The following is a 72,089-nucleotide window of genomic DNA, read 5'->3' on the forward strand; positions in this document are numbered from 1 at the left end:
CATCGAGACTGGTACGAGCGCTGTTTTTTCTCGCCAGGCGGGGGCTTGTTCGGATTGATGTGCAAGAACACTCGCTTCCGGCGCACTTCGGTGGTCTTCCTGGGAATGGTGGTCCATTTCGTAGCCTTCTATCTCATCTTCCTCAACATTCCCGATGATGCTCCCGTTGTCTTCCACACCGTCACCCAGAAGAGCCCCTTTCTGACTCCAAGGTATAAATAGATGTGGCATCTGTAAAGCTTCCACACTGTAGCATTTGATAGGGACTAAATATTACAAATCCCAAAACCAGTGAAGTTGGCACATTGTGTAATTCATAAATAATAACAGAATACAATTATTTGCAAATCTATTTGAACTAATATTCAATTGAATAGACTGCAAAGACAAGATATTTAATGTTGGAACTGAGAAACTACATTTTTTTTTGCAAATAATCATTAACTTGCAATTTAATGGCAACAACACATTGAAAAAAAGTTGTCATAGTGGCATTTTTACCACTGTGTTACATGGCCTTTCCTTTTAACAACACTCAGTAAATGTTTGGGAACTGAGAAAACCAATTTTTGAAGCTTTTCAGGTGGAATTCTTTCCCATTCTTGCTTGATGTACAGCTTGTTGTTTAACAGTCTGTTGTGGTGTTTTAGGCTTCATAATGCACTTCACATTTTCAATGGGAGACAGGTCTGGACTACAGGCAGGCCAGTCTAGTACCCGCACTCTTTTACTAGGAAGCCACGCTGTTGTAACACGTGGTTTGGCATTGTCTTGCTGAAATAAGCAGGGGCGTCCATTAAAACGTAACATATGTTGCTCCAAAACCTGTATGTACCTTTCAGCATTAATGGTACCTTCACAGATGTCTAAGTTACCCATGCCTTGGGCACTAATACACCCTCATACCATCACAGATGCTGGCTTTTCAAAATTTGCGCCTAGAACAATCCGGATGGTTCTTTCCCTCTTTGGTCCAGAGTACACAACTTCCACAGTTTCCTAAAACAATTTGAAATGTGGACTCATCGGACCACAGAACAATTTTACACTTTGCATCAGTCCATCATAGATCAACTCGGGCCCAGCGAAGCCGGCGGCCTTCCTGGGTGTTGTTGATAAATGGCTTTCGCTTTGTATAGTACAGTTTTAACTTGTACTTACAGATGTAGCGACCAACTGTAGTTACTGACAGTGGTTTTCTGAAGTGTTCCTGAGCCCATGTGGTGATATCCTTTACACAGTGATGTCGCTTTTTGATGCGGTACCGCCTGAGGGATTGAATATCCGTATTATCATCGCTTACATGCGGTGATTTCTCCAGATCCTCTGAGCCTTTTGATGATATTACGAACCGGAGATGGTGAAATCCCTAAATTCCTTGCAATAGCTCGTTGAGAAATGTTGTTCTTAAACTGTTCGACAATTTGCTCAAGCATTTGTTGACAAAGTGGTGACCCTCGCCCCATCCTTGTTTGTGAATGACTGAGCAGTTCAGTAAAGGTTCTTTTGTACCCAATCATGGCACCCACCTGTTCCCAATTCCCTGGGGATTTTCCAAATAAGTGTTTGATGAGCATTCCTCAACTTTCTCAGTCTTTTTTGCCACTTGTGCCAGCTTTTTTAAAACATGTTGCAGGCATCAAATTCGAAATGAGCTAATATTTGCAAAAACATAATTAAGTTTCTTAGTTCCAACTTTAAATATCTAGTCTTTGCAGTCTATTTAATTAAATATAGGTTGAGAAAGATTTGCAAGTCATTGTATTCTGTTTTTATTTAACATTTACACAAGGTGCCAACTTCACTGGTTTGGGGGTTTAGTTTTTAGAAATACGTTTGCACAAATAAGGTAAGTTGTAGCCATAACATATGTCTGGTACTCTCTGAAGTTGAGTAAAGAAGCTGGATATATTCTTCGGTATAGCTCGGTTGGCAGAGTGGCCGTGCCAGCAACTTGAGGGTTGCAGGTTCGATCCCCGCTTCCGCCATCCTACTTACTGCCGTTGTGTCCTTGGGCAAGACACTTTACCCACCTGCTCCCATTGCCACCCACACTGGTTTAAATGTAACTTAGATATTGGGTTTCACTATGCAAAGCGCTTTGAGTCACTAGAGAAAAAGCGCTATATAAATATAATTCACTTGACTTCACTTCACATTGGATTGAACAAAGACATGGAATAAGAGTGCATTTTCAGGTGGGTTTCTACACTTCCAAACAATATTTTTCACCTTTTGCCTGACATTTTTGGAGGCTAACATGGCCTGACGCAGTGTTGGTCAACCACTGTGCCGCGGCACACTATTATACCGTGAGATCTAGTCCGGTGTGCCGTGAGAGATTATGTAATTCCACCTATATTTTTTGCAAACCAGTAATTCTCCCGTCCAAAGGCAAAACCCAGTAACTCAATTTTGGTCAAAACTGAGCTGATAATAATTTTGGAGTTCCTAGGTGATATGCTTTACATTAGTGGATTCGATATTGTAATTTGTTCCGTAAGTAAGCTGTTACGCGCATGGCAGGACCTAGCAACTACCACATAACCGCGTAGATACAACAGAAAAACCTAGTATCTCAAGGGACCAATCTGAGCTTCTTTGTCAGTCACTTTATTGTTTTTAATGAGACATTTGCACGAATAGGGGCCGACGGTCAAGCTGATTATGTGATATTATGGCACGAGGGCAGACGCACTACTAAGATCGGGACTCGGGACACGGCGGCAACAGCCAAAGGCGGACCCGACCAACGCTGCTTGCAGCTTTAATTATTATTATTCTTTCTTTCTTTCTTTATTCCGCACCTACGCGCGGTACTTTGACCCCCTTAATATTCTTCAAAACTCACCAAATTTGACACACACGTCGGTCTGGCATGCCTTCCCTACTTATTAAGCAACCAAACCCCAAAAATGAAAATTGCGCGCTAGCGCCCCCTAGGAAAAAAAAAAAAACAGACTGCTTGTAACTTCCGTTAGGAATGTCGTAGAGACATGAAACAAAAACCTCTATATAGGGCTGACTTCACAATACGAAGTTCCTGCAGTCCTGGGTTCAAATCCAGGCTTGGGATCTTTCTGTGTGGAGTTTGCATGTTCTCCCCGTGACTGCGTGGGTTCCCTCCGGGTACTCTGGCTTCCTCCCACTTCCAAAGACATGCACCTGGGGATAGGTTGATTGGCAACAGTAAATTGTCCCTAGTGTGTGAATGTGAGTGTGAATGTTGTCTGTCTATCTGTGTTGGCCCTGCGATGAGGCGGCGACTTGTCCAGGGTGTACCCCGCCTTCCGCCCGATTGTAGCTGAGATAGGCGCCAGCGCCCCCCGCGACCCCGAAAGGGAATAAGCGGTAGAAATGGATGGCACGAGGGGATATTTGGAAGATTGGCCCAGGACGTTGCAAGCACCTTCATTAAATGTATTGTTCTTGATTCTTCCCCTCGCATACTCTTTTGGGCAGATAACTGTGGAGGTCAAAATAAAAACTGGACGCTGTACACGGCTCTTGCCCAATGTGCAAACGCAGAATGGGGCCCACCCGAGATTGTGATTAAATATCTGGAGAAAGGGCACACGTTTAGCTCGGTTGGTAGAGTGGCCGTGCCAGCAACTTGAGGGTTGCAGGTTCGATTCCCGCTTCCGCCATCCTAGTCACTGCCGTTGTGTCCTTGGGCAAGACACTTTACCCACCTGCTCCCAATGCCACCCACACTGGTTTGAATGTAACTTAGATATTGGGTTTCACTATGTAAAGCGCTTTGAGTCACTAGAGAAAAAGCGCTATATAAAAAAATATATAATTCACATGAGAGCAGATTCAATCCATGGCTCAATCGGCATGAAAATGAAAGCTCAAGAAAACATCTATACGTTTGATGACTTTGTATATCTTCGTAAGACAGCATCAAGATTGATTGGTTTTCCTTTGTTTTCTCAAAATCAGCTAGAAGTGAGTTACTATGTTTTTCCTTTGGACGGGAGAATTGTAGTCTGCAAACAATGTGTTGTTGTTGAGTGTCGGTGCTGTCCAGAGCTGGGCAGAGTAACCGTGTAATACTCTTCCATATCAGTAGGGGGCAGCCGGTAGCTAATTGCTTTGTAGATGTCGGAAACGGCCCTAAGAAAAGGCATTGAAGCTTAGGGAAGGCTATGCAGAACGAAACTAAAACGGGACTGGCAACAAAGTAAACAAGAACAGAATGCTGGACGACAGCAAAGACTTACTGCGCAGCAAAGACAATGTGCATCCGAGCATGACATGACAATCAACAATGGCTCCACAAAGAATGATTAAAAACAACTGCAATATTCTTGATTGCTAAAACACAGTAGAGCGGCATAGCTCGGTTGGTAGAGTGGCCGTGCCAGCAACTTGAGGCTTGCAGGTTCGATTCCCGCTTCCGCCATCCTAGTCACTGCCGTTGTGTCCTTGGGCAAGGCACTTTACCCACCTGCTCCCAGTGCCACCCACACTGGTTTAAATGTAACTTAGATATTGGGTTTCACTATGTAAAGCGCTTTGAGTCACTAGAGAAAAGCGCTATATAAATATAATTCACTTCACAATTATCGCTCAAAGGAAGACATGAAACTACTACAGGAAAATACCCTAAAAAAGAGAAAAAGCCACCGAAATAGGAGCGCAAGACAAGAACTAAAACACTACACACAGGAAAACAGCAAAAAAGTCCTAATAAGTCAGGGTATGATGTGACAGTACACCTACTTTGAGACAAGAGCTATTGTGATGGATGCTTGGTTATGCTTTAAAGCAGGGGTGTCAAACTCAAATACAGAGCGGGCCAGAATTTAAAACTGAACAAAGCCGCGGGCCGAGGTTGAACAAATTCACCTTTTAATAGGGACCCAAACAAGTTTTGCATTGAATATTGACCAAGCAAGGCTTATATAACTTTATGGTGACATGTAAAATCGAGTTTAAAATAATAATAATTAAAAAATATTAATGGCATATCAAATAAAATAAAAATAAAAATTGAATGCCTCTTTTCGGCGGCGGGTTTGAGTTGGGGCGGGGTTTGGTGGTAGTGGGGTGTATATTGTAGAGTTAGTGATGCAAGGGGTTCTGGGTATTTGTTCTGTTGTGTTTATGTTGTGTTACGGTGCGGATGTTCTCCCGAAATGTGTTTGTCATTCTTGTTTGCTGTGGGTTCACAGTGTGGCGTGCATTTGTAACAGTGTTAAAGTTGTTTATACGGCAACCCTCAGTGTGACCTGTATGCCTGTTGCCCAAGTATGCCTTGCATACACTTGTGTGTGTGTATGAGCCACATATATTACGTGCGTGGGCCGGCACGCTGTTTTTATGGAGGAAAAACGGATGTGGCGACATGTAGAGAACGCCAAAAGCAGTGCTTTTACAGCCCCCAATATTATTGTCCGGGTGGAAATTGGGAGAAATTCGGGAGGGGCACTGAACTTCGGGAGTCTCCCGGGAAAATTGGGAGGGTTGACGAGTACGAGTATTAGCGGTGAATGTGGTGTTACAGCGGCGGGCCAGCTCTAATGTTAATTTGATATTGCTTCAAGGGCCAAATGAAATTACACGGCGGGCCAAATTTGGCCCGCGGGCCAGAGTTTGACACCCATGCTTTAAAGTCATATGCAACAATTGCGACAACGACTTTTTACCTTCAACTGAGTTTTGTTTTTTCAATGATTTCTGCTGGTGTGCCTCCGTTTTTTAACGCAAAAAATGTGCCTCGGCTCCAAAAAGGTTGAAAAACACCGAGCTAACGAGCGTATGTCTTTGTGCCGCAGCGTGCCCATCGTCCTGCTGTGCAGCTTCCTGCTGGGCCTGGGAGACAGCTGCTTTAACACGCAGCTCTACAGCATTTTAGGATGCGTGTACATGGAGCGCAGCACGCCCGCCTTCGCCATCTTCAAATTCATCCAGGTAATTGTCGCAAAAGAAGGTAAAAAGGGGGGGCGGGGTCAAAATCGGGTTAAAACAACTGAAAAACACCCACTTAGCATACTTGCCAACCCTCCCGGATTTTCCGGGAGACTCCCGAAATTCGGCGCCTCTCCCGAAAACCTCCCAGGACAAATTTTCTCCCAAAAATGTCCCGAAATTCAGGCGGAGCTGGAGGCCACGCCCCCTCCAGCTCCATGCGAACCTGAGTGAGGACAGCCTGTTTTCACGTCCGCTTTCCCACAATATAAACAGCGTGTCTGCCCAATGACGTTATAACTGTAGAACGATCGAGGGCGAGTTCTTGGTTTCTTATGTGGGTTTATTGTTAGGCAGTTTCATTAACGTCCTCCCAGCGCGGTAACAACACACAACAACAGCAGTCACGTTTTCGTCTACCTTAAAGCAGTTCGTCTGCCGTAAACAGCAATGTTGTGACACTCTTAAGCAGGACAATACTGCCTTCTACTGTACACGCATATGTGACAATAACATCTACGGCTTTTAGAGAGTGCAGTGCGCAACTGCGCACACAACAAGGAGACGAAGATGGAAGATTCCAGACTAGTGCATTTGATGAAAGCAGGTTTGTGCGGGCCACACAGCAATGCATCATCAGAGAGGGTGTTCAGCATGGTTAGAAAAATAGTGACAGAGAATAGAACAAGGATGGACAATTCAACCCTTAACTCAACAATGAGTAGATGAGTGTTATGTGTGTGTATATGTGTAAATAAATGAACACTGAAATTCAAGTATTTATTTTATTTATAGGGAATAAGCAGTACAAAATGGATGGATGGGTATATATATAGAGAGATATTATACAAATACAGACGTTTTGTTAACGCTATATTATAAAAAGAATTAAAAAACAATTTACAAACACAAGCTATGGGATGACGCATTTACTTCCGGGGATCACGTTTCCTCTTATGTCATCCCATAGCTTGTGTTTATAAATTGTTTTTTAAATTTTTTCATAATATAGCGTTAACAAAACGTCTGTATTTTTATAATCTAGCGTTATATTTTTATAATATAGCGTTAACAAATCGTCTGTATTTATCATGACCCCGGAAGTAAATGGGGTGGGGGAGGTTTTTGTAGGGGGGAAGAAATTTGGCGTGACACCCCATTCATTCTTTCCTTAACACCGATCAATCGTCCTGTCCCCTTAGCAGAAAAACAGCCCCAAAGCATGATGTTTCCACCCCCATGCTTCACAGTAGGTATGGTGTTCTTGGGATGCAACTCAGTATTCTTCTTCCTCCAAACACGACGAGTTGAGTTTATACCAGAATGGATACATGGATGATACAGCAGAGGATTGGGAGGATGTCATGTGGTCAGATGAAACCAAAATATAACTTTTTGGTATAAATACAAATAAATTCTTTAAAATTCCTAGAAGGTGAATTCCTGTTTTTTTTTTTCACATTCTGCCTCTCACAGTTGAAGTGTACCTATGATTAAAATTACAGACCTCTGTCATCATTTTAAGTGGGAGAACTTGCACAATCGGTGGCTGACTATATTCTTTTTTTGCCCCACTGTATAGCTAGAATTCACTGAAAGTCAAGAATTCTAGCTGTAAAAATACTCCTCCCCTCTTAATCATGCCCCCCTTCCCGAAATCGGAGGTCTCAAGGTTGGCAAGTATGCCACTTAGTGAATCAAAAAGTTGCAATATGATGGTTTTAAAAGTGAAAACTGTCCCCTAACCCCTTTTCGTTAGTCTGTTTTCGCAGCATTGGCGTTCTTCTACAGCGGCGACGTGATGCTAACGTGGCAGCTCCTCCTCATGGTCATCCTGGGCTTCGGCGGCACCCTCTGCTTCTTTATGGTGGAGCGTATGTACAACTTCACCACAGAACCGCTGGAATAACAAGTTAGAAAAAGAACAAACTTCGATTTGCTCGCCAATGCAGTTAAACCACGCGTTATTTCTCTCGTCATCCTCGCCGCCGCAGGAGCCTTTGCATATTTGCTGATGGCGTGACATCGCCCGCGCTGTGATCACAGTTCATTAACACCACACACACTTTCTAACATTTATGGCCACTTTGCATTCGCCCTCAGCTCAGGTCTGGCCACTTTTTTTGGAAATATTTTATATGCATCTCAAACTGTCACTTTATTGCTTTTATAGCTCGTCTTTTTTTGTGTTTTTCACTATCAAATATTTCTCAGAATAGGAGCGCTCGACAATCTCTGGTCTCCGTTTTTGTACATTACTGAGTCTTAACATTTGAAAACTCACACACTGTTTATTTAAAAGCACTACTAACAAGCCAAAATCACATTTTTATGGAGAATAAAGCTAATTGTTTCATATAATAATGCATTCCTTCTATTTATTTTGACACAACAATGCTGTTACCTTGCAACTGTGCCCTCTAGTGGCCGTGAGAAGAACAGGGGACCAAGGCGCAATGTGATTAAAGGTTTGGTAAGTCATTTATTTTTATTCAGAAAAATTTAAAATTCACTGCTTTTACATTTCTCAAACGATTCCCACCGTTACAAAGTCAAAATTCCGCTAGCATGCTAACATTAGCATGTTAACTTGTTAACCTTATTTTGTGTCAATCTGAAGATAATGTGACCCTAGAAATGATGATTTAATTGAACCTTTTAAGGCCAAAACTGTTTTTACCTTCTTTTTTTACAAAATAATCTTTGCTATTTGGGCTTATTGGACCCTAATTAGAATAAAAACTAAGAATAATCTTTTGATATGATGTACTTAGTCCATAAGTACACAAACGTGTACTTCATGTTTAGTGACATGCAAATTCTTATTTTTACACTTTTTTTTTTCCAAATTCCATTGTATGTTATAGTCTTCTGACACCACCAGATGGCAGTGTAAGTGTCCACATAAGTGGCCATAAGACCCCAATTCAGTAGTGTACACAATTTTGATATGGTGTACTTAGTCCATAAGTACACAAATGTGTAATTCATGTTTAGTGACATGCAAATTCTTATTTTTACACTTTTTCCCCTCCAAATTCGATTGTATGTTATACTCTTCTGACACCACCAGATGGCAGTGTAAGTGTCCACATAAGTGACCGTAAGACCCCAATTCAGTAGTGTACACAATTTTGATATGGTGTACTTAGTCCATAAGTACACAAACGTGTACTTCATGTTTAGTGACATGCAAATTCTTATTTTTACACTTTTTTTCCTCCAAATTCGATTGTATGTTATACTCTTCTGACACCACCAGATGGCAGTGTAAGTGTCCACATAAGTGGCCATAAGACCCCAATTCAGCAGTGTACACAATTTTGATATGGTGTACTTAGTCCATAAGTACACAAACGTGTACTTCATGTTTAGTGACATGCTAATTCTTATTTTTACACTTTTTCCCCCCAAATTCCATTTTATGTTATACTCTTCTGAAAAATTGTGTGAATGCTGAAACGCTTATTTTTAAGATTCACTGCTTTTCTCATTTCTCAAACGATTTCCACTGTTACAAAGTCAAAATTTTGCTAGCATGCTAACATTAGCATGTTAACTTGTTAAGCTTATTTTGTAGGTTGCCTTTGTCAAACTGAAGATAATGTGGCCCTAGAAATGATGATTTAATTGAACCTCTTAAGGCCAAAACTGTTCATATACATGCTTTTTAAAAAATTTCTCTTTGCTATTTGGGCTTATTGGACCCTAATTAGACTAAAAACTAAGAATCATCTTTTGATATGATGTACTAAGTCCATAAGTACACAAACGTGTACTTCATGTTTAGTGACATGCTAATTCTTATTTTTACACTTTTTTTTTTCCAAATTCCATTGTATGTTATACTCTTCCGACACCACCAGATGGCAGTGTAAGTGTCCACATAAGTGGCCATAAGACCCCAATTCAATAGTGTACACAATTTTGATATGCTGTACTTAGTCCATAAGTACACAAACGTGTACTTCATGTTTAGTGACATGCTAATTCTTTTTTTTACACTTTCCCCCCCCAAATTACAGTGTATGTTATACTCTTCTGACACCACCAATTGGCAGTATAAGTGTCCACATAAGTGGCCATAAGACCCCAATTCAGTAGTGTACACAATTTTTCGAAATAAGAGCTGAAAGGTGCTGTCCACGCATGTGGCCACTAAGGCTTTAATAAAGAATTTTAACATTTCTTACTAAATGAATATTTAATAATGCAACAAAATAATATTTTATCTTACATTTTAAAACATTTTCTTTTTTTGAAATGAATATACATGATTAAATAAAGCAAGTTAGACCGTAAAATTCTGGTCACTGAGCTGACTTTTGAAAAATTGTTTTACATAGAAAACGACTTTAGTATGTCTTTTCTATATACAGTAAAAACGTATCAAATTAACCGTAGATTTTTACCGTAAAAAACACGAAGTTCTGTTTTTCATTTCATTTAGTGAAGTGAATTATATTTATATAGCGTTTTTTCTCTAGTGACTCAAAGCGCTTTACATAGTGAAACCTAATATCTAAGTTACATTTAAACCAGTGTGGGTGGCACTGGGAGCAGGTGGGTAAAGTGTCTTGCCCAAGGACACAACGGCAGTGACTCGGACGATGGAAGCGGGGATCAAACCTGGAACCCTCAAGTTGCAAGCATGGCCACTCTACCAACTGAGCTGTACCGCCTCATTTACAGTAATATGTTGCAAAAAACCACTGCTAATTTTACAGTAAAATTCTGACGCCTGTGCTCACATTTTTTGGTTATCTAGTCAACCTGGAAAAATTCCCGATTTTCCCTAAATTTCAGGAATTCCGTTGAACAATTCAACATGTTAATACTTCAACATTTCTCAACCGATTTGCAAAAAATTCCAACACCAACCATTTCAACTCATTCACACCATACAAGTTTTTTTTACCATTTACTAAAAATTCATGTTACTACTTCAACATTTATCGACTGATTTGAAAAATTCCAACACCAACCATTTCAACTCATTCACACCATTCAAGTTTTTTTCAACATTTTCAAAAAAATTCCCGCTTTTCCCGAAATTCCTAATTTTTCTCAAATTCCCATTGAAATCAATGAGACATTCTTCAAAGTTCCACAACCCCCACATTTGTCATCTAATTCAAACCGTTCCCACTTCAAAATATTCAGCCTGTTCAGGAATTCTATGCTCTACTTCAACAATTCTAAAGAAAATTCCCGGATTTCCCATAATTCCTTTATTTTTTTCCTCCATTTTCCCCATTCCAAATTAATTGGCTATTTTTCAAACTTCCACAATTCCCACATTCTTCAACCTGTCAGGCTTGCCCCTGACAGTTTGTTAGTGTTTTAGTTGTTCCTCTATGTGTGTGTAGTATTTCCTGTCTTTAGTTCCTGTCAGCGCTCTTATTTTGTCGGTTTCTTGTTTTTTTTCCTTTGCGCTGTTTCCTCTCAGCTGCAGCTGATTGGCACCTGGCCACACCTGGTGTCAATCAGCCTGCTCCTATTTGAACCTGTTTAGTCCTCCAGTTGAGTGCTGGTTTATTGTCATGTCATGTCCCTCTTGTCGTTGCTACCTGTCTTGTCGATGTCGCTCCTGTCATGTCGTTTCATGTCATTGCAGCGTAGCGGTAAGCTATCCTTCGGTATCTGTTTTTAGCTTACTGTCTTCTGTTCCCTGCTTCCGTTTTATTTTTATTCTACAAGTAACGACTTCTGTTTGCCTCTTTGTTACCCGCTAGCTTCCACGCTAGGGCCCTTTTTGTCTCTTGCTAGCTTCCATGCTAAAGCTCCTTTTGTTTGTTATCCCCCTTGTGCGCGCCCTTTGTTTGTACCCTTCGTTCGGTTTTGTCTTAGTGTTTTAATTAAATCATGTTTTCCTGCAAAATGCCTCCCTCCTCTGCATCTTGGGGTTTGTGACAAACTAACTCTGACACAACCCATTCAACCTTCAACTCATCCTGGACATTTTTCCACATTCAACACATTTCCAGGAATTCACTTTTTTTGGTGACCTATTTCAACCTGGAAAAATTCCAGGAATTCCTTAATACCATTTCTCAATTCAACTGGTTACTCCTTCAACATTTATCGACTGATTTGAAAAATCCGAACACCAACCATTTCAACTCATTCGCATTTTTAAGCATTTCCCTCCCCCAAAAAATCAGGATTTTTCCGAAATTTCTTAATACCATTAACAACTTACACATTTCAATCAATCAATCAATGTTTATTTATATAGCCCCAAATCACAAATGTCTCAAAGGACTGCACAAATCATTACGACTACAACATCCTCGGAAGAACCCACAAAAGGGTAAGGAAAACTCACACCCAGTGGGCAGGGAGAATTCACATCCAGTGGGACGCCAGTGACAATGCTGACTATGAGAAACCTTGGAGAGGATCTCAGGGGACCGAAAGCAATGGATGTCGAGCGGGTCTAACATGATACTGTGAAAGTTCAATCCATAGTGGCTCCAACACAGCCGCGAGAGTTCAGTTCAAAGCGGATCCAAGACAGCAGCGAGAGTCCCGTCCACAGGAAACCATCTCAAGCGGATCAGCAGCGTAGAGATGTCCCCAACCGATTTCTTGCCCGATTTAAACAATTCTAACACCAACAAATTGAGCTCATTCAGGACATTCATGCTTTTAGTCATTTTCAAAAAATCCTGCTTTTGCCAAAATTCCCACATTTCCATGAAATTCCCCTTTAAATGAATGGGACATTTTTCTAAGATCCAAACCAAAATTCTGGTTTTCCTGGAAATTCAAACTCCTCAACATTCAAACCATTCAAACTACTCTCACATTCTTATGTAATTATTTTACGAGTTTGTTTGCTATTTTGCGAAGTAAACGTTACAAAATAAGCCACAAGGTTCACTTTTTTGTGTCTAAATTTGTCGACAAATGACGAAGATTTAGCCTTTTTGCTGTATTTTTTTGTGGCAGAGTAGTTTTTTTCCCCCCATAAATGAAGAATATGTGTTTTTTATCCATGCAGGTGTATCTAATGTGGCTGTGGAGTGAAAGAAAACCCTCCCAAGGTGAGTCAAGTCTACTATTTGAGTTAAGTGACATTAGCGCGTCGATATGTCTCCCAAGTTAACTTTATAACATATTTGAAGAGGCGCACTTAATTATCCCAAAACAAGAAGAATTGTAATGAATTTGCCCCAGAAGCATCGAGGCCATTAATCAAAAAGGGAGCGGGAGGACAAGGAGTAAGAGGAGGCTGCACATTACTTGTTTGGTAATTGAGTATTGATCACTTCATAATGAGAGTAAGCTGATTTGTGCCATCTTAAGTCAATTGTGTGACTTACTGAAGAGACTTTGCTGCCTTTTCAGTCACTCACTATTCCTGCTAAAACGTGTCGAAAGCGCATCTATTTACACGCAATTTAAAATAAATGCAAGTAAAACATTTAGGTAGTCATAAATTAATGCAAAGGAATTCATGTTGCTTTATTGTTTCTCCTCTATTACCAAAACATTAATTAAAGTTCTCTTTTCGACTGATTTTAGCACTTACTGCTTTATATATATACATATATATATGTGCGTTAGGTCAGAACGCACTGACTTTCATCCTGGCAAGCCTGTTTCGCAGGTTTCCCTGCTCTTCGGGGGATTTCAATTAGTGTATTATAATCCCCTGAAGAGCAGGGAAACCTGCAAAACAGGCTTGTAGGGAGGAAATAGACTCTGTGTTTTTTCCTGAGCTAACGTATATTCCGCTCTACCCCGGTATAATGGATAAACTACAGTAACCTCGACTATATACATATACTGTATATATATATGTGTATGTATGTATATGTGTATATGTATATGTGTATATACGTATGTGTATATACATATATTTATACACATGTATGTATGTATGTATTTGTATGTATGTATATGCATGTGTATATATATATGAATATGTATATATGTATGTATTTATATATATGCATGTATGTATATATGTATGTATACATGTATATTATGTATATGCATGTTTATGTATATGTATGTACTATATATATATATATATATATATATATATGGCCCTGCGATGAGGTGGCGACTTGTCCAGGGTGTACCCCGCCTTCCGCCCGTTGTAGCTGAGATAGGCGCCAGCGCCCCCCGCGACCCCGAAAGGGAATAAGCGGTAGAAAATGGATGGATGGATGGATGGATATATATATATATTATAGTTGTCTCCTTATTTTTGAACAAACCAGTTTGTACACATCCCTAAGTTTAACACAGGAGTGTTTTTGTTTTTATTTAGGGTCACATTGTAACTATGACTGCCTTCAGAGGGCCACAATAATTAATGTGAAGGACCACATTTGATCATGTGACAGACCATGTTAAATTGTGTGGCAAACCCATTTGAATGACATGGCGAGCCACATTAAATGATGTGATGTACCATGATACATGGTGTTGCAGGTCATTTTAAATGACGTGGCAGGCCACTTTTAATATTGTAACAGACTGTGTTAAATGACGTGGCGAACCACGCTGAATGAGATAACTAGCCACATTAATGATGTGATGTACCATTTTAAATGACATGGCGGGCCACGTTAATGATGTGATGTACCACGTTGAATGACATGGCGGGCCACATTAATGATGTGATGTACCATGTTGAATGACATGGCGGGCCACGTTAATGATGTGATGTACCATGTTGAATGACATGGCGGGCCACGTTAATGATGTGATGTACCATGTTGAATGACATGGCGGGCCACGTTAATGATGTGATGTACCACGTTGAATGACATGGCGGGCCACGTTAATGATGTGATGTACCATGTTGAATGACATGGCGGGCCACAATAATGATGTGATGTACCATGTTGAATGACATGGCGGGCCACAATAATGATGTGATGTACCATGTTGAATGACATGGCGGGCCACATTAATGATGTGATGTACCACGTTGAATGACATGGCGGGCCACATTAATGATGTGATGTACCATGTTGAATGACATGGCGGGCCACATTAATGATGTGATGTACCATGTTGAATGACATGGCGGGCCACATTAATGATGTGATGTACCATGTTGAATGACATGGCGGGCCACATTAATGATGTGATGTACCATGTTGAATGACATGGCGGGCCACATTAATGATGTGATGTACCATGTTGAATGACATGGCGGGCCACATTAATGATGTGATGTACCATGTTGAATGACATGGCGGGCCACATTAATGATGTGATGTACCATGTTGAATGACATGGCGGGCCACATTAATGATGTGATGTACCATGTTGAATGACATGGCGGGCCACATTAATGATGTGATGTACCATGTTGAATGACATGGCGGGCCACATTAATGATGTGATGTACCATGTTGAATGACATGGCGGGCCACATTAATGATGTGATGTACCATGTTGAATGACATGGCGGGCCACATTAATGATGTGATGTACCATGTTGAATGACATGGCGGGCCACGTTAATGATGTGATGTACCATGTTGAATGACATGGCGGGCCACATTAATGATGTGATGTACCATGTTGAATGACATGGCGGGCCACATTAATGATGTGATGTACCATGTTGAATGACATGGCGGGCCACATTAATGATGTGATGTACCATGTTGAATGACATGGCGGGCCACATTAATGATGTGATGTACCATGTTGAATGACATGGCGGGCCACATTAATGATGTGATGTACCATGTTGAATGACATGGCGGGCCACATTAATGATGTGATGTACCATGTTGAATGACATGGCGGGCCACATTAATGATGTGATGTACCATGTTGAATGACATGGCGGGCCACATTAATGATGTGATGTACCATGTTGAATGACATGGCGGGTCACGTTAATGATGTGATGTACCATGTTGAATGACATGGCGGGCCACATTAATGATGTGATGTACCACGTTGAATGACATGGCGGGCCACATTAATGATGTGATGTACCATGTTGAATGACATGGCGGGCCACATTAATGATGTGATGTACCACGTTGAATGACATGGCGGGCCACATTAATGATGTGATGTACCATGTTGAATGACATGGCGGGCCACATTAATGATGTGATGTACCACGTTGAATGACATGGCGGGCCACATTAATGATGTGATGTACCATGTTGAATGACATGGCGGGCCACGTTAATGATGTGATGTACCACGTTGAATGACATGGCGGGCCACATTAATGATGTGATGTACCATGTTGAATGACATGGCGGGCCACATTAATGATGTGATGTACCATGTTGAATGACATGGCGGGCCACATTAATGATGTGATGTACCATGTTGAATGACATGGCGGGCCACATTAATGATGTGATGTACCATGTTGAATGACATGGCGGGCCACATTAATGATGTGATGTACCATGTTGAATGACATGGCGGGCCACAATAATGATGTGATGTACCATGTTGAATGACATGGCGGGCCACATTAATGATGTGATGTACCATGTTGAATGACATGGCGGGCCACATTAATGATGTGATGTACCATGTTGAATGACATGGCGGGCCACATTAATGATGTGATGTACCATGTTGAATGACATGGCGGGCCACATTAATGATGTGATGTACCATGTTGAATGACATGGCGGGCCATATTAATGATGTGATGTACCATGTTGAATGACATGGCGTGTCACGTTAATGATGTGATGTACCATGTTGAATGACATGGCGGGCCACATTAATGATGTGATGTACCACGTTGAATGACATGGCGGGCCACATTAATGATGTGATGTACCATGTTGAATGACATGGCGGGCCACATTAATGATGTGATGTACCATGTTGAATGACATGGCGGGCCACATTAATGATGTGATGTACCATGTTGAATGACATGGCGGGCCACATTAATGATGTGATGTACCATGTTGAATGACATGGCGGGCCACATTAATGATGTGATGTACCATGTTGAATGACATGGCGGGCCACATTAATGATGTGATGTACCATGTTGAATGACATGGCGGGCCACCTTAATGATGTGATGGACCATGTTAAATGACATGGCGGGCCACTTTAATGATGTGATGTACCATGTTGAATGACATGGCGGGCCACATTAATGATGTGATGCACCATGTTGAATGACATGGCGGGCCACAATAATGATGTGATGTACCATGTTGAATGACATGGCGGGCCACGTTAATGATGTGATGTACCATGTTGAATGACATGGCGGGCCACATTAATGATGTGATGTACCATGTTGAATGACATGGCGGGCCATATTAATGATGTGATGTACCATGTTGAATGACATGGCGGGCCACATTAATGATGTGATGTACCATGTTGAATGACATGGCGGGCCACATTAATGATGTGATGTACCATGTTGAATGACATGGCGGGCCACGTTAATGATGTGATGTACCATGTTGAATGACATGGCGGGCCACATTAATGATGTGATGTACCACGTTGAATGACATGGCGGGCCACATTAATGATGTGATGTACCATGTTGAATGACATGGCGGGCCACATTAATGATGTGATGTACCATGTTGAATGACATGGCGGGCCACATTAATGATGTGATGTACCATGTTGAATGACATGGCGGGCCACATTAATGATGTGATGTACCATGTTGAATGACATGGCGGGCCACATTAATGATGTGATGTACCATGTTGAATGACATGGCGGGCCACATTAATGATGTGATGTACCATGTTGAATGACATGGCGGGCCACATTAATGATGTGATGTACCATGTTGAATGACATGGCGGGCCACATTAATGATGTGATGTACCATGTTGAATGACATGGCGGGCCACCTTAATGATGTGATGGACCATGTTAAATGACATGGCGGGCCACTTTAATGATGTGATGTACCATGTTGAATGACATGGCGGGCCACCTTAATGATGTGATGGACCATGTTAAATGACATGGCGGGCCACTTTAATGATGTGATGTACCATGTTGAATGACATGGCGGGCCACGTTAATGATGTGATGTACCATGTTGAATGACATGGCGGGCCACATTAATGATGTGATGTACCACGTTGAATGACATGGCGGGCCACATTAATGATGTGATGTACCATGTTGAATGATATGGCGGGCCACATTAATGATGTGATGTACCACGTTGAATGAAATGGCGGGCCACATTAATGATGTGATGTACCATGTTGAATGACATGGCGGGCCACATTAATGATGTGATGTACCATGTTGAATGATATGGCGGGCCACATTAATGATGTGATGTACCACGTTGAATGACATGGCGGGCCACATTAATGATGTGATGTACCATGTTGAATGATATGGCGGGCCACATTAATGATGTGATGTACCACGTTGAATGACATGGCGGGCCACATTAATGATGTGATGTACCATGTTGAATGACATGGCGGGCCACATTAATGATGTGATGTACCATGTTAAATGGTGCTGCAGGTCACATTAAATGATGTGGCAGACCATATTAAATGATGTTTTCAGTTTTGTTTTACATTGTTCTATTTTATGTATTTCATTTAACATGGCGGGCCACAATAAATGATGTGATGTACCACATTAAACGGTGTGGCAGGCTACTTTAAATGATGTTTTCAGTTTTGTTTTACATGTTCTGTTTCACGTATTTCATTCAACATGACGGGCCACATTTATTGATGCGATGTACCACGTTAAACGGTGTTGCAGGCTACTTTAAATGATGTGGCAGGCCACATAAATTATGTGGCAAACCACGAATGATATGGTGGGCCACATAAATGATGTGATGTACCACTTTAAATGAAGTGGCAGACTATAATTAATGACATTGGGTGCCACATTAAATGCTGTGACGGCCTTCATTAAATGACATGACAAACTACATTACATGACGTGACTGACTATATTAGATGATGCTGCAGGCCACTTTAAAAGAAGCAGTGGGCCAGATCTGGTCCCAGACCTTGAGACTGACACATGTGGTTGAAAACAAAACAATTGACTTTTTAAACACATTTATGACAAATAAAGCTCCTTGAATCCTTGAATATATTTGTGTTTTTTTCAAAAAAGTGTTGTTTTTTTGGAACAGGCACACAAAATCAACACAACAGAAAACAAAACCCAAGGCACTCTCTTTTTTAGTACCTTTTGGAAAGCAACGGTAAATCAAAAAGGCATTTTAACGGCAGAGTGCAGCTCAGTTTTGTTTACATGTTACATTTTAATTGACCGTCTCCTGTTATTTTTCAAAAGGAGCATTAAAGTAAGTAGTATTTTAATATTTAATAAATAACATTTTATGTATATGTATACATTTGTATGTATGTGTGTGTATATATATATATATATATATATATATTTATATATATATATATATATATATATATATATATATATACTTACATATATGTAAGTATATATATATATATGTATATACATATATATATATATATATATATATATATACACATGTATATGTATGTACTGTATATGCATATGTATACAAGTGTGTGTGTGTATATATATATATGTATGTGTGTGTATGTATGTATATATGTTTATGTATGTATATGTATAAGTGTACATATGTATATATAAGTGTATAAGTATATACGTGCAAGTGTATACATGTATGTATAAATATATATGTATGTATGTATATATATGTATATGTGTATATATGTATATCTATTTATATATATATGTATATATACAGTATATATGTGTGTATATATATAGAGAGAGAGAAAGAGAGAGAGAGAGAGAAAAGGAAAAAATGCAATTTTTGAGGCATCCACACTGAAGAATAAAAAAATGTAATGCCATCTAAAAAAACGTACATACACACATTATATATATATATATATATATATCTATATATATTCATATATATATATATATATACATATACATATATATATATATATATATATATATACATAAAAAACATACATACATAAAAAATATACATACACATTATATATATATATATACATATATATATACACAGTATATATATACTGTAAATATATAAATATATGTATATATATATGCATATTCATATACATATATACACATATATATATATACATAAAAAATACATACATAAAAAATATTCATATACACATTATATATATACAGTATATATATATATATATATATATATATATATATATATATCCATCCATCCATCCATTTTCTACCGCTTATTCCCTTCCGGGGTCGCGGGGGGCGCTGGCGCCTAACTCAGCTACAATTGAGCGGAAGGCGGGGTACACTCTGGACAAGTCGCCACCTCATCGCAGGGCCAACACAGATAGACAGACAACATTCACACTCACATTCACACACTAGGGCCAATTTAGTGTTGCCAATCACCCTATCCCCAGGTGCATGTCTTTGGAGGTGAGAGGGGTTAGTGCGTCTGCCTCACAATACGAAGGTCCTGCAGTCCTGGGTTCAAATCCAGGCTCGGGATCTTTCTGTGTGGAGTTTGCATGTTCTCCCCGTGAATGCGTGGGTTCCCTCCAGGTACTCCGGCTTCCTCCCACCTCCAAAGACATATAATTATATATATATATATATATATACACACACACAGTGGGGCAAAAAAGTATTTAGTCAGCCACCGATTGTGCAAGTTCTCCCACTTAAAATGATGACAGAGGTCTGTCATTTTCACCATAGGTACACTTCAACTGTGAGAGACAGAATGTGAAAAAAAATCCAGGAATTCACATTGTAGGAATTTTAAAGAATTTATTTGTAAATTATGGTGGAAAATGAGTATTTGGTCAACCATTCAAAGCTCTCACTGATGGAAGGAGGTTTTGGCTCCAAATCTCACGATTCATTCTTTCCTTAACACGGATCAATCGTCCTGTCCCCTTAGCAGAAAAACAGCCCCAAAGCATGATGTTTCCACCCCCATGCTTCACAGTAGTTGTGGTGTTCTTGGGATGCAACTCAGTATTCTTCTTCCTCCAAACACGACGAGTTGAGTTTATACCAAAAAGTTCTACTTTGGTTTCATCTGACCACATGACATTCTCCCAATCCTCTGCTGTATCATCCATGTATCCATTTTGGTATAAACTCAACTCGTCGTGTTTGGAGGAAGAAGAATACTGAGTTGCATCCCAAGAAGGGTGGAGGGTGGGGCACAGGTCTGGTGGCCATGGATGAAGTGCTGGCTGTCCAGAGTCGGGACCCGGGGTGGACTGCTCGCCTGTGCATCTGTTGGGGACATCTCTGCGCTGCTGACCCGTCTCCGTTTGGGATGGTCTCCTGCTGGCCCCACTATGGACTGGACTCTCACACTATTATGTTAGATCCACTATGGACTGGACTTTTACAAAACTATGTCAGATCCACTATGGATTGGACTTTTACAAAACTATGTCAGATCCACTATGGACTGGACTCTCACACTATTATGTTAGATCCACTATGGACTGGACTCTCACTATTATGTTAGATCCACTATGGACTGGACTCTCACACTATTATGTTAGATCCACTATGGACTGGACTTTTACAAAACTATGTCAGATCCACTATGGACTGGACTTTCACAATATTATGTTAGATCTGCTATGGAATGGACTCTCACCAAACTATGTTAGATCCACTATGGACTGGACTTTCACAATATTATGTTAGATACACTATGGACTGGACTCTCACTATTATGTTTGAGCCATTATGGACTGGATATTCACAATATTATGTTAGATCCACTATGGACTTGACTCCCACTATTATGTTAGATCCACTTTGGACTGGACTTTCACAATATTATGTCAGATCCACTATGGCCTGGACTCCCACTATTAAGTTAGATCCATTTTGGACTGGACTCTCACTATTATGTTATCCACTATGGACTGGACTTTCACAATATTATGTTAGATCCACTATGGACTGGACTCTCACACCCATATGTTAGATCCACTATGGACTGCACTCTTACTATTATGTTAGATCCACAATGGACTGGAATCTCGCCATTACGTTAGAGCCATTATGGACTGGATATTCACACTATTATGTTAGATACACTATGGCCTGGACTTTCACAATATTATGTTAGATCCACTATGGCCTGGACTTTCACACTATTATGTTAGATCCACTATGGACTTGACTCTCACTATTATGTTAGATCCACTATGGACTGGACTCTCACTATTATGTTAGATCCACTATGGCCTGGACTTCCACAATATTATGTTAGATCCAGTATGACCTGGACTTTCACAATATCATGTTAGATCCACTATGGAGTCTATGGGAGTCACCCACATCTGCGGTAATCTCCAAGGATCCTCATAGTCATTCTCATTGACATCCTCTACTCCTACCTGTGGGGGCTTCCTGGCAGATGTGTTTTTCCTTGCCTTTATGCGGTCTTTGAACCGAGGCTGTCGTCGTGGCTTTGAAACATTTGCGATTTAGAGCTATATAAATACATTTTGATTGATTTATTGATTGAACTCAATGATCCGCACGTTTTGTCTCACTTTGACACGTAATTTGATTTATACCGGCGGTATTATGGCTGTTAAACATCCTGTCCTGTTCCATTCAATCCAAGCGCACTCCACGTTGATTTCCCTCGTTGCCGCCGCTCGCACATCACACGGGGATGGACTTCACTGGTTTCTTGCCGGTGGAAGTCCTAATTAGCCGCGGCTCGGTCCGTCGGCGGTCTCAATGTGGCCGTCAGAAATCCTCAATGAAAGGATTTTCCGTATGTGTGTGTGTGTGTGTGTTTGTGTGTGTGTGCACACGCCCTGGGGACGCTTCATTTGTTCCTTCTCAGCCGCGACCCTCTTTAACCTGAGCCGTGCACAGAACGACACTCCCGGTCCCTGCAGCTCGCTTGCCTCATTTGCATGAATCGCGGGTAAATGTCCCACCTGAGGATATTTTTAGGACTTAAAGGCCTACCGAAATGAGATTTTCTTAATTAAACGGGGATAGCAGGTCCATTCTATGTGTCATACTTGATCATTTCGCGATATTGCCATATTTTTGCTGAAAGGATTTAGTAGAGAACATCGAAGAAAAAGTTTGCAACTTTCGGTCGCTAATAAAAAAGCCCTGCCTGTACCGGAAGTAGCAGACGATGATGTCACCGGTGTGAGGGCTCCTCACATCCTCACGTTGTTTATAATGTGAGCTTCCAGCAGCAAGAGCTATTCGGACCGAGAAAGTAGAGATGCGCGGATAGGCAATTATATCATCCGGAACCGCATCACCAAAGTCGTCATCCGAACCAACATTTTATCAGAACCGCAACCGCCCGCCCGTTGAAATACATCAGAGGTCAGCCACCTTCGCCACTCAAAGAGCTATTTAAACCCGTTTCACAAAGTAAAGAAGACAATGGGAGCCGCTGACGTTCTCGCGAATATCGAATAGTGATCATCCTGATGACAAGAATAAGGGCGCACTGTGAAGCCATTGCCTTTGACACCTTCAGCAACATGTTTAAACCGATTGTTAAACATGTTGTATTCACCTTCCGCAATCACACGTACAAGATTGACAGGCATACTGGGTGACACAGAGTACACTGATGGTTGTGATATAAACAATTTTAACACTCTTACTAATATGCGCCACGCTGTGAAGCCACACCAAACAAGAAGGACAAACACATTTCGGGAGAACATCCTCCCAGTAACACAACATAAACGCAACATAACAAATACCCAGAATCCTTTGCATTCGTGATAATTCCTGAATATATTTTACACCCCCGCGCCCCCAATCTCGCCCACCTTACCGACGCACGGGGTGTATAACATAGTCAGGGGGTGTCATGGATGCAAAGGATTCTGAGTATTTGTTCTGTTGCGTTTATGTTGTGTTACTGGGACGATGTTCTCCCAAAATGTGTTTGTCATTCCGGCTTATTAGTGATTCCTAGAGCCCAAAAAAAGTCCGCGGGCTATAGAGCGTTTTCCGTTCGGGCTCCAGTACTCTGGAATGCCCTCCCGGTAACAGTTCGAGATGCTACCTCAGTAGAAGCATTTAAGTCTCACCTTAAAACTCATCTGTATACTCTAGCCTTTAAATAGACCTCCTTTTTAGACCAGTTGATCTGCCGCTTCTTTTCTTTCTCCTATGTCCCCCCCTCCCTTGTGGAGGGGGTCCGGTCCGATGACCATGGATGAAGTACTGGCTGTCTAGAGTCGAGACCCAGGATGGACCGCTCGTCGGGACCCAGGATGGACCGCTCGCCTGTATCGGTTGGGGACATCTCTACGCTGCTGATCCGCTTGAGATGGTTTCCTGTGGACGGGACTCTCGCTGCTGTCTTGGATCCGCTTGAACTGAACTCTCGCGGCTGTGTTGGAGCCACTATGGATTGAACTTTCACAGTATCATGTTAGACCCGCTCGACATCCATTGCTTTCGGTCCCCTAGAGGGGGGGGGGGTTGCCCACATCTGAGGTCCTCTCCAAGGTTTCTCATAGTCAGCATTGTCACTGGCGTCCCACTGGATGTGAATTCTCCCTGCCCACTGGGTGTGAGTTTTCCTTGCCCTTTTGTGGGTTCTTCCGAGGATGTTGTAGTCGTAATGATTTGTGCAGTCCTTTGAGACATTTGTGATTTGGGGCTATTTAAATAAACATTGATTGATTGATTGTTTGGTGTGGCTTCACAGCGTGGCGCATATTACTAAGAGTGTTAAAATTGTTTATATCACAACCATTAGTGTACTCTGTGTCACCCAGTATGCCTTGCAGTTGTGTGCGTGTCGCTAGGGAAGTCGCACACATGTTGCTGGACTGACAAGCTGTAGAAGGCGACAAAGCCAATGGCTTCATAGCACGTCCTAATACTTATTAACTGAGCGACTGCCGGCAGTCATTTTAGAGAATTTTTGCGTCTTTTATTGACTTCTTCGCTTAGCGACACGGGTCCTAAATGGCTCTTCGAATGGTAAAGGATACCGATCCCTGAACCATGTATATCAAATATTTCCGTATGGTTCAACCGCCACCAACCCGAATCTAATTAAAATCTATTTTTTTTGTCATGTCACCCGCCCGACCCGCGGTTTATCCGCGGATGAGACCGCAAACCGCGCTTCTCTACGAGAAAGCGACAATTTCCCCATTAATTTGAGCAAGGATGAAAGATTCGTAGATGAGGAAATTTCAGTGAAGGCATAGGAAAAAAAAAAGGGTGAGGGCAAGTGAGAGCGATTCAGATGTTTTTAGACACATTTACTAGGATAATTCTGGGAAATCCCTTATCTGCCTATTGTGTTACTAGTGTTTTAGTGAGTTTAATAGTACCTTAAAGTCGGAGGGGTGTGGCCACGGGTGTTTTGACGCCAGAGTCTCTGAGAGAAGTCACGGCAGCAGGAGGACGCTGGCTCCGCTGATCTCCGGTAAGAGGCGACTTATTTCCACAATTTTCTCACCGAAAACTGCCGGTTGACATGTAGTCGTGATCCATGTTCGCTTGACCGCTCTGATCCATAGTAAAGTTTCACTTCCGGGAATTTTAAACAAGGACACACCGTGTGTTTGTGTGGCTAAAGGCTAAAAGCTTCCCACCTGCATCTTTCTTCTTTGACGTCTCCATTATCAATTGAACAAATTGCAAAAGATTCAGCAACACAGATGTCCAAAATACTGTGTAATTGCAGTTTGTAAAGAGAAGACTTTTAGCTGTAAGTGGTGTGAGCTAATATGTCCCCTTCATACTTGCCAACTTTGAGACCTCTGATTTCGGGAGGTGGGGGGTGTGGTCGGGGGTGGAGCGGAGGCGTGGTTGGGGCGTGGTTAAGAGGGGAGGAGTATATTTACATCTAAAATTCACCAACTCGAGTATTTCATATATATATATATATATATATATATATATAGATATATATTTATATATAAATATATATATATATATGTATATGTATGAAATACTTGACTTTCAGTGAATTCTAGCTATATATATTGATTTTATTTCATATATAAATAAAATAAATAGTTGAATTTCAGACGGCACCTATCAAATACACAATAATAAAAACACAGTTGTGGGCGGTATAGCTCGGTTGGTAGAGTGGCCGTGTCAGCAACTTGAGGGTAGCAGGTTCGATTCCCGCTTCCACCATCCTAGTCACTGCCATTGTGTCCTTGGGCAAGACACTTTACCCACCTGCTCCCAGTGCCACCCACACTGGTTTAAATGTAACTTAGATATTGGGTTTCACTATGTAAAGCGCTTTGATTCACTAGAGAAAAGCGCTATATAAATATAATTCACTTTACTTCTACTAACTGTACTGTGCTTGCTGGTTACTAAAAAAAAAAACACCTTTCACTATTTGCGTAACCTTTGTTCTGCCATTTGCGTACTGGCGAGAGTGAAGTGAAGTGAATTATATTTATATAGCGCTTTTCTCTAGTGACTTAAAGCGCTTTACATAGTGAAACCCAATATCTAAGTTACATTTAAACCAGTGTGGGTGGCACTGGGAGCAGGTGGGTAAAGTGTCTTGCCCAAGGACACAACGGCAGTGACTAGGATGGAGGTGCGCAACACCACATACATCGTTGGCCAATTAAAAAGCAACCCCATAACGCTACAGCCAACATTCACCAGGAGATGGCGACAGATAACATTAGAATCACTCTATTACAGACGGCGTCGCCATGGCTGTAACTTCCTCGTTCTTCTGCTTCGTCTCCTTGCGTGTGCAGTTTTTTATTCAAATCCGTAGATGTTGTAACGTGATTGGGCTGGCAAGCTGTTTATATAGTGGGCAAGCGGACGTGAAAACAGGTTGTCCCCACTCAGGTCCGCATGGAGCTGGAAAGGGCGTGGCCTCCAGCTCTGATGAATTTCGGGAGATTTTCGGGAGAAAATTTCTTCCGGGAGGTTTTCGGGAGAGGCGCTGAATTTCGGGAGTCTCCCGGAAAATCCGGGAGGTTTTGGCAAGTATGGTCCCCTCCAACCAATAACGTCGCAAACACGCGTCATCATTCCGCGACGTTTTCAACAGGAAACTCCGTGGGAAATTTAAAATTGTAATTTAGTGAACTAAACCGGCCGTATTGGCATGTGTTGCAATGTTAATATTTCATCATTGATGTATAAACTATCAGACTGTGTGGTCGGTAGTAGTGGCTTTCAGTAGGCCTTTAAAGGGGAACATTATCAGCAGACCTATGTAAGCGTCAATATATACCTTGATGGTGCAGAAAAAAGACCATCTATTTTTTTAACCGATTTCCGAACTCTAAATGGGTGAATTTTGGCGAATTAAACGCCTTTCTGTTTTTCGGTCTTTTAGCGATGACGTCGCCGAGGTAACACACCCGCCATTTTCATTTTCACATTACAAACACCGGGTCTCAGCTCTGTTATTTTCCGTTTTTTTGACTATTTTTTGGAACCTTGGAGACATCATGTCTCGTCGGTGTGTTGTCGGAGGGTGTAACAACACTAACAGGGAGGGATTCAAGTTGCACCACTGGCCCGGAGATGCCAAAGTGTCTCCCGCCAGACCCCCATTGAATGTGCCGGAGTGTCTCCACATTTGACCGGCGATGCTAAGACAGACATGGCACAGAGATGTATGGATAACCTGCAAATGCATTTGCAACGATAGTCAACGAAATCACAAAGGTGAGTTTTGTTGATGTTGACTGCCAGCTAATCGATGCTAATATGCTACGCTAATCGATGCTAACATGCTATTTACCGGCGGTGCTAAAGCAGACATGGCACAGAGATGTATGGATAACCTGTAGATGCATTTGCAACTATATTACGTTTCCTTCTACCCACATTTAATGCGAAACAAACACTTACCAATCGACGGATTTAAGTTGCTCCAGTGTCAAAAGATGCGAAAGTCCTGATCGTTTGGTCCGCACATTTTACCGGCGATGCTAACGCAGCTATTCGGTCATGCTATGGCTATGAATAGCGTCAATAGCTATTCGCTCAATAGCTTCAGTTTCTTCTTCAATACTTTCATACTCCAACCATCTGTTTCAATACATGCGTAATCTGTTGAATCGCTTAAGTCACTGAAACCCGAGTTTGAATCCGAGCTAATGTCACTATATCTTGCTGTGGTATTCCCATTGTTTGTTTACATTGGCAGCACTGTGTGACGTCACAGGGAAATGGCCAGTGTCTTCGCAGAGAGCCGAAAATAAGGCACTTTAAAGCTTTATTTAGGGATATTCCGAGACCGGTCAAATTTTGAAAAAAACTTCAAAAAATACAACAAGCCACTGGGAACTGATTTTTATTGTTTTTAACCCTTTTGAAATAGGGATAATGTTCCCCTTTAAAAAGGTTGAGAGTACAACACAAAAAGAACAAAATGCGTCCTGTTCTGAATTAGAAGAACACTTTTAATTACTGATTTTGTTGCATTTCTCAACCCGCCTTCGTAGCTTGCCACACAATAGATGTCGCAATCATCAGCGGTGCAATTAAAGTCATCATCCGGCGGCGCGCGCTCATTGTTCTCGGATCAGAGGTCCGTCGCGGCCGCGCTCGTCCCAACGTTCGCCGCAATTATCCTCGCCTTTCCAATCAGCGCCGTGATTGATTCCAATCCCCAACTGGCAGGAGCGCAACTTAACCCCAAATGTTTTTTTTGTTCCGCCCACTCGTTGTTTTTCAGGACCACCAGAAGCTGACGGAGAAGCTCTGCTCCAGGGAGCGCACGTAATGCCAATGCTGGACGGGGATGAAGAGAACGTCGCCGGGACGCAGGACGCACTCCTGGTACGGAGCCTCGGGGAACGCCGGGAAGCGCTCCGTGTCCGGGTTCTCCACGTCCACCTGTGCCATGATAGGGTCAGTGCTGACAGAGCGTTATTGTGCGTTAGTCTTACCTGGCTGGTGTTGTGAAGGAGCGGGGAGGGATGCGGGTACACCTTGTCCGAGTCCTCCGGGGAGTACAGGCGGATGTATTTGCTTCCAACCACCTGATGGACACACCGGGGGGAAAAAGTTATTAATTATTAAAACATATTCATAACTACCATATTTTTCGTACTATAAGTCGCAGTTTACTGCGGACATTATCCCCCCTCCATGCGTCGGTTGAGGTGGGCGGGGTTTGGTGCTAGCGGGGGTGTATATTGTAGCCCGGAAGAGTTAGGGATGCATGGGATTCTGGTAGGGGTGTAACAAAAGACAAAAATTTCGGTTCGGTACGGTCAATTTTCGGTACAGTAAGAAAGCAACAAAATATAAATGTTTTGGTTGTTTATTTACCAAATTTGTAAACAATGGCTTTATCCTTTTACCATTGGGAACACAATAATAATTTTACCTACGTTAATCCACATTAAACTGCCTCAAATTGTTGCTTAGATTAAATAAAATATGTAGGGGAAAGTAGAATTTGTGGCCGCACTAACCATTCTAATAAATGTTTTGATTGTTTGGTATGAATAAGGGATCCACGGTTGTTTTGGAGCAAGCAGTTGCAAAATAACGAGACCTTGACACATGAGGGAAACATAGGGGTGTAACGGTACACAAACATTTCGGTTCGATACGTACTTCGGTTTAGAGGTCACGGTTCGGTTCATTTTCGGTACAGTAAGAAAGCAACAAAATATAAATTTTTTGGTTATTTATTTACCAAATTTGTAAACAATGGCTATATTCTTTTAACAGTGGGAACACTATAATAATTCTGCCCACGTTAATCAACATTAAACTGCCTCAAGTTGTTGCTTAAATTAAATAAAATATGTAGGGGAAAGTAGAATTTGTGGTCGCTCTAACCATTCTAATAAATGTTTTGATTGTTTGTTATGACTAAGGGATCCACGGTTGTTTTGGAGCAAGCAGTTGCAAAATAACGAGACCTTGACACATGAGGGAAACATAGGGGTGTAACGGTACACAAAAATTTCGTTTCGGTACGTACCTCGGTTTAGAGGTCATAGTTCGGTTCATTTTCGGTACAGTAAGAAAGCAACAAAATATACATTTTTGGGTTATTTGTTTACCAAATTTGTAAACAATGGCTTTATCCTTTTACCATTGGGAACACAATAATAATTTTACCCACGTAATCAACATTAAACTGCCTCAAGTTGTTGCTTAGATTAAATAAAATATGTAGGGGAAAGTAGAATTTGTGGTCGCTCTAACCATTCTAACAAATGTTTTGATTGTTTGTTATGACTAAGGGATCCACGGTTGTTTTGGAGCAAGCAGTTGCAAAATAACGAGTTTTGACACATGAGGGAAACATAGGGGTGTAACGGTACACAAAAATTTCGGTTTGGTACGTACTTCGGTTTAGAGGTCACGTTTCGGTTCATTTTCGGTACAGTAAGAAAGCAACAAAATATACATTTTTTGGTTATTTATTTACCAAATTTGTAAACAATGGCTTTATCATTTTAACATTGGGAACACTATAATAATTCTGCCCGCGTTAATCCACATTAAACTGCCTCAAGTTGTTGCTTAGATTAAATCAAATATGTAGGGGAAAGTAGAATTTGTGGTCGCTCTAACCATTCTAATAAATGTTTTGATTGTTTGTTATGACTAAGGGATCCACAGTTGTTTTGGAGCAAGCAGTTGCAAAATAACGAGACCTTGACACATGAGGGAAACATAGGGGTGTAACGGTACACAAAAATTTCGGTTCGATACGTACCTCGGTTTAGAGGTCACAGTTCGGTTAATTTTCGGTACAGTAAGAAAGCAACAAAATATAAATGTTTTGGTTATTTATTTACCAAATTTGTAAACAATGGCTTTATCCTTTTACCATTAGGAACACTATAATAATTCTGCCCACGTAATCCACATTAAACTGCCTCAAGTTGTTGCTTAGATTAAATAAAATATGTAGGGGAAAGTAGAATTTGTGGTCGCTCTAACCATTCTAATAAATGTTTTGATTGTCTGTTATGACTAAGGGATCCACGGTTGTTTTGGAGCAAGCAGTTGCAAAATAACGAGACCTTGACACATGAGGGAAACATAGGGGTGTAGCGGTACACAAAAAATTCGGTTCGGTACGTACCTCGGTTTAGAGGTCACGGTTTGGTTCATTTTCGGTACAGTAAGAAAGCAACAAAATATAAATTTTTTGGTTATTTATTTACCAAATTTGTAAACAATGGCTTTATCCTTTTACCATTGGGAACACTATAATAATTCTGCCCACGTTAATCCACATTAAACTGCCTCAAGTTGTCGCTTAGATTAAATAAAATATGTAGGGGAAAGTAGAATTTGTGGTCGCTCTAACCATTCTAATAAATGTTTTGATTGTTATGACTAAGGGATCCACAGTTGTTTTGGAGCAAGCAGTTGCAAAATAACGAGACCTTGACACATGAGGGAAACATAGTGGTGTAGCGGTACACAAAAAATTCGGTTCGGTACGTACCTCGGTTTAGAGGTCACGGTTCGGTTCATTTTCGGTACAGTAAGAAAGCAACAAAATATACATTTTTTGGTTATTTATTTACCAAATTTGTAAACAATGGCTTTATCCTTTTACCATTGGGAACACTATAATAATTCTGCCCACGTTAATCCACATTAAACTGCCTCAAGTTGTCGCTTAGATTAAATAAAATATGTAGGGGAAAGTAGAATTTGTGGTCGCTCTAACCATTCTAATAAATGTTTTGATTGTTATGACTAAGGGATCCACAGTTGTTTTGGAGCAAGCAGTTGCAAAATAACGAGACCTTGACACATGAGGGAAACATAGTGGTGTAGCGGTACACAAAAAATTCGGTTCGGTACGTACCTCGGTTTAGAGGTCACGGTTCGGTTCATTTTCGGTACAGTAAGAAAGCAACAAAATATACATTTTTTGGTTCTTTATTTACCAAATTTGTAAACAATGGCTTTATCCTTTTACCATTGGGAACACTATAATAATTCTGCCCACGTTAATCCACATTAAACTGCCTCAAGTTGTCGCTTAGATTAAATAAAATATGTAGGGGAAAGTAGAATTTGTGGTCGCTCTAACCATTCTAATAAATGTTTTGATTGTTATGACTAAGGGATCCACAGTTGTTTTGGAGCAAGCAGTTGCAAAATAACGAGACCTTGACACATGAGGGAAACATAGTGGTGTAGCGGTACACAAAAAATTCGGTTCGGTACGTACCTCGGTTTAGAGGTCACGGTTTGGTTCATTTTCGGTACAGTAAGAAAGCAACAAAATATAAATTTTTTGGTTATTTATTTACCAAATTTGTAAACAATGGCTTTATCCTTTTACCATTGGGAACACTATAATAATTCTGCCCACGTTAATCCACATTAAACTGCCTCAAGTTGTCGCTTAGATTAAATAAAATATGTAGGGGAAAGTAGAATTTGTGGTCGCTCTAACCATTCTAATAAATGTTTTGATTGTTATGACTAAGGGATCCACAGTTGTTTTGGAGCAAGCAGTTGCAAAATAACGAGACCTTGACACATGAGGGAAACATAGTGGTGTAGCGGTACACAAAAAATTCGGTTCGGTACGTACCTCGGTTTAGAGGTCACGGTTCGGTTCATTTTCGGTACAGTAAGAAAGCAACAAAATATACATTTTTTGGTTCTTTATTTACCAAATTTGTAAACAATGGCTTTATCCTTTTACCATTGGGAACACAATAATAATTTTACCTACGTTAATCCACATTAAACTGCCTCAAGTTGTTGCTTGGATTAAATAAAATATGTAGGGGAAAGTAGAATTTGTGGTCGCTCTAACCATTCTAATAAATGTTTTGATTGTTATGACTAAGGGATCCACGGTTGTTTTGGAGCAAGCAGTTGCAAAATAACGAGACCTTGACACACGAGGGAAACATAGGGGTGTAACGGTACACAAACATTTCGGTTCGGTACGTACTTCGGTTTAGAGGTCACGGTTTGGTTCATTTTCGGTACAGTAAGAAAGCAACAAAATATAAATTTTTGGGTTATTTATTTACCAAATTTGTAAACAATGGCTTTATCCTTTTAACATTGGGAACACTATAATAATTCTACCCATGTTAATCCACATTAAACTGCCTCAAATTGTTGCTTAGATTAAATAAAATATGTAGGGGAAAGTAGAATTTGTGGTCGCTCTAACCATTCTAATAAATGTTTTGATTGTTTGTTATGACTAAGGGATCCACGGTTGTTTTGGAGCAAGCAGTTGCAAAATAACGAGACCTTGACACATGAGGGAAACATAGTGATGTAGCGGTACACAAAAAATTCGGTTCGGTAGGTACCTCGGTTTAGAGGTCACGGTTCGGTTCATTTTCGGTACAGTAAGAAAGCAACAAAATATAAATTTTTTGGTTATTTATTTACCAAATTTGTAAACAATGGCTTTATACTTTTAACATTGGGAACACTATAATAATTCTACCTACGTTAATCCACATTAAACTGCCTCAAGTTGTTGCTTTGATTAAATAAAATGACAAAACCTTTCTTCTACATATAAAAAGTGCAACATTAAACAGTTTCAAGTCAACTCATCATGCTTAATTTATTACAGCATTTGGGAAGCCTTTAGTTGACTTTTATTACAAACACACACACACACACACACACACACACACACACACACACACACACACACACACACACACACACAGCAGAATGAGCTAACGTAACGCTAAAACCTAATTAGCCTTCACCTCAATCCAGAACTATGAGCGATCTGAGCTGCAGTTTAAGTTTCTAAAAGGTCAACGGGCTCATAGTGATGTTACTGGTAGTTGTGACTGGGAAGTGTTTTTTATAATTTGGGGAGTGTACAATGTCCTGCTAAACACATGTCTGCTCATCTCGATGCCGGAGCACTGACTGCATGCGTTCTGAATACGCACTGCTGATTGGCTGTGTATGTAACCAATCAGATGATTGTGTGGGCGGGACAATGCTGGGTGCTCACTGCTCAGACAGAGGCAGAAAGCAGAGCAGCTTGTTAAGACTTTAGGTTACAAACTCGTTCGGTACACCCTCGTACCGAACCGAAACCCCCGTACCGAAACGGTTCAATACAAATACACGTACCGTTACACCCCTAGATTCTGGGTATTTGTTCTGTTGTGTTTATGTTGTGTTACGGTGCGGATGTTTTCACGAAATGTTTGTCATTCTTGTTTGGTGTGGGTTCACAGTGTGGCGCATATTAGTAAGAGTGTTAAAGTTGTTTATATCACAACCCTCAGTGTGACCTGTATGGCTGTTGAACAAGTGTGCGTTTAAGTCACTTTCGTGTGTTAACGGATGCTGAATATGGCATGTGACCAGCCGGCACGCAGATAGCATGGTGTAAAAGCGGGCGCGACGACATGTTTTAGAGCAGTGGTTCTCAAATGGGGGTACTTGAAGATATGCCAAGGGGTACGTGAAATTTTTTTGAAAGTATTCTAAAAATAGCAACAATTTAAAAATCCTTTTTAAATACTGTTTATTTATTGAATGATACTTCAACAAAATATGAATGTAAGTTCATAAACTGTGAAAAGAAATGCAACAATGCAATATTCAGTGTTGACAGCTAGATTTTTTGTGGACATGTTCCATAAATCTTGATGTTAAAGATGTATTTTTTTGTGTAGAAATGTTTAGAATTAAGTTCATGAATCCAGATGGATCTCTATTACAATCCCCAAAGAGGGCACTTTAAGTTGATGATTACTTCTATGTGTAGACATCTTTATTTATAATTGAATCACTTGTTTATTTTTGTACACGTTTTTAGTTATTTTTATATCTTTTTTTCCAAATAGTTCAAGAAAGACCACTACAAATGAGCAATATTTTACACTGTAACTGATGACATAGTGCTGTATTTTACTTCTTTATCGCTTTTTTTCAACCAAAAATGCTTTGCTCTGATTAGGGGGTACTTGAGTTAAAAAAAATGTTCACAGGGGGTACGTCACTGAAAAAAGGTTGAGAACCACTGTTTTAGAGGACATTAAAGGCATTGCCATCACTGCATGCCCTCCATAATGTAGTCCAGGTGAAAATCGTAAAATGTTATCCCCGAGGGTTTCACGGTGGCAGAGGGGTTAGTGCGTCTGCCTCACAATACGAAGGTCCTGCAGTCCTGGGTTCAAATCCAGGCTGGGGATCTTTCTGTGTGGAGTTTGCATGTTCTCCCCGTGACTGCGTGGGTTCCCTCCGGGTACTCCGGCTTCCTCCCACTTCCAAAGACATGCACCTGGGGTTAGGTTGATTGGCAACACTAAATTGGCCCTAGTGTGTGAATGTTGTCTGTCTATCTGTGTTGGCCCTGCGATGAGGTGGCGACTTGTCCAGGGTGTAACCCGCCTTCCGCCCGATTGTAGCTGAGATAGGCGCCAGCGACCCCCAAAAAGGGATTAAGCGGTAGAAAATGGATGGATGGATGGGTTATCCCCGGGTGGAATTTGGGAGAGCCACTAAAATCCGGAAATCTCCCGGTATAATCGTTGGGGTCGGCAATTTTGCAGCCAGAGTGATCAGAGCCGTATGCGGCTCCGTAGCTGCGGGTTGTCGACCCCTGATTTAAACAAACTACGGCGAGTTCAAGGACCGTCAAAATTAGTAGGACAAAACAGCGCTCGCCGAATACTTGAATCAGTGAAGCATGTTTAATATAAACAGTGTGCTTTGTAACAATTAGGGAGGTTTTTTGTGTCATGTTTGTACTCCTGCAGAAACCATATTAAAACAAAAAATTTATTTTCCCCCCCCCATTTTTCATACATTTTTGAAAAACCTCCAGGGAGCCACTAGGGCGGCGCTAAAGAGTCGCAGGTTGCCGACCCCCAAGTTAGTCCGTCCCCCTATCAACGATCTTACTAAATCCATTTTAAAAAGCATAACAATCCCACCCACCTCATCCCCCCGTCCCGTCATGTTGCCAAGGTTACCTGCGCCAGGAAGTTCTGCTGAGGGTCCTGGTGGAGCGGGGACACGGTGCCCGCAGGACCAAACCACGCGTTCACCGTCACCTCATCTTCGTCTCCATCACCCAGGCAGCAGTAATCAGGGAGACGGATATCGTCCTTCAATTCTGGTATCTATGGCAACAGCAGTTGTTTGGTTTTTTTTTCCCTTCAGTGATATCTAACAATTTTTGACGATGGACTTGTTGTCGGACGTACATTTTGTTGGTTCGCGTTCAACAACCGGAACACTGATTGAAAACCAACGACGCCGGCTTTAATTAAAGCCCGGAAAAAATGGATTTAGGATGACGAACACAAAGCATCGTTACTAATTAGTCAATTGCCTTTTTGGAAAAGGTCGACGCGGACAACACAAACTACACAGTGAAAGTGGAGTGAGAATAATACCTCAGTAGAAGCATTTAAGTCTCACCTTAAAACTCATCTGTATACTCTAGCCTTTAAATAGACCTCCTTTTTAGACCAGTTGATCTGCCGCTTCTTTTCTTTCTCCTATGTCCCCCCTCCCTTGTGGAGGGGGTCCGGTCCGATGACCATGAATGAAGTACTGGCTGTCCAGAGTCGAGACCCAGGATGGACCGCTCGCCTGTATCGGTTGGGGACATCTCTACGCTGCTGATCCGCCTCCGCTTGAGATGGTCTCCTGTGGACGGGACTCTCGCTGCTGTCTTGGATCCGCTTTGAACTGAACTCTGGCGGCTGTGTTGGAGCCACTATGGATTGAACTTTCACAGTATCATGTTAGACCCGCTCGACATCCATTGCTTTCGGTCCCCTAGAGGGGGGGTTGCCCACATCTGAGGTCCTCTCCAAGGTTTCTCATAGTCAGCATTGTCACTGGCGTCCCACTGGATGTGAATTCTCCCTGCCCACTGGGTGTGAGTTTTCCTTGCCCTTTTGTGGGTTCTTCCGAGGATGTTGTAGTCGTAATGATTTGTGCAGTCCTTTGAGACATTTGTGATTTGGGGCTATATAAATAAACATTGATTGATTGATTGAATAATAAAATAATAAATCCACCGTCTTTTTCGGACCATAGGGCGGATTATAAGGCGCACTTCCGATGAGGGGTCTGGTCACGTTTTTTTCCCCATCCAAAAGGCACACCGGGGTCATATATATATTTTTTTTCTAAATATAAAACACTTCCTTGTGGTCTACATAACATGTAAGGGTGGTTCTTTAGTCAAAATGTTGCATAGATGATATTTTACAGATCATCTTAAAGTCGCTTTCTGACAGCGTCTTCTCCCCGTCATCTTTGTTGTAGCGGTGTAGCGTGCAAGGACGAGAGTGGAAGTGAAGTGAATTATATTTATATAGCGCTTTTCTCAAGTGACTCAAAGTGCTTTACATAGTGACACCCAATATCTAAGTTACATTTAAACCAGTGTGGGTGGCACTGGGAGCTGGTGGGTAAAGTGTCTTGCCCAAGGACACAACGGCAGTAACTAAGATGGCACAAGCGGGAATCGAACCTGCTACCCTCAAGTTGCTGACACGGCCACTTTACCAACCGAGCTATGCCGCCCCAAGTGTCAGAGGATGGCGCTAACTGTTTTAATGACATTCAGACTTTACTTCAATCAACAATCCCGTGAAAAACTGTCCGACTGGAACTCTCTAACTTGGGTAAATAATTTGAACTCACTACACCGGTATGTTTTAGCGCTTTCATGGCGAGTTTACTGACGGATATAAGTAAGAACTTTACACTACTTTATTTTAGAAACGGCCACAGCAGAGGATGAATGTCCCTTAAAAAGAAGAAGCTTATCGACAATGGTGTCTGCACGGACTAGAAAGACGGATGCGCGCAATTTTTCACAACTTATCCAGATCCCAAATAAAGATCAGCAGGTACCAGAAGGTAAGAAAAGTTGCATAATATTGCGAAACAAAATGCCAGATAATATGTCTTACCTTATACGCACACCATCATACTCCTATGTTGAAGCACATCAAGCGGTGTGGCTTCATAGCTTTTAGTCATATTGCAGTCTCCACGTATCTCTTATGTGTGACTGCCATCTACTGGTCACACTTATCTTTTCACCATGTACCAAATAAAATGGCTTTGAGGCCGGTAAGCAAAAGCAGAATCATTCCGTACATTAGGCGCACCGGGTTATAAGGCGCAATGTCAAATTTTGAAAAAAAATGTAAGGATATTAAGTGCGCCTTATAACTCTGAATATACGGTTATATTTAATATTTAAATTATGAAAAATAAATGGAGTAATGTTGGCGCTTTTTGGGTGGGTATTTATTGGATTTTATGGGCTGTAGGCAAACTTTTAGTTACTTTATATTAAAAATGCCAACAGCGGAGGATGAATGTCCCATAACAAGAAGATCGAGAAAAAGAACAAACTCATCGACTACGGGGCCACCACGGACTACAAAGGCGGATGCGCGCAATTTTCAGGACTTATGCAGATCCCAAATACAGATCAGCAGGTACCAGAAGGTAAGAAAATGAGCTTTTTCATAATATTGCGAAACAAAACGCCAGATAATGTCTTACCATATACACACACACCATAATAATACTCCTACGCAGAAGCCCAGTACAATCCATCAAGCGGTGTGGCTTCATAGCTTACCAAAAATCATACTAAAACATCTTCATAGATTTTTGAGCGCCGTGTGTAATGTTCTATATTTTTAATGGAACATATGGTGGTGTTTACTTGAGTCTACACTTATCTCTTGTGTGTGACTGCCATTGTATTGCAGTCTACATGTATCTCTTATGTTTGACTGCCATCTACTGGTCACACTTATCATTACACAATGTACCAAATAAAATATCTTGGAGATAGGTAAGAAAAAAACAGAATTATTCCATACATTAGGCGCAACGGGTTATAAGGCGCACTGTCGGGTTTTGAGAAAAAAAAAAAGATTTTATGTGCGCCTTATAGTCCGGAAAATACATAATTGGTATTAACAGTCTAAATCAGGCGTCGGGAACCTTTTTGGCTGAGAGAGCCAAAAAGCCAAATATTTTCAAATATATTTCCGTAAGAGCCATATAATATTTTTTTTAACACTGAACACAACTAAACACGTGCATTTTTAAGTAAGACCAACATTTCTAGAGTATAATAGGTCTCCTATTCTTTGTAATAACATTGTTATTCTGAAGCTAACTGTAGAGGGGGCGTGGCCTGCGGGCCTGCAGCGACAGGTGCGTAGATGGCCCACCTGGGCCTTGTTATCTAATCACCTGTCGCTCTGTTATAAGCAGCAGCCGGGAGGAGAGACAGGGTTGGGGCTGGAAATACTATTGCTGGAAAGCAACTGAGAGACTTATTGAAAAATAAAACAGTTCTGTAACCCTGAAACAGGCTCTCATGTCGGTGCTTGGGGGTCTGAAGAACTCCTAGGAGGGCAAGCCCCACACTAACCAATAATAAAAATAAAAAAACTTCTTACCATTAACGCAACTTCTTGAACAGGTGCGGTAGAAAACTAATGGATGGATTAAAACTTCAGCTCTCACTGGATCGGTTCGCAGCCGAGTGTGAAGCGACCGGAATGAGAATCAGCACCTCCAAGTCCGAGTCCATGGTTCTCGCCCGGAAAAGGGTGGAGTGCCATCTCCGGGTTGGTGAGGAGACCCTGCCCCAAGTGGAGGAGTTCAAGTACCTAGGAGTATTGTTCACGAGTGGGGGAAGAGTGGATCGTGAGATCGACAGGCGGATCGGTGCGGCGTCTTCAGTAATGCGGACGTTGTATCGATCCGTTGTGGTGAAGAAGGAGCTGAGCCGGAAGGCAAAGCTCTCAATTTACCGGTCGATCTACGTTCCCATCCTCACTTATGGTCATGAGCTTTGGGTCATGACCGAAAGGATAAGATCACGGGTACAAGCGGCCGAAATGAGTTTCCTCCGCCGGGTGGCGGGTCTCTCCCTTAGAGATAGGGTGAGAAGCTCTGCCAATATTGACATTTTTTCATAATTCCCTTTCTTTGGAAGTATCGATACACATTTTGGTACTGATACGAAATTATTGGTATTGGGATATATATATACATATATATATATATACATATATAGGGAGGAACTCAACGTAAAGCCGCTGCTCCTCCACATCAAGAGGAGCCAGATGAAGTGGTTCGGGCATCTGGTCAGGATGCCACCCGAACGCCTCCCTAGGGAGGTGTTTAGGGCACGTCCAGCTGGTAGGAGGCCACGGGGAAGACCCAGGACACGTTGGGAAGACTATGTCTCCCGGCTGGCCTGGGAACGCCTCGGGATCCCCCGGGAAGAGCTAGACGAAGTGGCTGGAGATAGGGAAGTCTGGGCTTCCCTGCTTAGGCTGCTGCCCCCGCGACCCGACCTCGGATAAGCGGAAGATGATGGATGGATGGATGGATGGATTAAAACTGCATGAGAATGTTTTATATTTTGAACATTATTTTTAACACTGGGATTACAAGTGGAATTATTCATTACTTATCGTGTCAAGCAACATCAGCTCAGATTTATCAGAGAGCCAGATGCAGTCATCAAAAGAGCCACATCTGGCTCTAGAGCCATAGGTTCCCTACCCCTGGTCTAAATTGTATGAATTTTTTTTAAAAAGAGTTTTGATTTCATATTTTTTCCACATTTACTGAATGAGCTTACCTGTTCAAACAGCTGATGCTGTGCTAAATATCCGCAGACGGTCGCCGCGTCCTCTTGTGGGGTGTCACTCTGCACCGAAAAAAGAAGAAAAAAAACAATAAAAAAATAAAAAAAATGTCCGTTTCCGAAATTCAATCCAACTTACCATTTTCGACACATATCTATCGATGAATTCACTGAGCGTCATCAGCCTTTGGGACCACTCCTCGTCCGTGTACCTGGAGCCCAGCTCCACGGGGACGGTCCGACACCCCGCCACGGACCTCAAGTAGTCTACACTTTGGGCACAAAGGACGTTACATTTGTTTATGTCGACATAGCCAAAATGTATTCAGAGCAGTTTACACTCCAGAGCAATGAAAAGAGAAAAGTGGCCAGCAGCAGCAGCAGCAGCAGCTGACTGTCGGCTGTGGAAATTGTCTGTTAGACATCCTTCACATCTACACTCCGCCAGCTTCTCTGGCCACTCAGTCGGATAAGTGCACTTAGCTGCTCGACAAATGCGAGTCAGCTTGATTACTCGAGTGTTTAACGGTGCTGGAGGGAGAGTAACTGCTGGACACGGAGACAAAATGTCTGCACTTTTACTTCTTGTTATAAATATAACGCTTCCTCTAATAAGCAGTTGTATTTACATTTTTCAGTGGTTACGTGCAACTTCTCAATCACTGGTTTCTATTCGCCACCATGCAAGACCTTCAGGTTTAATTTCATGTGTGCACTAGAAACAGGTGTACCAGCAAATAAAATAAAAGTAAGTAATTTTAATTGAATAAAGTACAGTGAAGTGAATTATATTTATATAGCGCTTTTTCTCTAGTGACTCAAAGCGCTTTACATAGTGAAACCCAATATCTAATTTTTTTTTACATGTAAACCAGTGTGGGTGGCACTGGGAGCAGGTGGGAAAAGTGTCTTGCCCAAGGACACAACGGCAGTGACTAGGATAGCGGAAGCGGGAATCGAACCTGCAACCCTCAAGTTGCTGGCACGGCCGCTCTACCAACCGAGCTATGCCGCTATACATAGGTGACAATAATAACTCAGGGTATTCTTCTCAATAGATTTTTTTACTTGTAAAAAGCACTTTGTATTGAGCAAACAAAAAAATAATAAAAACATAATTAATAAAAATAAAAACTAGAACAGCCTAATAGCTAGAACTAATATGTATATATTTATAAAAAAGTTTTTTTTTTTTTTTTTTAAATAAGGCTTTTTAAGCCTATTTTAAAAGCATCCACAGTCTGGGGTGCCCTCAGGTGGTCAGGGACAGCGTTCCACAGACTGGGAGCGGCGGAGTTCGTAGATTTGTCCTTGGGGGTTGGAGAATGTTAGCCTTTTTGGAGTGGAGGTGTCGTGTGGAGGATTTGGAGGATCTCAGGACACGGGGGCAGAGCTCTAACCTACTGCTTCCTGTTTTGCCGTGACTCCGCCCCCTCATGGGCTGTCTCCCTGACATGTGATGTCATTGGAGGAAAATGAGGCAAAACAGGAAGTGTGAACATTTCATCTTTTTCTTTAGTAAACAATACTTTGGTTGTTCATGCTCGTCTGGTTTTAGATTGCCAGCAATAGATCACTTTGATCAATACAAGTGATCACTTTGATCCCAATTCAATTAGGATCAATACAAGTGATCACTTTGATCCGTCTTCAATTAGGATCAATACAAGTGATCACTTTGATCTGTCTTCAATAAAAGTTTCACCTTGTACTCGCTGTGCTGTAGCAGCTGTTGGCCACTAGGGGGCATGACTTAAGTGAGAACAGTGTCAGTCCACTTAAGTGTCAATTCATTTAAGTGTCAGTACATTTATGTGTTAATTCATTTAAGTGTCAGTCCACTTAAGTGTCAATTCATTTAAGTGTCAGTACATTTATGTGTTAATTCATTTAAGTGTCAGTCCACTTAAGTGTCAATTCATTTAAGTGTCAGTCCACTTAAGTGTCAATTCATTTAAGTGTCAGTACATTTATGTGTTAATTCATTTAAGTGTCAGTCCACTTAAGTGTCAATTCATTTAAGTGTCAGTACATTTATGTGTTAATTCATTTAAGTGTCAGTCCACTTAAGTGTCAATTCATTTAAGTGTCAGTACATTTATGTGTCAATTCATTTAAGTGTCAGTCCACTTAAGTGTCAATTCATTTGTGTCAGTCCACTTAAGTGTCAATTCATTTAAGTGTCAGTACATTTATGTGTTAATTCATTTAAGTGTCAGTCCACTTAAGTGTCAATTCATTTAAGTGTCAGTCCACTTAAGTGTCAATTCATATAAGTGTCAGTACATTTATGTGTTAATTCATTTAAGTGTCAGTCCACTTAAGTGTCAATTCATTTAAGTGTCAGTACATTTATGTGTTAATTCATTTAAGTGTCAGTCCACTTAAGTGTCAATTCATTTAAGTGTCAATTCATTTAAGTGTCAGTACATTTATGTGTTAATTCATTTAAGTGTCAGTCCACTTAAGTGTCAATTCATTTAAGTGTCAGTACATTTATGTGTTAATTCATTTAAGTGTCAGTCCACTTAAGTGTCAATTCATTTAAGTGTCAGTACATTTATGTGTCAATTAATTTAAGTGTCAGTCCACTTAAGTGTCAATTCATTTGTGTCAGTCCACTTAAGTGTCAATTCATTTAAGTGTCAGTACATTTATGTGTTAATTCATTTAAGTGTCAGTCCACTTAAGTGTCAATTCATTTAAGTGTCAGTCCACTTAAGTGTCAATTCATATAAGTGTCAGTACATTTATGTGTTAATTCATTTAAGTGTCAGTCCACTTAAGTGTCAATTCATTTAAGTGTCAGTACATTTATGTGTTAATTCATTTAAGTGTCAGTCCACTTAAGTGTCAATTCATTTAAGTGTCAATTCATTTAAGTGTCAGTACATTTATGTGTTAATTCATTTAAGTGTCAGTCCACTTAAGTGTCAATTCATTTAAGTGTCAGTCCACTTAAGTGTCAATTTACTTTAGTGTCAGTCCACTTAAAGTCCTACTGCAAGCCACTACTACCCACCATGCAGTCTGGTAGTTTATATATGTGGTTTGTGCAGCCCTTTGAGACACTAGTGATTTAGGGCTATATAAATAAACATTGATTGATTGATTGATTTTATTAGATGCTACCTTGTGGTGACACTATTTTTATTCTCACATTATTGTCATTACATTAATTTTAAAATAATTCTGAAATACAATTATATTATAAAAAATACCCAAAATACCTACAAATAAAACTGTTATTTTGTCTTTTTTTTAAAATACTTAAATTACCACTACTAATACTAATGTACATTATACAGTATGTTATGAGAATACTATAGATACAAATTATCTGTAAAATTGGAAGCTGCAGGTTTAATTAAGATTTTCTCCTGAAAACACATTTTATAGCAATTTCAATTCAACATTTCTGTCAAATCTAATCAGATCAGGGTCTACTTTGATAACTATAAAAGTACGCTTCATTTATTAACCGTGTCACAAAAAAAGGTCAGTTAGAATAATACATAATTTTGGTTTTAGAAAACACCATTTTATTAATTTAATATAAAAATATAGAAATTCAATGATTTGGTGCATTTGCAAACAGCCCAAATTATGTACAAAGCAAACTATAACCTGCTACCCAATAATCCTCAACACTTCTTCTCAAAATGATTCCCGGGCACGGCCAGCGCTGCTTCAATCAATCAATCAATCAATGTTTACTTATATAGCCCTAAATCACTAGTGTCTCAAAGGGCTGCACAAACCACTACGACATCCTCGGTAGGCCCACATAAGGGCAAGGAAAACTCACACCCAGTGGGACGTCGGTGACAATGATGACTATGAGAACCTTGGAGAGGAGGAAAGCAATGGATGTCGAGCGGGTCTAACATGATACTGTGAAAGTTCAATCCATAATGGATCCAACACAGTCGCGAGAGTCCAGTCCAAAGCGGATCCAACACAACAGCGAGGGTCCCGTTCACAGCGGAGCCAGCAGGAAACCATCCCAAGCGGAGGCGGATCAGCAGCGCAGAGATGTCCCCAGCCGATACACAGGCGAGCAGTACATGGCCACCGGATCGGACCGGACCCCCTCCACAAGGGAGAGTGGGACATAGAAGAAAAAGAAAAGAAACGGCAGATCAACTGGTCTAAAAAGGGAGTCTATTTAAAGGCTAGAGTATACAAATGAGTTTTAAGGTGAGACTTAAATGCTTCTACTGAGGTGGCATCTCGAACTGTTACCGGGAGGGCATTCCAGAGTACTGGAGCCCGAACGGAAAACGCTCTATAGCCCGCAGACTTTTTTTGGGCTTTGGGAATCACTAATAAGCCGGAGTCCTTTGAACGCAGATTTCTTGCCGGGACATATGGTACAATACAATCGGCAAGATAGGATGGAGCTAGACCGTGTAGTATTTTATACGTAAGTAATAAAACCTTAAAGTCACATCTTAAGTGCACAGGAAGCCAGTGCAGGTGAGCCAGTACAGGCGTAATGTGATCAAACTTTCTTGTTCTTGTCAAAAGTCTAGCAGCCGCATTTTGTACCAACTGTAATCTTTTAATGCTGGACATGGGGAGACCCGAAAATAATACGTTACAGTAATCGAGACGAGACGTAACAAACGCATGGATAATGATCTCAGCGTCTTTAGTGGACAGAATGGAGCGAATTTTAGCGATATTACGGAGATGAAAGAAGGCCGTTTTGATAACGCTTTTAATGTGTGACTCAAAGGAGAGAGTTGGGTCGAAGATAATACCCAGATTCTTTACCGTGTCGCCTTGTTTAATTGTTTGGTTGTCAAATGTTAGAGTTGTATTATTAAATAGAGTTCGGTGTCTAGCAGGACCGATAATCAGCATTTCCGTTTTTTTGGCGTTGAGTTGCAAAAAGTTAGCGGACATCCATTGTTTAATTTCATTAAGACACGCCTCCAGCTGACTACAGTCCGGCGTGTTGGTCAGTTTTAGGGGCATGTAGAGTTGGGTGTCATCAGCATAGCAGTGAAAGCTAACACCGTATTTGCGTATGATGTCACCTAGCGGCAGCATGTAGATGCTCTTGGAATCTTATCAATGCTTCCCACTGCTCCCCTCACCTCTCAGGGTGGGATCAAGGGCGATGGGTCCAATGCGGAGAATCATTTCGCCACACCTGGTGTGTGTGTGACAATCATTGGTACTTTAACTTTAACTTAACTTGAACAAAAGAGGAGCAATTTTAGAGAAAAATCCAATTTAAAACATCATTATGCACATACAACACTTAACACTTTTAGCATATCAGTATGTGGAATTAAATTATGGAATGGGCTAAGCAAAAAACAGTCAAAGTACTAATAATTAAGATTTTCTCCTGATTACAAATGTTATAGCATTTTAAATTCAACATAAAACCTATTTTTGTCAAATCTAAATCGGATCAGGGTCTACTTTAATAACTATAAAAGTACGCTTCATTTATTAACCGTCTTACAAAAAAGGTCAGTTAGAATAATACACAATTTAGGATATAGAAAACACTCACCCCTTTACTTATTGAATCACAAATATGGAAATTCAATGATTTGGTGCATTTGCAAACTGCCAAAAATTATGTACGAAGCAAACTATAATTAATAGGATCCAGCTCAAGAAACTGTTCGAACTCAAAGTGTTTACAAAAGGAAGAATCCCGAAAAAAAACATTGAACCTTTTAGAAAAGGAGACTCTTAGCCTTTTTTTTTCTCTTTCTTGACCATAGGTGAGGATGGGAACGTAGATCGACCGGTAAATTGAGAGCTTTGCCTTCCGGCTCAGCTCCTTCTTCACCACAACGGATCGGTACAACGTCCGCATTACTGCTCCTTCACATCGAGAGGAGCCAGATGAGGTGGTTCGGGCATCTGGTCAGGGTGCCACCCGAACGCCTCCCTAGGGAGGTGTTTAGGGCACGTCCAACCGGTAGGAGGCCACGGGGAAGACCCAGGACACGTTGGGAAGACTATGTCTCCCGGCTGGCCTGGGAACGCCTCGGGATCCCCCGGGAAGAGCTAGACGAAGTGGCTGGGGAGAGGGAAGTCTGGGTTTCCCTGCTTAGGCTGTTGCCCCCGCGACCCGACCTCGGATAAGCGGAAGATGATGGATGGATGGATGGATGGATGGACTCTTAGCTTTCTCTTTATGTGACTCACATCCTATAGATCTGTTGTATTAATTATACACTAATTTAACTTGTGTTATAAATTCGGAACAGTAGTGAAGTGAATTATATTTATATAGCGCTTTTCTCTAGTGACTCAAAGCGCTTTTACATAGTGAAACCCAATATCTAAGTTACATTTAAACCAGTGTGGGTGGCACTGGGAGAAGGTGGGTAAAGTGTCTTGCCCAAGGACACAACGGCAGTGACTAGGATGGAGGGAGCAGGGATCGAACCTGGAACCCTCAAGTTGCTGGCACGGCCGCTCTACCAACCGAGCTATACTGCCTAAGTAAACACGTGTTCGGAATTGCTATGACGTGAATTAAATAAAACTGCTTCCTCCTACTCCTTTTTGGACAAGTTGCAATGAGAACACTGGAATATGTGAAGTATCATGTTTAAAATAAACATGATAATTATGCATAATAATGTGAATTATGCATGTTTAAAATAAACCTAAACAACAACTGTGATTTTTTCCTTGCCCTTATGTGGGGGCTGATCCACGGATGTCGTTGTGTTTTGTGCAGCCCTTTGAGACACTTGTGATTTAGGGCTATATAAGTAAACATTGATTGATTGATTGATTATGGTGATTATGTAGAATCTAATGATATTTGGTTTCATAAATTGCACCTTCGCTCTGAGTATACTGATTTATTATTTTACTTATTTTTGCCTCAACACACAAAATGCCATTTCTGGTACAAACCCCGTTTCCATATAAGTTGGGAAATTGTGTTAGATACAAATACAATGATTAGCAAATCATTTTCAACCCATATTCAGTTGAATATGCTACAAAGACAACATATTTGATGTTCAAACTGATAAACATTTTTTTTTTGCAAATAATCATTAACTTTAGAATTTGATGCCAGCAACACGTGACAAAGAAGTTGGGAAAGGTGGCAATAAATACTGATAAAGTTGAGGAATGCTCATCAAACACTTATTTGGAACATCCCACAGGTGTGCAGGCTAATTGGGAACAGGTGGGTGCCATGATTGGGTATAAAAACAGCTTCCCAAAAAAATGCTCAGTTTTTCACAAGAAAGGATGGGGCGAGGTACACCCCTTTGTCCACAACTGCGTGAGCAAATAGTCAAACAGTTTAAGAACAACGTTTCTCAAAGTGCAATTGCAAGAAATTTAGGGATTTCAACATCTACGCTCCATAATATCATCAAAAGGTTCAGAGAATCTGGAGAAATCACTCCGCGTAAGCGACGTGGCCGGAAACTAACATTGAATGACCGTGACCTACGATCCCTCAGACGGCACTGTATCAAAAACCGACATCAATCTCTAAAGGATATCACCACATGGGCTCAGGAACACTTCAGAAAACCACTGTCACTAAATACAGTTTGTCGCTACATCTATAAGTGCAAGTTAAAGCTCTACTATGCAAAGCGAAAGCCATTTATCAACAACATCCAGAAACGCTGCCGGCTTCTCTGGGCCCGAGATCATTTAAGATGGACTGATGCAAAATGCAAAAGTGTTCTGTGGTCTGACGAGGCCACATTTCAAATTGTTTTTGGAAATATTCGACATTGTGTCATCCAGATCAAAGGGGAAGCGAACCATCCAGACTGTTATCGACGCAAAGTTGAAAAGCCAGCATCTGTGATGGTATGGGGGTGCATTAGTGCCCAAGGCATGGGCACCATTATTGCTGAAAGGTACATACAGGTTTTGGAACAACATATGTTGTCATCTAAGCGCCGTCATTTTCATGGACGCCCCTGCTTATTTTAGCAAGACAATGCCAAGCCACATCCAGCATGTGTTACAACAACGTGGCCTCATGAAAAAAGAGTGCGGGTACTTTCCTGGCCCACCTGCAGTCCAGACCTGTCTCGCATCGAGAATGTGTGGCGCATAATGAAGCGTAAAATACGACAGCGGAGACCCCGGACTGTTGAACAACTGAAGCTTTATATTAAACAAGAATGAGAAAGAATTCCACTTGCAAAGCTTCAACAATTAGTTTTTCTCAGTTCCCAAACGTTTATTGAGTGTTGTTAAAAGAAAAGGTGATGTAACACAGTGCTGAACATGCCCTTTCCCAACTACTTTGGCACATGTTGCAGCCATGAAATTCTAAGTTAATTATTATTTACAAAAAATAAAAAATAAAGTTTATGAGTTTGAACATCAAATATCTTGTCTTTGTAGTGCATTCAATTAAATATGAGTTGAAAAGGATTTGCAAATCATTGTATTCCGTTTATATTTACATCTAACACAATTTCCCAACTCATATGGAAACAGGGTTTGTATATATTTGCCATTAAAAAGCAGCGTTCACTGTAACAATGTAAGAATAATATAAACCCAAACCTCCAGGGGTGCTCATTGAGAGCCGGCCAGTGTTCAATGGTCCCCTCTAAGACCACCGCTTTGAGTGGAAGCAGGTAATTGTTCTTGAAGCTCTCCAGAGAAGGACATTTCACTCTGGGTATTTCCAAATCTTTCCGGATCAGCGGAACATTTGGACATGCCAACTTAATCCTCTGTTAAAACAAAATATTATTAAAGGCGCTGTTTTGGTCAACATGCAAACCACAACACTAACCTTGACCTCAGGATGTTCTCTTTCCTTCTCATTTTTGGTGTCTTTGCCGACTTCCTTTTGCAGTACCTGGACCAGAGCCTGCAGTCTATCGTCCATGATCGCTGCACCCATTAGCAGACCCATGTCACAGGTGCGAACGGCCTGCAGCAGGTCCTCCTCTGCAGGCTCCTCTCCACACAAAGCACACACCTTAAAGAGGCAACCGTAGGAGTAGACCCGTCTCCACTCCTTGTCCACGTCGCGCCAAGTCCCCGTGTTCAGCTTCTCCCAGGAGACGTCCAGGATGATCTGAGCGTCGAGAAGGCGAGCGGCGGACCCCGTTTCTGTGTAGAGTTGACGCCTGCACCGTCTCAGCACGTCCAGGACGCTCGCCTCCACTTTGTCATCAAAGTGTAAGAAGAAGTGGTCCTCGTCAGCCGGAAGAAGGGTGGAGATCTTGGACCAGGTGACGGCCATGAGGTGAGCAATGACACACCTGGTGGCACAATGAAAGGTGCATTGACATTAGAGTCAAGTATGTGTGATATAATTTACAAACCCGGGAAGGCTACGCGGAAAGAAACTACAACTGAACTGGCTGCAAAGTAAACAAAAACAGAATGCTGGACGACAGCAAAGACTTACTGTAGAGCAAAGAACAATGTACCCACAAAGAAGGATAAAAACCACTGAAATATTCTTGATTGCGAAAACAAAGTACAAACCCCGTTTCCATATGAGTTGGGAAATTGTGTTGGATGTAAATATAAACGGAATACAATGATTTGTAAACATTTTCAACCCATATTCAGTTGAATATGCTACAAAGACAACATATTTGATGTTAAAACTGATAAACATTTTTTTTTTTGCAAATAATCATTAACTTTAGAATTTGATGCCAGCAATAAGTGACAAAGAAGTTGGGAAAGTTGGCAATAAATACTGATAGAGTTGAGGAATGCTCATCAAACACCTATTTGGAACATCCCACAGGTGTGCAGGCTAATTGGGAACAGGTGGGTGCCATGATTGGGTATAAAAGCAGCTTCCATGAAATGCTAAGTAATTCACAAACAAGGATGGGGTGAGGGTCACCAATTTGTAAGCAAATTGTCGAACAGTTTTAGAACAACATTTCTCAACGAGCTATTACAAGGAATTTAGGGATTTTACCATCTACGGTCCGTAAAATCATCAAAAGGTTCAGAGAATCTGGAGAAATCACTGCATGTAAGCGATGATATTACAGACCTTTGATCCCTCAGGCGGTACTGCATCAAAAACCAACATCACTGTGTAAAGGATATCACCACATGGACTCAGGAACACTTCAGAAAACCACTATCAGTAACTACAGTTGGTCGCCACATCTCTAAGTGCAAGTTAAAACTCTACTATGCAAAGCGAATGCCATTTATCAACAACACCCAGGAACGCCGCCGGCTTCGCTGGGTCCCAGCTCATCTAAGATGGACTGATGCAAAGTGGAAAAGTGTTCTGTGTTCTGACGATTCCACATTTCAAATTATATTTGGAAACTGTGGACGTGGTGTCCTCTGGAACAAAGAGGAAAATAAACATCCGGATTGTTATAGGGGCAAAGTTCAAAAGCCAGCATCTGTGATGGTATGGGGGTGCATTAGTGCCCAAGGCATGGGTAACTTACACATCTGTGAAGGCACCATTAATGCTGAAAGGTACATACAGGTTTTGGAACAACATATGCTGCCATCTAAGCAATGTTATCATGGACGCCCCTGCTTCATTCAGGGGCTTCGTAGTAAAAGAGCGCGGGTACTTTCCTGGCCCGCCTGCAGTCCAGACATGTCTCCCATCGAAAATGTGTGGCGCATTATGAAGCATAAAATACGACAACAAGACCCCAGACTGTTGAACAACTTAAGCTGTACATCAAGGAAGAATGGTAAAGAATTCCACTTTCAAAGCTTCAACAATTAGTTTCCTCAGTTCCCAAACGTTTATTGAGTGTTGTTAAAAGAAAAGGTGATGTAACACAGTGGTGAACATGCCCTTTCCCAACTACTTTGGCACATCTTGCCGCCATGAAATTCTAAGTTAATTATTATTGGAAAAAAAAAAAAAAGTTTATGAGTTTGAACATCAAATATCTTGACTTTGTAGTGCATTCAACTGAATATGGGTTGAAAAGGATTTGCAAATCATTGTATTCAGTTAATATTTACATCTAAAACAATTTCCCAACTCATACGGAAACGGGGTTTGTACATTAAACAAGGTACATTTAATTATAAAATTTGATAATTTGTAAATGTTATATAGTTAGTGAGTAAAAAAGCAGCATTTAAAAAATAATAATAAAAAATGTATACACCACTTCAAGCAGAAATAACACATAGAGAACTAGTAAATCCTTTTTGATTGATTGATTCTTTTATTAGTAGATTGCACAGTACAGTACATATTCCGTACAATTGACCACTAAATGGTAACACCCCAATAAGTTTTTCAACTTGTTTAAGTCGGGGTCCACGTTAATCAATTTGTGGTAGTCCTAATACCCTGTTTTAACTTTATTAGTCCATAAAGTAGTAAATTTACGTCTATTTTACATCAAACATACATCGATCTTACGTCGATCTGTCGTCAAACATACATTAATCTTACTTCAATCATACGTCGATCTGACGTCAAATATACATCGATCTTACGGCGGGGCAAAAAAGTCTTTAGTCAGCCACCGATTGTGCAAGTTTTCTCACTTAAAATGATGACAGAGGTCTGTCATTTTCATCATAGGTACACTTCAACTGTGAGAGACAGAATGTGAAAAAAAAATCCAGGAATTCACATTGTAGGAATTTTAAAGAATTTAATTGCAAATTATGGTGGAAAATAAGTATTTGGTCAACAATTCAAAGCTCTCACTGATGGAAGGAGGTTTTGGCTCCAAATCTCACGATACATGGCCCCATTCATTCTTTCCTTAACACGGATCAATCGTCCTGTCCCCTTAGCAGAAAAACAGCCCCAATGCATGATGTTTTCACCCCCATGCTTCACAGTAGTTATGGTGTTCTTGGGATGCAACTCAGTATTCTTCTTCCTTCAAACACGACGAGTTGAGTTTATACCAAAAAGTTCTACTTTGGTTTCATTTGACCACATGACATTCTCCCAATCCTCTGCTGTATCATCCATGTATCCATTTTGGTATAAACTCAACTCGTCGTGTTTGGAGGAAGAAGAATACCGAGTTGCATGCATGTTTCAAATAAACTCAACACGACACACAAAATGTTATTGTTTACCTTGTAAAAGCGCAGCTGTGTTCCTTAAATGCGTCTCTTCGCCATGACCAGCACTGTCCGACCGGCTTGAACAGCAGCAGTTACGACAAACAATACATTTACATAAAATATAAAACTGTCCGTTTAAATATGTTTATAATTAACGGCGGGACTACAGCAGGATAATAATTATTTAAAAAAAAGCCAAAATTCAAACGTTCGGTGCTCGAAGAGCGTCAAGACAGAGCTGAGTGTATCGACAAAAACAAACCGGAAGGAAACTATGGTTCCTCATTAAAGTTTTCCGCCGTGGGTTACACGTTGACGTCACTGGGGGAAAAAAGTAGCTATTGTAAAGGTAATCTGAATGACGAGCTAATGATAAAAAAAAAGTGTTGAATTAAAAATAATGTATAAAATATAATAACCAAATTTATTTGTTTTTAACAAAAAATAGGGTTGTTGATTTAATTTTGTTTAAAAAATTTAGTTATTTTATTTTATTATTTTTCAGTGGCTGTAGTGGTTAGAGCAGGAGTCACCAACCTTTTTGAAAGCAAGAGCTACTTCTTGGGTACTGATTAATGCGAAGGGCTACCAGTTTGATACACACTTAAATAAATTGCCAGAAATAGCCAATTTGCTCAACTTACCTTTAATAAATAAGTATATATATATATATATATATATATATATATATATATATATATATATATATATATATATATATATATATATACATATATATATGTATTTAAAAAAATGGGTATTTCTATCTGTCATTCCGTCGTACATTTTTTTCCTTTTACGGAAGGTTTTTTGTAGAGAAAAAAACACTTGATTGAATGGTTTAAAAGAGGAGAAAACACGAAAAAAAAGAAAATTAAATTTTGAAACATAGTTTATCTTCAATTTGGACTCTTTAAAATTCAAAATTACACCGAAAAATATGAAGAGAAAAACTAGCTTATTCAAATCTTTTTGAAAAGACTAAAAAAAAAAAATTACGGAAGATCATTAGTAATTTTTCCTGATTAAGATTAATTTTAGAATTTTCATGACATGTTTTAAATAGGTTAAAATCCAATCTTCACTTTGTTAGAATATATAACAAATTGGACCAAGCTATATTTCTAACAAGGACAAATCATTATTTCTTCTAGATTTTCCAGAACAAAAATTTTAACAGAAATTCAAAAGACTTTGAAATAAGATTTAAATGTAATTCTACAGATTTTCTAGATTTGCCAGAATATTTTTTTGAATATGAATCATAATAAGTTTGAAGAAATATTTCACAAATGTTCTTCGTCGAAAAACAGAAGCTAAAATTAAGAATTAAATTATTATTTTTTGCAATAAAAAAATAAATGTACTTGAACATTGATTTAAATTGTCAGGAAAGAAGAGGAAGGAATTTAAAAGGTAAAAAGGTATATGTGTTTAAAAATCCTAAAATCATTTTTAAGGTTGTATTTTTTCTCAAAAATGTTCTTTCTGAAAGTTATGAGAAGCAAAGTAAAAAAATGAATGAATTTATTTAAACAAGTGAAGACCGAGTCTTTAAAATATTTTTGGGGGGATTTTCAAATTCTATTTGAGTTTTGTCTCTCTTAGAATTAAAAATGTCGAGCAAAGCGAGACCAGCTTGCTAGTAAAAAAAATAAATAGAGGCAGCTCACTGGTAAGTGCTGCTATTTGAGCTATTTTTAAAACAGGCCAGCGAGCGACTCATTTGGTCCTTACGGGCTACCTGGTGCCCGCGGGCACTGCGTTGGTGACCCCTGGGTTAGAGTGTCTGCCCTGAGATCGGTAGGTTGTGAGTTCAAACCCCAGCCGAGTCATACCAAAGACTATAAAAATGGGACCCATTACCTCCCTGCTTGGCACTTAGCATCAAGGGTTGGAATTGGGGGTCAAATCCCCAAAGATGATTCCCGGGCGTGGCCACCGCTGCTGCTCACTGCTCCCCTCACCTCCCAGGGGGTGAACAAGGGGATGGGTCAAATGCAGAGGACACATTTCACCACACTAATGTGTGTGTGACAATCATTGGTACTTTAACTTTAACTTTTTTTTATTTAAATACAAATTAAATCCACAACCCCCATGGTAGCACAGTGGTACAGGGGTTAGTGCATGCGCCTCACAATACAGAGGTCTCGGGATCTTTTTGTGTGGGGTTTGCGTGTTCTCCCGCCTTCAAAGACATAAATTGGCCCTAGTGTGTGAATTTGAGTGTGAATGTTGTCTATCTGTGTTGGCCCTGCGATGAGGCGACTGTTGGGCGGTATAGCAATCTGAGGGTTCCAGGTTCGATCCCCGCTTCCGCCATCCTAGTCACTGCCGTTGTGTCCTCGGGCAAGACACTTTACCCACCTGCTCCCAGTGCCACCCACACTGGTTTAAATGTAACATATACAGATATTGGGTATCACTATGTAAAGCGCTTTGAGTCACTAGAGAAAAAGCGCAACATAAATATAATTCATTTGTCCAGGGTGTACTTCGCCAGCACCTCCCGCTACCCCCAAAGGGACAAGGGGTAGAAAAATGGATGGATGGATGGAAATCCACAACGCCACCATGTAAAACGACTTTCAGTTTAATGGCTGAACTGGTTGAATTTAGAAAGACAGTGGGTAGTTACTACATATAATACAAACTCTGTTTCCATATGAGTTGGAAAATTGTGTTGGATGTAAATATAAACGGAATACAATGATTTGCAAATTCTTTTCAACCCATATTCAATTGAATGCACTACAAAGACAACATATTTGATGTTCGAACTCATAAACTTCTTTTTTTTTTTTGCAAATAACTAACTTAGAATTTCATGGCTGCAACACGTGCCAAAGTAGTTGGGAAAGGGCATGTTCACCACTGTGTTACATCACCTCTTCTTTTAACAACACTCAATATATGTTTGGGAACTGAGGAAACTAATTGTTGAAGCTTTGAAAGTGGAATTATTTCCCATTCTTGTTTTATGTAGAGCTTCAGTCGTTCAACAGTCCGGGGTCTCCGCTGCCGTATTTTACGCTTCATAATGCGCCACACATTTTCGATGGGAGACAGGTCTGGACTGCAGGCGGGCCAGGAAAATACCTGCACTCTTTTTTTTACGAAGCCACGCTGTTGTAACACGTGCTGAATGTGGCTTGGCATTGTCTTGATGAAATAAGCAGGGGCGTCCACAAAAAAGACGGCGCTTAGATCGCAGCGTATGTTGTTCCAAAACCTGTATGTACCTTTCAGCATTAATGGTGCCTTCACAGATGTGTAAGTTACCCGTGCCTTGGGCACTAATGCACCCCCATACCATCACAGATGCTGGCTTTTCAACTTTGCGTCGATAACAGTCTGGATAGTTCGCTTCCCCTTTGGTCCGGATGACACAATGTCGAATATTTCCAAAAACAATTTGAAATTTGGACTGGTCAGACCACAGAACACTTTTCCACTTTGCATCAGTCCATATTAAAAGATCTCGGGCCCAGAAAAGCCCGCGGCGTTTCTGGATGTTGTTGATAAATGGCTTTGGCTTTGCATAGTAGTGCTTTAACTTGCACTTACAGATGTAGCGACCAACTGTATTTAGTGACAGTGGTTTTCTGAAGTGTTCCTGAGCCCATGTGGTGATATCCTTTAGAGATTGATGTCGGTTTTTGATACAGTGCCATCTGAGGGATGGAAGGTCACGGTCATTCAATGTTGGTTTCCGGCCATGCCGCTTACGTGGAGTGATTTCTCCAGATTCTCTGAACCTTTTGATGATATTATGGAGCGTAGATGTTGAAATCCCTAAATTTCTTGCAATTGCACTTTGAGAAACGTTGTTCTTAAACTGTTTGACTATTTTCTCACGCAGTTGTGGACAAAGGGGTGTACCTCGCCCCATCCTTTCTTGTGAAAGACTAAGCATTTTTTGGGGGGAAGCTGTTTTTATACCCAATCATGGCACCCACCTGTTCCCAATTAGCCTGCACACCTGTGGGATGTTCCAAATAAGTGTTTGATGAGCATTCCTCAACTTTATCAGTATTTATCGCCACCTTTTCCCAACTTCTTTGTCACGTGTTGCTGGCATCAAATTCTAAAGTTAATGATTATTTGCACAAAAAAAAATGTTTATCAGTTTGAACATCAAATATGTTGTCTTTGTAGCATATTCAACTGAATATGGGTTGAAAATTATTTGCAAATCATTGTATTCCGTTTATATTTACATCCAACACAATTTCCCAACTCAAAAATAAACGGGGTTTGTAGCCTCAACATACATGCAGTACAGTTACATTTCAGTGTTATACATTTTGTATCTTATCGAATGTATAAAAATGCAGACAGGTTTTATTTACACAAATCCGCACAAATTACCGGGTGCAAATCAAGGTTATTACGCAGACATTTAGTTTCCCTTTTTTTCTGTGGCGACAGGAGCTTTTATGTAAATAGCAGTTATTCCCAGAAGGCGGATATATATGTATAGTGTCTCCTCATGCAAAGCTAAAACAATAATTGGATTTGTCTTCCCGATGTCACCGAGATAGTTGAGCTCTTTTTTTTTTGTATGCGATAGATTTTTTTTTTTTTCCAGCAGGGTGAAAGTCTGAGCAAACATGATAGGGACCCCTTCGGGCGCGGCACCATTATCAAATGTCAAACACTATGAAATTCGAATATTCCGCCTGCAAAATGTTCCTTTATTCACGGCGCTCGGAGAAAGAAGCGGGCCGTATTTTCAAGAATCACACGGCAGGGTGTTGTTGAAGTGATTCATGCGTTTTCCTCTCTTTTTTTATGTCTTTTGCCGGGGACGTTGTGTAATTCCGTTTTTTTTTAGACTAAAAGGTGTTATTTGAGAACATCACGAATGGCAGGAAGCAGACAAAACTTTTCTGAGCCAACGTAGCTTTCAAAGAAACCAAAAAAAAAACAACCCCAGAACCTTTAACAAGGAAGACTTTTATTAACATAGGTCGCAGTTTTCAAAATGAGACCGCAAATAATTGACTTAGAATTTCATGGCTGCAACACGTGCCAAAGTAGTTGGGAAAGGGCATGTTCACCACTGTGTTACATCACCTTTTCTTTTTAACAACACTCAATAAACGTTTGGGAACTCAGATTGACAGGCGGATCGGTGCGGCGTCTTCAGTAATGCGGACGTTGTATCGATCCGTTGTGGTGAAGAAGGAGCTGAGCCGGAAGGCAAAGCTCTCAATTTACCGGTCGATCTACGTTCCCATCCTCACCTATGGTCATGAGCTTTGGGTCATGACCGAAAGGATAAGATCACGGGTACAAGCGGCCGAAATGAGTTTCCTCCGCCGTGTGGCGGGTCTCTCCCTTAGAGATAGGGTGAGAAGCTCTGCCATCCGGGAGGAACTCAAAGTAAAGCCGCTGCTCCTCCACATCGAGAGGAGCCAGATGAGGTGGTTCGGGCATCTGGTCAGGATGCCACCCGAACGCCTCCCTAGGGAGGTGTTTGGGGCACGTCCAACCGGTAGGAGGCCACGGGGAAGACCCAGGACACGTTGGGAAGACTATGTCTCCCGGCTGGCCTGGGAACGCCTCGGGATCCCCTGGGAAGAGCTAGACGAAGTGGCTGCAGAGAGGGAAGTCTGGGTTTCCCTGCTTAGGCTGTTGCCCCCGCGACCCGACCTCGGATAAGCGGAAGAAGATGGATGGATGAACTGAGGAAACTAATTGTTGAAGCAAAAACCTAAAAAATCTCCCTTTTTCATGAAAAAAAATAAAAAAATAAAAATTTGTCCCCCCCCCCGGGACAAATTATCAAACCACAAAAAGGTTGGGGACCTCTGATCTAAAGCAGTGGTTCTCAACCTTTTTTCAGTGATGTACCCCCTGTGAACATTTTTTTTTAAAATCCAAGTACCCCCTAATCAGAGCAAAGAATTTTTGGTTGAAAAAAAGAGATTGAGAAGTAAAATACAGCACTATGTCATCAGTTTTGATACTTTTGATCGATACTTTTATTAGTAGATTGCACAGTTCAGTACATATTCCGTACAATTGATCACCAAATGGTAACACCCCAATAAGTTTTTTCAACTTGTTTAAGTCGGGGTCCACGTTAATCAATTCGTGGTAGTTTCAGTAATCAGTTTCTGATTTATTAAATTGTATAACAGTGCAAAAATATTGCTCATTTGTAGTGGTCTTTCTTGAACTATTGGGGAAAAAATTGTGTAAAAATAACTAAAAACTTGTTGAAAAATAAACAAGTGATTCAATTTTAAATACAGATTTCTACTCATAGAAGTAATCATCAACTTAAAGAGCCCTCTTTGGGGATTGTAATAGAGATCCATCTGGATTCATAAACTTAATTCTAAACATTTCTCCACAAAAAAAGAACTCTTTAACATCAATATTTATGGAACATGTCCACAAAAATGAATATTGCATTGTTGCATTTCTTTTCTCAGTTTATGAACTTATGTTATGTTGAAGTATTATTCTTATAAAGCTGAATTGTTGCTATTTGTAGAATATTTAAAAAAAAAAAATCTCACGTACCCCTTGGCATACCTTCAAGTACCCCCATTTGAGAACCACTGTTCTAAAGGATGTGTGATTATTAAATTAATGTTAGTTAATTATAGTGTAATTTCTGACTTTTATACCATGTTTTGTGTCTGTTGAAGTCCTAAAAGAAAATCTGTCAAAAAGCCTTAAGAGGTCTGCTCTTTTCTTTTTTTCCTAGTCAGAACCAAAGGAGCATATGTAGGGGAAAGTAGAATTTGTGGTCGCTCTAACCATTCTAACAAATGTTTTGATTGTTTTTTATGACTAAGGGATCCACGGTTGTTTTGGAGCAAGCAGTTGCAAAATAACAAGACCTTGACACATGAGGGAAACATAGGAGTGTAACGGTACACAAAAATTTCGGTTCGGTACGTACCTCGGTTTAGAGGTCACGGTTCGGTTCATTTTCGGTACAGTAAGAAAACAAACAAATATAATTTTTTGGGGTTATTTATGTACCAAATTTGTAAACAATGGCTTTATCCTTTTAACATTGGAAACACTATAATAATTCTGCACACGCTAATCCACATTAAACTGCCTCAAGTTGTTTTTTGATTAAATAAAATGACAAAACCTTTTTTCTACATATAAAAAGTGCAACATTAAACAGTTTCAAGTCAACTCATCATGCTTAATTTATTACAGCATTTGGGGAAGCCTGTAGTTGACTTTTATCATGTAAATGTTATATTTTTGTCAACATGTGATAGCAGGGACCCTGCCATTCAAAACTAGGCTGCTACATTACGTATGATTACGTATGATTGGGACGGCGTTGCACAGTGGGAGAGTGGCCGTGCGCAACCCGAGGGTCCCTGGTTCAATCCCCACCTAGTACCAACCTCGTCACGTCCGTTGTGTCCTGAGCAAGACACTTCACCCTTGCTCCTGATGGGTGCTGGTTAACGCCTCGCATGGCAGCTCCCTCCATCAGTGTGTGAATGTGTGTGTGAATGGGTAAATGTGGAAGTAGTGTCAAAGCGCTTTGAGTACCTTGAAGGTAGAAAAGCGCTATACAAGTACAACCCATTTATTTTTTATCATGATTAATGTAACTATAGCAGAAAAATAGTACAATAGCAATAGGAGAGACTATTCATCCCTGAAATCTATGGAGTTCATGTGAAATAACAGACAGACATGACTTTGCTGCCCCTAACACACACACACACACACAGCAAAATGAGCTAACGTAACGCTAAAAGCTAATTAGCCTTTACATCACCTCAAGCCGGAACTGTGAGCGAGCTGAGCTGCAGTTTAAGTTTCTAAAATGTCGACGGGCTCATAGTGATGTTTGTAATAGTTGTGACTAGGAAGTGTTTTTTATAATTTGGGGAGTGTACGATGTCCGCTGCTAAACACGTGTCTGCTCGACCATGAAGCTTTTACAACAGGGGTGCCCACACTTTTTCTGCAGGCGAGCTACTTTTCAATTGACCAACTCGAGGGGATCTACCTCATTTATATATATCATTTATATTTATTTATTTATGAAAGAGACATTTTTGTAAACAAGTTAAATGTGTTTAATGATAATACAAGCATGTGTAACACATATAGATGTCTTTCTTTCACAAAGACAAGAATATAAGTTGGTGTATTACCTGATTCTGATGACTTGCATTGATTGGAATCAGACAGTAATGATGATAACGCCCACATTTTCAAATGGAGGAGAAAAAAAGTTGTCCTTTCTGTACAATACCACATGAAAGTGGTTGGTTTTTGGCATCTAGTTCATCCAGCTTCCATACACTTTACAAGAAAAACATTGGCGGCAAATTCCGTAGCTTGCTTGATTGACATTCACGGCACCCGAGGGTCTTGTGAGATGACGCTGGCTGCTGCCAGTTCATTATTATGAAAGAATGACAGAGAGGAAGGCGAGAAACACTTTTTATTTCAACAGACTTTCGCGCCGTCCCTTCCGTCAAAACTCTAAAGGCCGACTGCACATTTCCTATCTTCACAATAAAAGCCCTGCTTCATGCTGCCTGCGCTAACAAAATAAGAGTCTCAGAAAGCTGGCGTGCACAAGTGATGTGCACGCCAGCTTTCTGAGGGATCGCTTGTGCACGCCAGTTTTCCGAGACTCTGTATTTAGTTAGCGCAGGCAGCATGAAGCAGGGCTTTTATTGTGAAGATAGGAAATGTGCAGTCGGCCTTTAGAGTTTTGACGGAAGGTACGGCGCGAGAATCTGTTGAAATAAAAAGTGTTTCTCGCCTTCCTCTCGGTCATTTTTCATAATAATGATCTTGCAGCAGCCAGCGTCATCTCACAAGACCCTCCGGTACCGTGAATGTCATTTAAGTGACGTCTTGGTGAAGATTGATGATCACTAATTTTTAGGTTTATTTTTTTTTAAAGCCTGGCTGGAGATCGACTGACACACCCCCCGCGGTCGACTGGTAGCTCGCGATCGACGTAATGGGCACCCCTGTTTTACAACATGCGTTCTGAATACGCACTGCTGATTGGTTTTGTATGTAACCAATCAGATGGTTGTGTGGGCGGGACAATGCTGGGTGCTCACTGCTCAGACAGAGGCAGAAAGCAGAGCAGCTTGTTAAAGGGGAACATTATCACCAGACCTATGTAAGCGTCAATATATACCTTGATGGTGCAGAAAAAAAGACCATCTATTTTTTTAACCGATTTTCGAACTCTAAATGGGTGAATTTTGGCGAATTAAACGCCTTTCTGTTTATCGCGCTGGAGGCGATGACGTCAGAATGTGACATCGCCGAGGTAACACACCCACCATTTTCATTTTCAACACATTACAAACACCGGGTCTCAGCTCTGTTATTTTCCGTTTTTTTGACTATTTTTTGGAACCTTGGAGACATCATGCCTCGACGGTGTGTTGTCGGAGGTTGTAACAACACTAACAGGGAGGGATTCAAGTTGCACCACTGGCCCGAAGATCCGGAAGTGTCTGCCGCCAGACCCCCATTGAATGTGTCTTCCGCCAGACCCCCATTGAATGTGCCAGAGTGTCTCCACATTTTACCGGCGATGCTAAGACAGACATGGCACAGAGATGTATGGATAACCTGTAGATGCATTTGCAACCATATTACATTTCCTTCCACCCACATTTAATGCGAAACAAACACTTACCAATCGACGGATTTAAGTTGCTCCAGTGTCAAAAGATGCGAGAGTCCTGATCGTTTGGTCCGTACATTTTACCGGCGATGCTAACGCAGCTATTTCGGCCATGCTAGGGCTATGAATAGCGTCAATAGCTATTCGCTCAATAGCTTCAGTTTCTTCTTCAATATTTTCATACTCCAACCATCTGTTTCAATACATGCGTAATCTGTTGAATCGCTTAAGTCGCTGAAATCCAAGTTTGAATCCGAGCTAATGTCACTATATCTTGCTGTGGTATTCCCATTGTTTGTTTACATTGGCAGCACTGTGTGACGTCACAGGGAAATGGCCAGTGTCTTCTCAGAGAGCCGAAAATAAGGTATTATAAAGCTTTATTTAGGGATATTCCGAGACCGGTAAAATTTTGAAAAAAACTTCAAAAAATACAACAAGCCACTGGGAACTGATTTTTTATTGTTTTTAACCCTTTTGAAATTGTGATAATGTTCCCCTTTAAGACTTTAGAATACAAACTTGTTCGATACACCCTCGTACCGAACCGAAACGGTTCAATACAAATACACGTACCGTTACACCCCTAGGGAAACATATAAAAAGCCCGAAGACCAATATTCGATATGATTTGCATGATTTTGCTTGATTCTGGATCCTTCGGAGGATGCTGTCTGTTTGCATCGGCAATTCAATCCAACTTGTACTTTTGAATATGGGTACAGTAAATAAACCTTTTGTACTAAAACAACTTTGTTTGCTGTTTAAGCTTCGGGCCCATCCAACACATAAATTCACAGAGAGTCAACATCTTTATGGTCCTGTGTAGTGATGAGGAATAGCCTTAAAGGGGAACATTATCACAATTTCAAAAGGGTTAAAAACAATAAAAATCAGTTTCCAGTGGCATGTTGTATTTTTTGAAGTTTTTTTTTTAATTTTACCGGTGTCCGAATATCCCTAAAAAAGCTTTAAAGTGCTTGATTTTCGCTATTTGCGATGCGACTATCCATTTCCCTGTGACGTCATACAGTGCTGCCAATGTAAACAAACAATGGCTAATAGCACAGCAAGATATAGCGACATTAGCTCGGATTCAGACTCGGATTTCAGCGGCTTAAGCGATTCAACAGATTACGCATGTATTGAAACAGATGGTTGGAGTATGAAAGTATTGAAGAAGAAACTGAAGCTATTGAGCAAATAGATATTGACGCTATTCATAGCCATACCATGGCCGAATAGCTGCGTTAGCATCGCCGGTAAAATGTGCGGACCAAACGATCAGGACTTTCGCATCTTTTGACACTGGAGCAACTTAAATCCGTCGATTGGTAAGTGTTTGTTTCGCATTAAATGTGGGTGGAAGGAAACGTAATATAGTTGCAAATGCATCTGCAGGTTATCCATACATCTCTGTTCCATGTCTGCTTTAGCACCGCCGGTAAATAGCATGTTAGCATCGATTAGCGTAGCATGTTAGCATCGATTAGCTGGCAGTCAACATCAACAAAACTCACCTTTGTGATTTCTGTGACTTTATCGTTACAAATGCATCTGCAGGTTATCCATACATCTCTGTGCCATGTCTGCTTTAGCACCGCCGGTAAATAGCATGTTAGCGTCGATTAGCGTAGCATGTTAGCATCGATTAACTAGCAGTCACGCCGCGACCAAATATGTCTGATTAGCACATAAGTCAAAATCAACAAAACTCACCTTTGTGATTTCGTTGACTTAATCGTTGGAAATGCATCTGCAGGTTATCCATACATCTCTGTGCCATGTCTGTCATCGCCGGTAAAATGTGGAGACACTTTGGCACATTCAATGGGGGTCTGGCGGCAGACACTTTGGCATCTTCGGGCCAGTGGTGCAACTTGAATCCCTCCCTGTTAGTGTTGTTACACCCTCCGACAACACACCGACGAGACATGATGTCTCCAAGGTTCCAAAAAATAGTCGAAAAAACGGAAAATAACAGAGCTGAGACCCGATGTTTAAAATGTGTTGAAAATGAAAATGGTGGGTGTGTTACCTCGGCGACGTCACATTCTGACGTCATCCCCTCCAGAGCGATAAACAGAAAGGCGTTTAATTCGCCAAAATTCACTCATTTAGAGTTCGGAAATCGGTTAAAAAAATACATGGTCTTTTTTCTGCACCATCAAGGTTTATATTGACGCTTACATAGGTCTGGTGATAATGTTCCCCTTTAACAGTTCCATATTTTTTACAAGAAGAAGAATCCTTGCTAGAAGTCAGCCTGTAAACAAACAGCCTGTCACCAGCTTAAATACTGTTTGAATTTAAAACTGCAGAGAGTGTGTTTAAATGTGTATTTTCTACACTATTCTAACAATCGGAACAGAGCCCGCAGAGTTCCGCACATACTCAAAGCGAACGCCTGCGAGGCTGAAAATTAAATATGGATGAACAATTTTCCAAGACTCCTCTCTGTGACAATTCCAGACACAGTCGATGTGGCCAATCGATGCATCTTGCATGAATGTGATTGGGTGTGTACCGAGTCGTGTGCTTACCCCCGTAGTGTCCTGGGCATGACGTTAAAGTGCATCCGGCAGTGGAGGCTCCTATATGGGGTCTTGGGGGCACTAGGAGGTTAAAGGGGAACATTATCATAATTTCAAAATGGTCAAAAACAATAAAAATCAGTTCCCAGTGGCTTGTTTTTATTTTTCGAAGTTTTTTTTCAAAATTTTACACCCCCGGAATATCCCTAAAAAAAGCTTTAAAGTTCTTGATTTTCGCTATTTCCCTGTGACGTCATACAGGGCTGCCAATACAAACAACATGGCGGTTACCACAGCAAGATATAGCGACATTAGCTCGGATTCAGACTCGGATTTCGGCGGCTTAAGCGATTCAACAGACTACGCATGTATTGAAACAGATGGTTGGAGTATGGAGGCGGATAGCGAAAACGAAATTGAAGAAGAAATTGAAGCTATTGAGCGAATAGCTATTGACGCTATTCGGCCATAGCGTGGGTGTACCTAATGAAGTGGCCCATAGCATGGCTGCCTTATTAGCATCGCCGGTAAAACGTGCGGACCAAGCGATCAGGACTTTCGCATCTTGTGACACTGGAGCAACTTAAATCCGTCGATTGGTAAGTGTTTGTTTCGCATTAAATGTGGGTATCAAGTTTCAAATGTAGATACAGCTAGCGTAAATTGATTGATTGATTGATACTTTTATTAGTAGATTGCACAGTACAGTACATATTCCGTACAAAAGTGTCCACTAAATGGTAACACCCAAATAAGTTTTTCAACTTGTTTAAGTCGGGGTCCACGTTAATCAATTCATGGTACAAATATATACTATCAACATAATACAGTCATCACACAAGTTAATCATCATAGTATGTACATTGAATTATTTACATTATTTACAATCCGGGGGGTGGGATGAGGAGCTTTGGTTGATATCAGAACTTCAGTCATCAACAATTGCATCAACAGAGAAATGTGGACATTGAAACAGTGTAGGTCTTATTTAGTAGGATATGTACAGCCAGCAGAGAACATAGTGAGTTCAGATAGCATAAGAACAAGTATATACATTAGATGTACATTTGAGTTGTTTATAATCCGGGGAGATGGGATGTGAATGGAGGAGGGTATTAGTAAAGTGTTGAAGTTGCCTGGAGGTGTTGTTTTAGAGCGGTTTTGAAGGAATATAGAGATGCACTTACTTTTATACCTGTTGGGAGTGCATTCCACATTGATGTGGGATAGAAAGAGAATGAGTTAAGACCTTTGTTAGATCGAAATCTGGGTTTAACGTGGTTTGTGGAGCTCCCCCTGGTGTTGTGGTTATGGCGGTCATTTACGTTAAGGAAGTAGTTTGACATGTACTTCGGTATCAAAGAGGTGTAGCGGATTTTATAGACTAGGCTCAGTGCAAGTTGTTTTACTCTGTCCTCCACCCTGAGCCAGCCCACTTTGGAGAAGTGGGTTGGATTGAGGTGTGATCTGGGGTGGAGGTCTAAAAGTAACCGGATTAGCTTATTCTGGGATGTTTGGAGTCTAGATTTGAGCATGTTAGCATCGATTAGCATAGCATGTTAGCATCGATTAGCTGGCAGTCATGCTGCGACCAAATATGTCTGATTAGCACATAAGTCAACAACATCAACAAAACTCACCTTTGTGATTTAGTTGACTTTATCATTGCAAATGCATCTGCAGGTTATCCATACATCTCTGTGCCATGTCTGTCTTAGCATCGCCGGTAAAATGTGCAGACACTCCGGCACATTCAATGGGGGTCTGGCGGCAGATTTCTTGCCAGTGGTGCAACTTGAATCCCTCCCTGTTAGTATTGTTACACCCTCCGACAACACACCCACGAGGCATGATGTCTCCAAGGTTCCAAAAAATAGTCGAAAAAACGGAAAATAACAGAGCTGAGACCCGGTGTTTGTAATGTGAAAATGAAAATGGCGGGTGTGTTACCTCGGCGACGTCACGTTCTGACGTCATCGCTAAAAGACCGATAAACAGAAAGGCGTTTAATTTGCCAAAATTCCCCCATTTAGAGTTCGGAAATCGGTTAAAAAAATACATGTTTTTTTTTTCCGCAACATCAAGGTATATATTGACGCTTGCATAGGTTTGGTGATAATGTTCCCCTTTAAGCCCTTTTACTACTGTTACCTCACTGTGGCCCCTTGGCAAAGACCTACACTGCAAAAAGTGTTCAAAAACAAGAAAAAAAAATACAAAAATGAGGGGTGTTTTACTTGAATTAAGCAAAATTATCTGCAAATAGAACAAGAAAATGTGGCTTGTCAAGACTATCCAAAACAAGTAAAATTAAATCTGCAAGCAACGATGGACGGGAACGCTTTGGCCACCCAAGCCCAGATAAGCGGTAGAAGATGGATGGATGGATTATTACACAGAGGAAAAAGTTGTATACAAATGTGTTATACATCAGTCTCATAGTAATAAAAGTTGTAAAAGACGCCTTGGTGCTGACATTTTGAGACTCTAAAGCAGTACTTCTTGGGTACTGATTAATGCGAAGGGCTACCAGTTTGATACACACTTAAAAAAATTGCCAGAAATAGCCAATTTGCTTAATTTACCTTTAATAAATACATCTATATGTATAAAAAACTTGGTATTTCTGTCCGTCATTCCGTTTTTTTCCTTTGACGGAAGGTTTTTTGTAGAGAATAAATGATGAAAAAAAACACTTAATTAAACGATTTAAAAGAGGAGAAAACACACAAAAAAATTAAAACTAAATTTTGAAACATATTTTATCTTCAATTTCGACTCTTTAAAATTCAACCGGAAAAAAAAAGAAGAGAAAAACTAGCTAATTCGAATCTTTTTGAAAAAATTAAAAAAATAAATTATGGAACATCGTTAGTAATTTTTCCTGATTAAGATTAATTTTAGAATTTTGATGACATGTTTTAAATAGGTTAAAATCCACTCTGCACTTTTGTTAGAATATTTAACAAATTGGACCAAGCTATATTTCTAACAAAGACAAATCATTATTTCTTCTAGATATTCCAGAACAAAAAGACTTTGAAATAAGATTTCAATTTGATTCTACAGATTTTCTAGATTTGTCAGAATAATTTTTGGGAATTTTAATCATAATAAGTTTGAAGAAATATTTCACAAATATTCTTCGTCGAAAAAACAGAAGATAAAATGAAGAATTTAATTAAAATGTATTCATTATTCTTTACAATAAAATAAAAAATATATACTTGAACATTGATTTAAATTGTCAGGAAAGAAGAGGAAGGAATTTAAAAGGTAAAAAGGTATATGTGTTTAAAAATCCCAAAATCCTTTTTAAGGTTGTATTTTTTCTCTAAAATTGTCTTTCTGAAAGTTATAAGAAGCAAAGTAAAAAAAAAAATGAATTAATTTATTTAAACAAGTGAAGACCAAGTCTTTAAAATATTTTTGGGGATTTTCCCATTCTATTTGAGTTTTGTCTCTCTTAGAATTAAAAATGTCGAGCAAAGCGAGACCAGCTTGCTAGTAAATAAATAAAATTTAAAAAATAGAGGCAGCTCACTGGTAAGTGCTGCTATTTGAACAATTTTTAGAACAGGTCAGCGGGCGACTCATCTGGTCTTTAACTGCTCTAAAGCATGGGGAATATAATGCAGTTGTTGTATTGAAGTGGGAATAGCAAACTTCCTGTTAATTTTAGTTGGGGGTGGTCAGTGTATGAAATATAGGTCTTAGTGAGACCTATATTGAGGTTTTTGTTTCATGTGTGTATGACAGTCCTACAGTTTTTTCTGAGCAGAAAGCCGGCATTTTGTGACAACAATGGTTCTTTGCGGGCTCATAAAATCCAAACCGGGGTGGTAATTAAAACTCTTTCTTTAATTTTTAATCAGAAGGGTTCAATCCCTCTTCTGTGCTTATTTAAAGCTGAAACGACAAACGGCCTCAGAGGAGATAATGTATGAAAAAAAAGCGACATTTTTTAGCCAAGTTCTGTATTGAAGTGGAAATAGCAAACTTCCTGTTGATTTTAGCCGGGGGGTGTCAGTGGATGAAATATAGGTCTAACTGAGACCTATGTAGTGGTTTTTGTTTCATGCTTCTATGACACTCCTACTGGAAGTTACAGACAGTTTTGTCAAATTTTTCTTGCTAGGGGGCGCTAGAGCGCAATTTTAAGTTTAGTTTTTTGGTTTTTTTTTATTAGATCGCAATTTTCGTCAGTCCTGATGTTTGTGTCAAATTTGGTGAGTTTGAATCATGTTAAGGGGGTCGAATTACAGCTCAAAGAGGCGGCGGAATAATAATAAAGAATAATAATAATAATAGTAATAAAACCTTATTATATTTATATAGCGCTTTTCTCTAGTGACTCAAAGCGCTTTACATTGTGAAACCCAATATCTAAATTACATTTAAACCATTGTGGGTGGCACTGGGAGCAGGTGGGTAAAGTGTCTTGCCCAAGGACACAACGGCAGTGACTAGGATGGCAGAAGCGGGAATCGAACCTGCAACCCTCAAGTTGCTGACACGGCCGCTCTACTAACCGAGCTATACCGCCCACAAAGAGACATCGGTCCCTAATTAGCTAACCTCAGTGTACCCAAAAATGCCTTAAAATAAGTACATTCTCACTAATAACAAGTGCACTTTTTTTTTGTATTAATAAAAAGAGTCCTTTTTGCTCAATATATTGAAAAATATTCTTAAATTAAGTAAATGCTAGTGCCATTATCTCGGCGTCATGATTATTATTATTTTTTCAAGCTTGAAGTATGAAATTATTACTTTAAAAAAGTAATTTTATTGTCGTAACAGGGGGCTATGGTGTGGTTTGTTTTCCCGGAATGCAAAGGGACATGGCGAGAAGGTAAAGACATATTTAATCTATTACTATCAAAAAAAGGCGTGCACAAGGCGGAGGACAAACTTGGTTAAGAAAACAAAAACTAGCACAAAGGCAGAACGATGGGCATGGAAACGAGAGACTGTGGCATTGATAAACAAAAACGAACTTGCGGTGACGTGAGCAGGGCAGCATGAACTGTGGCATGAAACAGAGTGGTCATAAACAGGGTGATGACGCCAGAACGACCAACTGAAAAACCAGGCTTTATCTATCCATCTATCTATCTATCTATCTATCTATCTATCTATCTATCTATCTATCTATCTATCTATCTATCTATCTATCTATCTATCTATCTATCTATCTATCTATCTATCTATCTATCTATCTATCTATCTATCTATCTATCTATCTATCTATCCATCTATCTATCTATCTATATCCTTTGTAACTGAGCTACTGTGTGGAACAATTTCCCTCGTGGACCAATAAAGTTTGTCCAAGTAAACAATCCAACACTTGGTTTAATTCTGCTTCACAACTTTAGAAAGAGCCGACATCAAAAGATCCAAAATCAAAGTCCCACTTGGCCCTATGGTTAAGAAACACTGTTGTGAGGCTGTGTTGAGAACTACTTCAATAAGGGACAATTAAATGTAAAGTACACATCCCAGCTGTAGGGGGAGCCTGTGAGCAAACGGTGATTGACGACTTATTACATGCTTTAAATAGGCTGTTCTACTTTCAGTCGCTGGTTTTTCTCGCTTTGAACATCCCTTCTCCAAGGTTTCCCCTGCAGATTATTTTCAATCAATCAATCAATCAATCAATGTTTATTTATATAGCCCCAAATCACAAATGTCTCAAAGGACTGCACAAATCATTACGACTACAACATCCTCGGAAGAACCCACAAAAGGGCAAGGAAAACTCACACCCAGTGGGCAGGGAGAATTCACATCCAGTGGGACGCCAGTGACAATGCTGACTATGAGAAACCTTGGAGAGAACCTCAGATGTGGGCAACCCCCCCCCCTCTAGGGTACCGAAAGCAATGGATGTCGAGCGGGTCTAACATGATACTGTGAAAGTTCAATCCATAGTGGCTCCAACACAGCCGCGAGAGTTCAGTTCAAGCGGATCCAAGACAGCAGCGAGAGTCCCGTCCACAGGAAACCATCTCAAGCGGATCAGCAGCGTAGAGATGTCCCCAACCGATACAGGCAAGCGGTCCATCCTGGGTCCCGACGAGCGGTCCATCCTGGGTCTCGACTCTGGACGGCCAGTACTTCATCCATGGTCATCGGACCGGACCCCCGCCACAAGGGAGGGGGGGACATAGGAGAAAGAAAAGAAGCGGCAGATCAACTGGTCTAAAAAGGAGGTCTATTTAAAGGCTAGAGTATACACATGAGTTTTAAGGTGAGACTTAAATGCTTCTACTGAGGTAGCATCTCGAACTGTTACCGGGAGGGCATTCCAGAGTACTGGAGCCCGAACGGAAAACGCTCTATAGCCCGCAGACTTTTTTTGGGCTTTGGGAATCACTAATAAGCCGGAGTCTTTTGAACGCAGATTTCTTGCCGGGACATATGGTACAATACAATCGGCAAGATAGGATGGAGCTAGACCGTGTAGTATTTTATACGTAAGTAGTAAAACCTTAAAGTCACATCTTAAGTGCACAGGAAGCCAGTGCAGGTGAGCCAGTACAGGCGTAATGTGATCAAACTTTCTTGTTCTTGTCAAAAGTCTAGCAGCCGCATTTTGTACCAACTGTAATCTTTTAATGCTAGACATGGGGAGACCCGAAAATAATACGTTACAGTAATCGAGACGAAACGTAACAAACGCATGGATAATGATCTCGGCGTCTTTAGTGGACAAAATGGAGCGAATTTTAGCGATATTACGGAGATGAAAGAAGGTCGTTTTAGTAACGCTTTTAATGTGTGACTCAAAGGAGAGAGTTGGGTCGAAGATAATACCCAGATTTTTTACAGAGTCACCTTGTTTTATTATTTGGCTGTCAAATGTTAAAGTTGTATTATTAAATAGAGGTCGGTGTCTAGCAGGACCGATAATCAGCATTTCCGTTTTTTTGGCATTAAGTTGCAAAAAGTTAGCGGACATCCATTGTTTAATTTCATTAAGACACGCTTCCAGCTGACTACAGTCCGGCGTGTTGGTCAGCTTTAGGGGCATGTAGAGTTGGGTGTCATCAGCATAACAGTGAAAGCTAATACCGTATTTGCGTATGATGTCACCCAGCGGCAGCATGTACATGCTGAAGAGTACAGGGCCAAGGACCGAACCCTGGGGAACTCCACACGTTACCTTAACATAGTCCGAGGTCACATTGTTATGGGAGACGCACTGCATCCTATCAGTAAGATAAGAGTTAAACCAAGACAGGGCTGAGTCTGACATACCAATATAATTTACTCCCAACTCTTAATGTTACGCCTCGGCGAA

The 72,089-nt window shown here is 40.6% G+C and overlaps 2 protein-coding genes across 3 annotated transcripts in view; one reads left to right on the top strand and one right to left on the bottom strand.

The window, feature by feature from the left end:
* The window catches only part of LOC133555857 (UNC93-like protein MFSD11), a gene marked incomplete at its 5' end in the record, with an annotated part of 17,140 nt that extends 8,860 nt beyond the window's left edge, over window positions 1-8,280 (top strand). The window contains 3 exons of the mRNA XM_061905279.1: window positions 38-212; window positions 5,784-5,919; window positions 7,676-8,280. Coding sequence (XP_061761263.1) covers window positions 38-212; window positions 5,784-5,919; window positions 7,676-7,825 — 461 coding nt within the window. The remainder of the gene's footprint in view (window positions 1-37; window positions 213-5,783; window positions 5,920-7,675) is intronic.
* A 19,459-nt stretch (window positions 8,281-27,739) lies between these two features.
* kdm8 (lysine (K)-specific demethylase 8) lies at window positions 27,740-52,828 on the bottom strand. Of its 2 annotated transcripts, XM_061905311.1 has the most exons (8): window positions 52,592-52,828; window positions 49,320-49,794; window positions 49,085-49,257; window positions 40,683-40,815; window positions 40,538-40,606; window positions 35,862-36,011; window positions 28,833-28,925; window positions 27,742-28,779 (listed from the first exon to the last, which is right to left on the bottom strand). In XM_061905311.1, the coding sequence occupies exons 2-8, from the start codon at window positions 49,773-49,775 to the stop codon at window positions 28,615-28,617; spliced, it is 1,239 nt and encodes a 412-aa protein (XP_061761295.1). In that variant the 5' UTR covers window positions 49,776-49,794; window positions 52,592-52,828; the 3' UTR covers window positions 27,742-28,614. The 2 variants fall into 2 exon arrangements, with proteins under 2 accessions (XP_061761296.1, XP_061761295.1); XM_061905312.1 differs by lacking the exon at window positions 35,862-36,011 and having other exon boundaries at window positions 27,740-28,779.
* Between the last annotated feature and the right edge of the window lie 19,261 nt (window positions 52,829-72,089).

The sequence above is a fragment of the Nerophis ophidion genome, linkage group LG07 (genome assembly GCF_033978795.1).
Source record: "Nerophis ophidion isolate RoL-2023_Sa linkage group LG07, RoL_Noph_v1.0, whole genome shotgun sequence".
Classification (NCBI taxonomy): Eukaryota; Metazoa; Chordata; class Actinopteri; order Syngnathiformes; family Syngnathidae; genus Nerophis; species Nerophis ophidion.

Excerpts from the sequence above, each read along its gene's own strand:
- kdm8 (XM_061905311.1), bottom strand. The coding sequence starts at position 49,775 with ATGGCCGTCACCTGGTCCAAGATCTCCACCCTTCTTCCGGCTGACGAG. Across the intron at positions 40,607-40,682 it reads ATAGATATGTGTCGAAAATG|AGTGACACCCCACAAGAGGA; the intron begins GTAAGTTGGATT and ends TTTTCGGTGCAG. Across the intron at positions 28,780-28,832 it reads TCCTTCACAACACCAGCCAG|GTGGACGTGGAGAACCCGGA; the intron begins GTAAGACTAACG and ends ATCATGGCACAG.